Source organism: Citrus clementina, unplaced genomic scaffold, assembly GCF_000493195.1.
Source record: "Citrus clementina cultivar Clemenules unplaced genomic scaffold, Citrus_clementina_v1.0 scaffold_9, whole genome shotgun sequence".
Taxonomy (NCBI): domain Eukaryota; kingdom Viridiplantae; phylum Streptophyta; class Magnoliopsida; order Sapindales; family Rutaceae; genus Citrus; species Citrus x clementina.
Window position 1 is genome coordinate 16,989,154 of NW_006261964.1, and position 69,317 is coordinate 17,058,470.

A 69,317-nucleotide genomic window follows, 5' to 3' on the forward strand; every position below is an offset into this window, starting at 1 on the left:
AATAAGCTATGACTAAATAATATTAAATAAAATAAAATAAATATTATTAAAATAATATTAATTTTTTGAGACTCATTACTGATTATTTCATTTTATTTAACATTATTTAGTTTCATGAAGGAATAAATATAATAATAAGCCTATGACTATATAACATTAAATAAAATCAAATAAATAATATTAAAAAATATTTATTTTTAATAAAATAAATAGTATTAAAAATTTATCCTTTTGAATAAAATAAATAATATTAATTAAAAAATAAATAAATAAATAGTTTTTTAAAAATAAATAATATTTTTAAGACTCACAACCGATTATTTATTTTATTTAATATTATTTAGTTTTTTAAAGAATAAATATAATAATAAGTCTATAACTAAATAATATTAAATAAAAATAAATAAATAATATAAGTAATATTAAATAAAAATAATAATTAAGATTAAAAATTATATTTATTTTTTAATGCTCACTACTAATTATTTTATTTTATTTAAAATGTTTTAGTTTTTTTGAAAGATTAAATATAACAATAAGCCTGCAACTAAATAATATTAAATGAAATGAGAATAAATAATTTTAAATAATATCTTTTTAATAAATAAATTATATTAAAAATTAATTTTTGAAATAAAATATATAACATTAAAATAAATTTTATTTTTTAAGACTCACTACTAATTAAACAACATAAAATTTTAAACAATTTGGACTTACGTGTTAAAAATTTTAATTCTTAGTTTTTTTGAGTTTTTGATAAATAGCAGGGAGTATAATGTTAATATTCAAATAAACGAATCTCGACCCTTAAATCTATTTTTTCACTGAATCCAATGATCAAGAATTGAAATCACAAAAAAATAACATCAGGTGCTATCTTACAATTGTTGTAAGGTAGTTGAGTCCTTTAATCCATTACCTTTCTAATGGTAAAAAAAATAAAAAAAATATTAAAAAAAAAAGCGTAACACATGAATTTTCCCAAAAAAAATCATCTATGGTAAGACTGTTCTCTTTCAAAGACACTTTAGTTACAAAATTCTAAAGCAATCCAGTGTATACGTGGCAGCATGATTGCACAATTTGCCCTCAAAGAGAGACGAGGGTTGGTATAAAACGTACTGCAATTTCTATAATTCTATAATTGTGTGGCAAAAGATCAAAAAGGGTTGGTATGATTGAAAATGGACCAAAATGCCCCTCAACAACCCCCACACAACCGCCAATTTCTATTTATTTATTTATTTCTTCGGAGCAGCACCAACTTTTTGAGATAAAATGGAAAGTAAAGCTAAATGTTCTCACCAATATTTCCTAACGCTACCAACTTCAACAAGATCGACACGGTGAATGGTGACCACATTATCCGCTCATCTTAAGCCATCACAGTGAAAGGATTTCTCTATCGAAGCAGCGAAAAGTTATTTGTCGCAATCATTTGGAGAAGTAGCTTCTAATGCTTTATTTAAATTTTGTAAGATAAAAAAAAACTAATATATATATATATATATATATGAAAAAAATTTTAATTTGTGTTTAGAAGTTGGGATTAAAGTTCGGGACGAATTTACAGTACCATAAATCAACTTTGACAATATAGTAAATTTATCCTAAATTTTAATCTTGGATTCTAATTCTAGACCTAATAAGTGCTCATATGTATGTATGTGTGTGTAGTAATTTTTTTGTTCGGAATCTTAAAGTGTAGGAAAATTTCAAAAAATTTTTAAAACCATGGAGTTTAAGAGAATCAAAACGTAAAACACTTAAACTGTATGGTTTATGCATTTTTCTGAACTTTTCCATATTTTAAAATTTCATATTGGAACATTTATAATGATATCCTCACTTTAACAAAATGAAAATGTACTAATAGATAAAAAAAACATAGTATCTAATGTATTAAAATCTATTTTTTTTTTTAATTTTAATGTTTATCCTTACTTCTTCACTAGAGAATGACTATATATATATATAAGCAAATTAATATTAATTGACCCGATAACTAATTTTATATTGTTATTGAAATATTAGCTAAGCAACTGAAGAGGGGGTGAATTGAATTTCTAAAAATTATGAAGTAATTAAATCAAAATTCAATGTAAATATCCAATGAAATTAAGCAAATAACAAACAAATAAATATCAACTATCAAAATGTAAAGAGAGAAGGGAAAGAGAATCAAATACGAGATTTTTATGTGGTTTGGCAAACTCCACTTACGTCCATACCTCAAAGCTCACCGGGTTTGAATATTTCACTATCTAAGCCTTAAATACTAAGGTTTCAAAATGTTTACAATTGACTTTTAAGGTGTTAATAAACTTTTACAACCAGAGGTTATCCCAAACCTTTTAATCCGAGCGTTTTCCACGCTCTCAGACACTCAATTTAATGTTAGAGTGAAAATTACACAAATTTATCTTCACATAATGTATGTATTTACAGATAAAAGCCCAAAGTGTGATTTAATGAAATTTTAATAAGTTTAAGCACAAAAAGGATTGAATACACAACAACATGCTCATTGATGATTGTAGAATCCATTGTAATTTGAATTTAATTGAGCATTTTTATAGTTGGAGATGCAAAATAGTCGTTGTTGACTTTTTGGGCATAATCGAATCACTGTTAATGTTGTCGAATTACTGTTTTGACTTTGTGCAAGTAACCGTTATGCTAAAATTTGAATAGTCAGTTTACTGTTTTCTAGTAATCGGTTTGCCGATTAATTTCAGTAACTAATCTGCTCGAAGTCGACTTACCGCTTGGAGTTGTATTTATAAACAAAAGCCCAAAGTGTGATTTAATGAAAACTTAACAAGTTTGAAGCACAAAAAGGATTGAATACACAACAACATGCTCATTGATGATTGTAGAATCCATTGTCATTTGAATTTAATTGAGCCTTTTAATAGTTGGAGATGCAAAATAGCCGTTGTTGACTTTTTGGGCATAATAGAATCACTGTTAACTGTTGTCGAATTACTGTTTTGACTTTGTGCAAGTAACCGTTATACTAAAATTTGAATAGTCAGTTTACTGTTTTCTAGTAATCGGTTTGTTGATTAATTTCAGTAACTAATCTGCTCGAAGTCAACTTACTGTTTGGAGTTGTTAGTATGCCGTTTAATTTTAGAAACCTGAAAGAAATTATGGCTACCCCTTTGTGCTAAATGGTTCACCATTTTTTGTTAAATTGCTCTTTGGAATTTGTCAATTAACCGTTTTTCAATAAATAGTTCACCATTATCTTCCAGAATCAAAATTTAAATGTGATCTTTATAAAATCAATTTACCGTTTCAGGATTAACAATTATCTGTTTTTGTCTAGATTTTTAAACTTGTTGAAAAACTTCATACGGCCTAAAAATTAAACAATTTTAAAGACTCCAACATTCTTAATCTAATTTGTTATCATCAAAACTAATATCATGAAAATACGTATGTTAATAGTTATGTATTTTGTTCCATAATCACAACAATTTTTATATGATGATCTTTTATACATTGGCATTAACAATGTGAAAATATGTTAAGACATCTTATTTGATTGAAGTTAAATATAAATTTGCACATAATTACAATTTTAACATATATATTGTCGGTGGTAAAATGAAAGAAGAAGTATTAAGGGCATGACACGTGGGGAATATGACTAATAAGTTTTAAAGCCCTTTAAAGGATGAATGGGAAGTTGAAGAAGTAAGGGCAGAATGGAAAGATCTCGAAAAACAAGCATCAACCATCCAAATCATTTGAGAATAACAGGAAATGCCTCCTATTGTATATCCAAGTCCCCACATGTTAATACAAGACCACAAAATAGTGACAGCCTCGCCAACAACATAGTAACATGTCATCATGTTCCGGTCCCCACTTGGGTTATCTTTAAAATATCTCCTTGCATGCCACGAAAATCAGATTTGAGAGAGGGAGACCATAGGCATAACAACCTGCATAATCTCTAGTGAAATCAGGTGCACCTTAAACCAATTGGTTCATTTGAAATTGGCTAATTAGAGTTGAGGACACACTGCCATCAAAAACTATCTCACAGAGGACAGTTATCCAACCCAGGCAAGCTCAAGAGCCTCAACAAGAAAGGCCAATTTTAACCCTAAAATCCTACTTGAGGAAGAAAACAACCAATAATGACTGGCTACATATCCAAAAGGACACAAAGTTCACTCATTTCACAAAACACTCAATTTTTCTTCTATTTTAGGATTTCTTAGACACCCTTCACCTCCTTTAACCTCCTACTAACTTGACCATCAGAGTGCTATCACTGGGCATCGTTGTCGTTGCCTCTAACAGCTATTCCATATGATCTCAAGTTTGTCTTAACTGCAATCTTCCCCCAAAAGACTATTTCTAGGTAAGTCTTTCTCCATCACTACCAAAAAACCACCTTCTCCAAAGAAACTCTCATAGTGTTTTAGGTTGAACCAAAATTAGATCAAACCATATATATATCCTAAACTTTGTTAGAGTTTGTAAAAGTTATTTAATCATATGCTTTAATAGTATGCTTTAATAGTATAATGTTGGGAAGGCTATTAAACTATTAAACCATGACTTAATAAATTTCTCAAACTTTAATAAAGTCTAAGATTGTAAATACGATCAGGGGTAGCTTTAGGTATAGGCGGCGAACAAGGCAGTTGCCTAAGGCTCCATATTTTGGGAAAGCCTCATTTTTTTTTAGTGTTTCCTTGATAATTTTCTAATTAATAAAGATCTCACCCCCCCCCCTTTTAAATACATGTTTTACAAAATTAGAAAGACTATTAGACATCTATTTAATTATCAGTTATCCTACAATTAAAAATTATATTTTTATGAATAACAGACATTTGGTAACCTTTAATGTTAAAAAGATATAATTAATACTATTATTTGACCATTAGTTCATTGATTATTAGTATTTCCAAGAAAAAAATTAAATTATATACCCTTTCAATTCCCTAAAAAAATTTAATTGTTTAACAATAGAATTTTTTTACTTCTATTATTTATTTTAATTTCTATTAAAATTATTGTAATCTCAAAAATTATTTGAGATCAATAGATGAAAAAATTTCTTACTCTCTCCTTTACAAAAAAAAAATTATATTCATTGGTTCATTTAAAAAAATTAATTTATTAAAATATAAAGTTCATTTCTATTATCTCATCGTCAATTCATCATTTTAACTTTTTATATTCTATCATTTTAAGTATTCTATCTAAAAACATTATTGTTCTTATTTATTTATTTGTTTATTTTGTAGTGTTTTTAATGGAATGAAAAAGTTGTCTTCTGGACTTTTTTTTTAGATTTTATTTTTGAAAATTTTTGATCTTTTTAATTATTGTTGAAATTTAAGAATTAAAATGGAATAAAGTTTGAGCCCTTGTACATAGGGATGACAAAAATCCCCATGGGGACGGGTACCATCGGGAATTTTCCCCATTCGGGGAGGGTACGGGGATAATTTTATACCCAATTTTTTATTCGGGGAGGGGACGGGGATGAGGTGGAATCCCCATCCCCTACCCATTTCCCCATTTTAATTTTTAATTTTATTTTTATTTTTAAAATTACTAATAAATAAATAACAAAATTATAAATATTGTTAAAAATAATAAATATCAAAATATTTATATTATTAAATGCTAATAGGTATCCTATATTAGCTCGAATTGCTACAGATATTTTGGCAATTTCAATTACAACAGTTGCTTCTGAATCAGCTTTTAGCACCGGTGGTAGAGTTGTGAGCCCACACCGTAACAAACTTCATCGAAGCACATTGGAGGCCTTAATGTACTGTCAAAGTTGGTTACGAGCTTACAATAACAGTATGAGTTTATTTTACATTGTGATTATATTATACAGTTATTAATATTTGCACTTATAAGTTACTTTACTTATATTATTTTCATTGTTTTATAATTATTTTAATAATTTATATTTTGAATGTGACTTTGTAATGGATCAATATTAATGTAAGATATATTTTGAACTTTATTTTTATCTGAATTTTTTATTTTAATATGATTAATTTAAAATCGAAAATAAAAATAATATATTAGACTATTAGTTTTTCGGGGACCGGGAATCCTCGGGGATCCCCTGTTATTATTCGGGGGAATGAGGATTCTCTCAAGTAATTCTGACGGGGACGGGGACATATGCAAAATATCGGGGATGGGTATGGGGAGATTGGTCCCCTCCCCTCCCCTCCCCATTGCCATCCCTAATTTTAGGGGAATATCCCCTATAATAAAACGTGGGGAGTAGATACGTTGTGGCAGCGCAGCTGCCCCAAATGGAAGCTTAATCTCTAGAATTTACTGCTCCAGATAAGATTGCGGTCCAGACTTACCGATACTATTGAGGAATTGTGATATATAGTCCTATTAATTTGTCAAATTAGCTCCTACTGTTTGATTTATTTTATTTATTTTTAGAATTACTTTTATTGTATTTCTTTACCTGTGTTATTAAAAAATAAGTTTTATAATGTCGTCTTCATCATCAGGTTTCATTTGAGGCCTTTGGCCTTCTCACACTGTTTCTTCTTCATCATCAAACAAGATCCTTGTTACCCATATCGACCATATTGGAAAAGAGAAATTAAAAGACTATCTTGAGAGAAAAAATGATTGAAAAAGAACAAAAATATATATATTAAGTAATAATCCTTTCTTGCTTGCTTGGTGCATTGGTAGGCAAAGAAATTGCAGTGAATTTAATAGGTTCGACTTTTGAGAATGATAAAGAGAAACAAAATGCAAAATAAAATAATAGATTGTCTTTGGATGAAAAAGACCTCTTTACACTAAATCAAATGATCAACAAGACAACAACTAAGAGACTCTTTTCTTTGACACTCTTGAGTCAGAATTTAAAAGTAGTGACGAACACTAAAATACGAATGGTATATCTTTGAAATCAATATTGAATAAGGAGAAAAAAAAAAATAACGAAGTAGATGAATAAGGGTAATTTTGAAAATAATCAAGTTAATTTGATAGTGGGGATTGACGAGATGTGTTCGGGAGTCAAGACCACAAGATTCTTCAACTCGTTTCTCTAACCCAATGACTCTTGTTAAATGTCTTCTCAAATATTAGCACGAGAAGACATTATTTAGATTTCTTATCAGACTAAAGTGTATTATAGTTATAGGATCTATGATACAAACTCTTAAAATTATTAAAATTATTAATTTTATTTTCTTAATTTTATGTTATGGGTTAATTTTGAATTAGTTAAAAATATTTGCAGTTCTTTTATGGAACTATATGTAAATAGTGTAAAAACTTGTTTAGTGTTATTTATTTTTATATTGTAATCTTAACAATCTAATTTACAAAGCTTGATGTCATTCAATAAAAATAAATAACACTAAACAAATTTTTATACTATTTACATTTATATAAAGCTCGATGTCATTCAATAAAAAAATATCATGAGTATTATTATTTTTGTAAGCTAAAGTTATATTTAAGAGTTTATTAGTTTATCAAATAACCAATATTTATTTGGAGGTCTTTTCTCAAATTAAACGCATTTGACATCTAATTTTTCTATTTCATTTGATATTTCTTTATAATGTTTAGTGTTCATATCAATCTACTTACAACAAACTCAAATGTGGTTATCCATGACACCCACTTATTTTACATGCTACTATTCCTTTAAATTGGGTAACTACTTTTAGGTTGTCATAAATAAGTTACATATAATGCAACTTAGTAGCTGCCCTAGATGTGTCGATCATATTAGTGAGCCATTTTTTTATTTAAAGAGATAAACTGTGCCTTTAATTGAAATATTTAAAGAAATCAGGGATATCGGATGTTATTTTACTGCAAAAATGAACAAATAAGTCAATAGAAGGACAGGTAATAAAAGGAAAGGGCAGCGATCAGCCGATCGCCACCAAACACCAATTGAAAAGGGTAAAATAGTAATTTGGAAGGAAAATCGGAGTCTTTTTAAACCCCCCAAATTCTCAACATCAACTTGCCCCGCTGCCTACCACCTTTCTTCACTCATTTATTCTCTTTTTCTGTCTAAATCCATTTTCATTTTCCCTTTTTTTCGTTTTCAGTGAATCCAGAAAACGGAAAAAAAGAAAAAATGGATCCAGTGAACGAGTGGGGCAACTCATCTCTTGAAACCGTGGACCCAGAAATTCACGACCTGATCGAGAAAGAGAAGCGCCGACAATGCCGCGGCATCGAGCTCATCGCCTCCGAGAACTTCACCTCCTTCGCCGTTATCGAAGCCCTCGGCAGCGCCCTCACCAACAAATACTCAGAGGGAATGCCCGGCAACCGTTACTACGGAGGCAACGAATTCATCGACGAGATCGAGAATCTCTGCCGGTCGAGAGCTTTACAAACTTTCCATTTGGACCCCACCCAGTGGGGTGTCAACGTTCAGCCTTACTCCGGCTCGCCGGCCAACTTCGCCGCTTACACGGCGGTGCTCGAGCCTCATGACCGTATCATGGGGCTGGACTTGCCGTCCGGAGGGCATTTGACTCATGGGTATTACACTTCTGGCGGGAAAAAGATATCGGCGACTTCGATTTACTTCGAGAGCTTGCCGTACAAGGTGAATTCGAGTACTGGGTATATTGATTACGATAAGTTGGAGGAGAAGGCGTTGGATTTTAGGCCGAAGTTGATCATTTGCGGTGGGAGTGCGTATCCGAGGGACTGGGATTATGCTAGATTCAGAGCTGTTGCTGATAAGTGTGGTGCCCTTTTGCTCTGTGATATGGCTCATATCAGTGGCCTTGTTGCTGCTCAGGTATCTCATCTTCTCAGATCTGCATTTGCTATTTTAACTCACTGGCAAGTTGGATAATTATAAATTGGTTTTCTTTTTTCTGATTGTATTGACGTTTGGATCTTGCTTTTAACTTATGCTTTGATCTTGTAAACAGCATGCGAGCTAGCTTAGTTAGTAATATTTAAGTTGAATTAAGAGATCTGGGATCAAATCTCAAACATGGCACACATGAGTAGAGAGTAGTTTTAATTTACTATACATGCTATGGTTAAATAATTTTTTTTTTTAAAGAAAGAAAATTCTATGCAGGTTTTGTAATGGATCTAGGAGATGTGAAATCTGTAATGTATTGGATGATTGAAACTCATTTGTTTTGGTGGGATCATGGGGTGGATTTTGTTTCGTTTTAATTAAATATGAATGAGATCTAATACTATTTTAAGTAGAGTTTGGTTGGATTTAGCTGTTGGTGAAATTTCAGATCTATTGATAGGATGGTATAAGAAATTATTTGTCCTCTAATATTGAGTAAGAACTATTATGCCGACACCAAACCCCGTAAGTTTGGCTTTGATTATAAAATATTTCCTACAATTTCAATCTTAGCTTGAAAGCTAGTTTATTGTCATGTGTGCAAGTCCAGCTACAATCCTGTGATAAGTTCAATGTTGAATTAATTGCGTCTTTGGGTTCTTGCAGCTAGTGGTGTTGTAGTATTTTTCATATAATAAAATTTTCTTAGATTGTATTTTGTGTTTGGTGTAATGTATGTACTTTTTGCTTGTAGGAAGCTGCAAACCCCTTTGAGTACTGTCACATAGTCACAACCACTACTCACAAGAGCTTGCGGGGTCCTAGGGCTGGTATGATCTTCTACCGGAAGGGTCCTAAACCACCCAAGAAGGGCCAACCAGAGGGTGCGGTTTATGACTTTGAAGACAAGATCAACTTTGCTGTCTTCCCATCCCTTCAAGGTGGTCCTCACAACCACCAGATTGGTGCTCTAGCTGTTGCCCTGAAACAGGCCTCGACCCCTGCATTCAAGGCCTATGCGAAACAAGTCAAGGCCAATGCAGTTGCACTTGGGAACTACCTGACGGGCAAGGGATACAGCCTTGTCACTGGTGGAACTGAGAACCACCTTGTTCTCTGGGATCTACGCCCTCTTGGATTGACTGGTAAATGATTTGCATTTTACTTGTTTGAGGAAGTTAGTACTTTACATGTTTTGATAGATGCAGTTTTAACTCTGATGTAGTGAATGCTCTTCTACAGGCAATAAGGTTGAGAAGCTCTGTGACCTTTGCAACATTACTGTGAACAAGAATGCTGTGTTTGGTGACAGCAGTGCCTTGGCCCCTGGAGGAGTAAGAATCGGTAAGAATTACTATCTGAATTGATGTCATTGTTATGGTTATTCTTCATTGATCAACTGTTGAGGTCTTTGTTTGCAAACACGAAGCTTCTAATTCTGACCGAATTAGACTCTACTTGCTTGTCACACATTGCCATCTTAGCATAATACGATTCATGATGCTCAACAAAACCCTAGTTTGTTTGGGACGATTCAATGATGGGAGTTTCTGTGAACAGGTACTCCTGCCATGACTTCCAGAGGTTTGTTGGAGAAGGACTTCGAGCAAATTGGAGAGTTTCTTCACCGCGCTGTGACCCTCACGTTGGAAATTCAAAAGGAGTATGGAAAGCTCTTGAAGGACTTCAACAAGGGTCTGGTGAACAACAAGGACATCGAGGCCCTCAAGGCTGATGTTGAGAAGTTCGCCAGCTCATTTGACATGCCCGGCTTTAAAATGTCCGAGATGAAGTACAAGGATTAGGTCTCAAAGTATCATCATTATTGTTACTGTGTTGTTAGCAACTCTTTAGTGTTGAAAAACAGAAAGAGAAGAAAAAAAATTGCATGCATCTTTGCCTTTTGTTGTCCTAGGTTTAAACGCTTTCGTTTTAATTTTTTTTTTTTTTAATTGGTACCCACCATATTGTGAAAGCGAGATCCGTTTCTCTTTGGTCAAATGATGATTGTTCATCTACAAATAAAACAACAAATTTATGTATTTTATTTCTTATAATGGGCAAAAGAAATCTACCAAAATTATCAAACATTTCTCCCTCTGTTGCGGTACTTTTGTGCAAGTAGTATGGTCGTGGCAAATTTTTGGGACACTTGTTAATATTCTGTCAGCGATGATCGCGTGAATGCCACGTATATATAAATATAAGGGTAAATTTTCAATTATTTTTTCGTGAATTTATTATCATAGAATTATTTTTATTTTTTAAAGTCTCAAATTAGCTTTATTTTTATTCAAAAGATGAGAGAAAAATAAAGGTAAGTTGATAAATTCTTCTATCTTAACAAAAATAGAAAGTAAATTGAAATTTTTTAGAAGATATGAATTGATTCTTCTTAACAAAAATAAGAAGTAAATTAAATTTTAAAAAATAATTTAAATATAATTAAATTACGATGAGGTATTTCAGAATCTAACTCTAAATACAATGCCTGCGGATGGGCCGTTTTCGGTTCAACTACATCTCGTTGTATTCGAAATCCACCGGAGGAGACATGTATCATAGGGCTGAAATTAGCGATATTTTGTCGATGGTGATACCGCGTGTAGAGTGCTCTAGACTTTTATTTTGATTGTAGTTTCTTCACCGCACTGTAAAGTACAATGAATTGGTCGATTGGTGTAATTTGTGTTTGCTTTAATGAAATTTTAGTGTTTACCAAAAAAAAAAAAAAAACACACACACACACACAACCACTCAAAGTTATATATATGACACAATAAAAAATTTGTCAAGAATATAATGGTAGCTAGTAGAGATGGCCAATGGGCCTGAAGGCACGTGGCACTGCACGACACGCACGTGGGCTGGACCAGACTTAGAATTTTAGACACACGGACCTTAAAAGTACGGTACGATGAAAAAATCTGCAATAAGCACGTTTTATTTTTTAATTAAAGTAAATTTAAAATTTTATGATTTTACAAATAATTTGAAATTGAATTTTTTAAATTCATTTAATTCCTAGTTTAAAAAATACTATAATTGATTTATATTTATTAAATAAATAATTGATATCATGATTTTAATGAATACAATTATAAATATCATGATTTTATAAATATACATTAATATTATTGTGAACTATGATCTATGACTCTGTAATTTCAAGTTAACAATTAACCCTTAAGAAAGAATTATTATTATTGTTGTTGTTGTTAAGTATTAGAAAATTCTAATACTATAAAGTCAAACTTAATAATTAATATTACATTTTCTTACTATTATTAGTTTATTATTATTGAATATGGACTTGAGTTTTGAATTTTCAATTATATTAAATTTAAATAAAGGCATAGACTTAAGAAAAATACATAAACAAAAAGTACGTCAACAACTTAGTATGCGCTCTTAAAAAATTTTAAAAGAAGTTAAGTGAACTTTTTTTCCTAAGCACAACACATGTGAGCACGTCATGAATAGGCACGGCACATGTGCTAGGCCAGGCCTAAGTAAAAAAATTTAGGCACAGCATTGTACGGCACAGGCACGAGTACGCACGAGCCTTACTTTGGTGCCGGCACAAGCACGCATGGGCCTTGTTTTGGTATCGGCACGGCCCATTAGCCATCTCTAGTAGCTAGATGCGGAGACCCATAATAGATTGATACGTACATTATGAACTGTTTCGCAATAAAATTACTTGTTGCTGAAGTCCGATTAAAGTGCTCGCCTTCATGCATAAGGTTACACCCTTAATTGATTAGTTCTTATTGTCATAAGTCCATAACAAATTCTTCTATCACAATTTGGGGAATAATGATGTTTGTACTAAGATGAGTGCGGAATTAACTTTTTATTCTGTAATAACTTCTTTTTTATCTTTCAGTAATAGGACTAGGCCCGGTTGCAGAAGCTGCAACTAACAGCCTCGGCATTTTCACCTTGCATGAACAGCTGTCTTGGCCTGGTTGCATCAGCACCAACACGCGTGGAGGATTCCCATTGGTTATGTTACTTGCAGAAGCCGTAACATAACAAGAAGATCCTTTGCAATAATGTGCTTACTTTTTTACACTTATCACTACTGCAATTTGGCTGAAAGGTTGAGAATTGGAGAAGTAAAACATTTAGGCTGCCTTTTGGCACGCAAAATTAAATTGAATTGAATTAACTTGTATTGAATTAGATTAAATTATACAATATTATATTATGTTTAGTACAATGTTAAATCATATTTAAATACAAAAAATATTTATAAATGTTTACGAGTAATAATTAAAATTGATTTAAAATTAATAAGAACATTAAATGTATAGTGAATTAGTTATTGGATAGTCATAATTATAAAATCAAAATGTTAGCAAATAATATATATAAAGTCAATTAGTCACTTGTATTATTAATTTTCATAATTATTTTTAATATTCCGTTAGTGATTATTAATTTTAATACAATCAATTATTGTAATAAATTATTAAATAGTTAATTTTATTGGAGTAAAATTACCAATTCAATTAGACTATAAAAGTAAAATAAGAAATAAATTTCAGGTAAATCATGAATAGATAAATTAATTAATTAAATTTTAAGTGATAAATAAAAAAAATGGTGTTATGTATGAAAGAAATATTGCAAATGAATAAGTTTTTTCTCTTATTCTAATCCAATCTAAACCCACTTATAAATGGAGATTATTAATCCCATGATTTAATGACTAAATTTAAATTTAAATTTAGTCCTCCCTAATCCAATCCAAGCAAAATTGCCAAACGATAGAATACTTAAGCCCAAAACTAATCTAATCTCATAAGCCAAAAACTAATCTAATCTCACACTTAATCCTCACTCTCAAACATAACCTTATGCAACAAACGAATTTATTAAAAAACTAACATAAATATCATCAGAAAACCACTATTATTTTTATAAGGGAAATTATTAGTCATATACTCTTAAATACACCAGTATCAAACGTGCTACAACACTTTTCAAGTGTATCACTCGTATACTCTAAGTTGACAAAACACTTCTGCCGTCCACCAATCCGTTAACTGCCGTTTGTGAGCGCTGACATCATAAGGGTAATATAGTCTTTTAAAAAAAATGACATGTCATCCCATTTACCTAATAAATAACGTCATGTCATATAATATATTTTGATAAAAAAGACATGTCATCCCATTTATCGGATAATTATTAATAATTGCTAAAAAAAAGTTACTTTACAACTAAATCTACTCCTCCAAAATTTAACCTAAATTATTGAAGATCTACTCCTCCAAGCTCCAACTTGAATTTTTTATGGTATAATATGTATAATTGTAAATAATATGTTATTAATAATTTTTTATGGTATAAGATGTATATTTTTTTAATAAAAAAATGTATTGTTAATAACAAAAAAAAAATTGTGTATTAAAAATTTACATTAATTTTCAAAACAAATTTATTTTTTTACCTCATTTTGAGTTTAAAGGATAAAATAATCATTTTGCTCAAATTCTGTTAAGTTCTTAACGGTGGTAAACGAAAAGGTGGACGCCAAAACTCTTTTGTCAACTTAGGGTATACAAGTGATATAAGCGAAAAATATTATAGTACGTTTGATACTGGTGTCATTTAAAGCTATATGGCTGATAATTTCCTTTTTTATAAATTCAAAAATAATCCAAGGTAAATAATTAAAAACTAACATAACATAAGCATTTTTTTAATTATAAACTAATGACAACTCAATTTTTTTTTCATCCATGCGAGTAGAGTTCGAACCGTGAACCCTTATTTCTATTCAAGAAAACTTTTAAACTAGACTAACTTACACCCTCCACAACCATGTCATAAATACTTCACACTATAAATAACCTACAATTGTTTCATGACAAACAAACTAATAATTAGCATACACTCACTTGAGAACTAAGGACAAAAGTAAAATTTTTTATGGCTTTTGCATTTGTCCTTATACCTTAGAATCAAATTTCAGAAAGCAACGGCTTGATCATTTAAAGGGCAACCTAAAGAAAGGAAAAGGAAAGAGGAAACTTAATCAATAAAAATATTTTTTATGAATTGATTTGTTATGAAAATCATCCTCAATTCTGCAGCTATGGGTTAGCCGTTAGCAAGTCACCGTTAGGAGAAGGCTGGGATAATAATCTCAGGATACAAGTTATTGGTAACAGACTGCATCTTGACACATGACGCTATACACTAACCATACTTGCTAATCAAATATCTCCTGGGCTTCAATTATACTGTGCTGACTGAAAAAAAAAAAAGAGAGAGAGAGAGAGAGCGAGACAAATTAGTCTATGAGATTAAATCATAAGATAATGTTCGATGAGAGGTTGCAACAAGTATGATAAATTACCAAAACCAATGTATGATGGCAAGCTAAAATGGAAACCTCAGAAAAAGATGGATAAAAATGAGCTTACTGATCATCTTTTGCAACCCGATAATATTTCTCTGCGTGTTGTCGTTGACCAATTAGTTGAGCGAAACGCTCATCATGAGTAATCACAATTAGTTGAAAGTTCTCCTGGCCCTTTCTGTCCTCCATAATTCTGAAAGGAGGTAGACAACTAGATAGTTAAATGCAAAGCCTGATACTGATAAATAGAGGTGAAAATTTAACTGGTTCCATTCATACCTGTGGAGAGCTGCTGCAAGACTCTCAGCATTAGGACCATCCAAGTTCGTGGTTGGTTCATCTAATGCCAGTATTCCGCAGTTAAGGCAAAAAGTCTCAGCTAATGCCAACCGTATAATAAGGGAAGCAAGGACCTAAATGCAATCGATAAATTTTTTTACAATATAAACCAAAAATTTAAATAATTCTTAAAACCTGACATATAAAAATCTCTCTGTTTCTTGCAGGATGCATTTGAGGATTACTCACCTTTTGACCAGCACTACATCTTCCTCTCATTTCTAGCTCTGCATCTCCGGTCTGCATAAGAACCTGTAGAGAATACAATAGAATTGATAAAATACATTCGAAGTAATAGCAGCAATGAACAGCAAGAAGAAACAAATTGCTTCTATACCTTGTAACTATAAGAACGAGTCCCAGCACCTTCAGAGTCTGAGTGAATCCTAATGTAATCTATATCTTGCCCTCTGTATGTTTGCTGCCATAATTCTCTTATAATTTTATTTATTTCCTCCATTTTCATTGTGTGGAAGCGCATGAGTGCTCTAACGGAAACACCAAAATAGATCAGAAGAACAAAAAGTTCAAAATAATGTCAGAAGGAACCTGTGACTGCTGTAATGAAATACTTTAAACCCCTACTGATCAGAGGAAAAGATGGCAAAATGTAATAACCAGGACTTCCTACCTAGAACGGCAAAATGTAATAACCAGGACTTCCTACCTAGAACATCTTACTTCTTAACATTAATTGCATCACTTAAAAGGGTGAATAGAGGAAGTAAGACCCTATAAAGCTGGATGGTATCATGAATAAAGATGAGCTTATTTAAATAGCTTACTTGTCAAGTGCATTGTAGTATCTATCCAGGTCTTTGTTTGCCATCTCGGTTGTCTGCCACAAAATTCTACAAGTTAAATAACACTATGGAGCTAGAGATGACGGTGACAATCACTCAAGCAATTGTAAATTCTCCCACCTTAAGCTGGATTAGCTGGTCAAAGTGTCGTTTATCAATGTCCTTGTATTGTGCTTGTTTAAGATCAATTTTATTCCTTGAAATATTGGTCTGATAAACGGACATTGTCCCTTGGCACCTGTTTACCTGTTGAGGAGAAGGAAAACCACAATTTAGTTTTCTTTAAACATAAATATGACCTCAAAAGGAAGGTCTGACTTGAAATATTGCTAGGATAAAAAGTACTAGTGCAATTTAGACATAGCACAGATACAGCTCATTTATAAAAGTGTCTCACCTCTAGGTGATCCATTTAAAATTAACCCTAATATGCATGGATTATAATAAGCTCCTCCCTTTTTATTTGCACCCAAACACACATTATAATTGGTTGCAACAACTGACAGAAAAACCTTTACCGACATCACTTGGGATTTCAAGTGTACAATTAACCGTCTCCAATAACATGGAATGAATTGACTTGTTTTAAGCATGCACTTCAAGACATACTCTTCCTATCTTCAAGTCAAAAAACTCACCCAATTTTCTCCTTCCAGACGGTGAAATCAACTTGGACATATTTATATTGTACAGTTGACACAAGTTGGTCTTCAGTAGGAGAGAGGGCGGAAAAACAACACAAACTACCAATATTAATTGAAAAAAGATGACAAAAAGGAACTATTATTAAATAGAAAAGCAAGAAAAGAGAAAACAAATTATGAACAAATTACAGTTTCTCAAAACAGTTCATAAAACACTTCAACCCTGCAGAAAGTAGCTAGCAATTATCCCGTCAATATTACAAAAAATATATATATATATATATAAAATGCATGTATGTATAACAATGGCAGTTAAACAAAAAGGTATAACATAGGAGATGTCTGAAGGGGCCATATATACCTCGGAAAGAAGTCTCTCCCTTTCTAGCAAGTGCTTTCCCAATTCAGTTTCAAATGTGGAAACCCCTCCAATCTTCAATACTCTTTCTTCAAGAGACTCAATCTCAGAAGCAAATTTATCTACTTTAGCTTTTGTTTCCCTGTAATTCAAGTTGTCTTCAATATTTCGTCTTATTTGATCTTGATTCCGCACTATGTCTTTGAATCGGTCCAGCTCAACTAAAATCTCATCTGTCCTGATTTTACAACTTTTAACTTCAGATTCCGACTGAGATTTCTTCTCTTGCAGTTCTTTAAACCTCTCATCTTTCCTCAAATCATAATACCTGACAGAACAAAATTGATGATTACAATTCATGGAATTGGAAAACTTCAAATATCAACCTTAGGTTCAAAGCATACTCTTTAATCTTAGAAGCAATTTTAAGCAGCATCTCAATTTCCTGTTGAAAGTTTATTTTCTGTTCGGCCTGCTCCTCATATTCACAATTAAGTTTGACTTTCAAATCATTGTAGTCACTCAGTAACTTCTCTTTCTCCTTGGATAGAGGGCCTGAAGCCTCTGCTAAGAGCTGAAAACCATTAGGAACATGCATTATTTTACAAACATAACAACCAAAAGGATAAAAAAATTGTTATCAAGGAAACAGCTGAAAGTATAACTCAAAAGTGCCAAAGTAAATAAATAAAGCATAAAACAGTTTTTCATTGATTTTCTATTTTCCAAGCCACTTGATTTTTACTCGTATATAACCAAGTTCTGTACTAGAACTACCCACCAAATATCTGGACATAAGATTACAGATTGAGAACTTCATAATGGCAGGGAAATATTTTCTCAACCTATCTTTTGAAAATCCTAGTGTTTTATGAACAAGCATACTGCAAGTTATCCAGATACAATCATCAGGCCATTTACTGACTCTTAACAACCTGTGCACGGTGCAGAAAAGACAAGCACTGGAATAATTGTTTATCAAGTCTGCTTAATTACAATCCTATGCCAACAGTATTCCAAACTGCCTATATAACACTTGGCACAAGACAACTTCAATGCATTGATGATGCTTCAACTTAATGCCAACACTGTGTCACCAACTGCTACTCCTAGACAGGTTCTTGAAAATGAACATTTAAAACTCCAGTGTGAACTGTTCATCAGTATAAGATGGCATGTCCTAAACCTAGTGGTAACTTCCCCAAGTAGATTTTCATACCCATTTTTTAATTTAATGCATCAATAAGCTATCACGACCTTTTTATGGTTGACCACTTTCTACTTTTTGATTGTCATAACCCCAATGCTTCAACGCACACCATGCAATCAAATAATATAAAACCACAAAAAGTAGTTCTTGGAAGAACAGACAACCTTCTCATCGAGATCAAGTTGACCTTTTTCTTCCATCAAATGCTCCAACTCTTCTTCAGCCTTCTTCACATCCCTCAATGTATTAGCTGCCTTAACTTTTTCCTCCCTTAGGGTGTGCCATCTTATCTGAATGTTTGACAAATCATTTTCCATGTACCTTTGCTCATCCCTTAACTTTTCTAGTTCATTCTGGAGATTATCCCTGCAGCCAGTGGAAAGAAAAATAGATCGAAAAAAAGAAAAAGCTTCAGCTAGATAAGATCTAAGAATTCAATGATAACCTGCAGGGTAATTAGCCTTCAAGATGATGGATATGCAGGACCACCGATGTAGTAATGTATGGAGAAGTAGCAAGAATTTAGAGCTTATGTGATTATATAATGTCGATTTCAGGAACATACCTTATTTGATTAAAAAAAAAATGCCTTAATTTAGTTTCCTTTTGGTTTTGTTTGGATCCACAAAGTAGGCCTCCATGAATTTCCTTTAAGCTGACATTTGATCTGACTTGAGAATGTAAAACACTAGATCTTCCATTTCTCTTCCTTTTACTCTCTTCTCCATACACGACAAACTTTGGTACTTTTTGAGAAGCCAATGGAGAAGTTTTATCAATCCAACTCACCAAGAGTCGTGTTTTTCTAAGCTAGGGTTAACGATTCAGAATCCTTTAGGGTTTTGCAATTGTTAAAAAAATTTCACTTTCCTTAGTAGTTTTCGTATTTAGGTTTTATCTTTCATATGAGGAAGTTGTTTTTCTAGGATTTTGAGTTCCCGTTTTGCCTAGGGTTTGGCAACTATTCTAGTTTTTTATATTCATGCAGACTTGAATGTTTATTTGAATGGAATAAGATTGTTCTCTCCTTAATTTCTTCTGTTGTTTCTCCCCTTTTCTGTTTGACTTCTCTCCCCGTGCTTCTGGTTTCTTCAGTTATCTCCCCCCTTTCCTCTACATTCCCTCCCACACACAACCACACCCCCCACCACAACTTTCCCTCTTTCTATCTATAGTTATCTTGTGGAACACTGGACACGTCCAAGAGATTAGCTTTTCTGGGTGGGCAGTAAACGAATGTACTCTATTTAAACAAAGCCTATATCAAAGCTTTTTAAAGCTAAAAGCTAGAAAGGGATATACATTAAAGAAACTAATAACCAAGATCATAAATCAATCAAGTTAAGCACATACCATGAACCAACTAAGTTAACTGCATACCCAAATTCCTACAGCCCTGACAAATTCAAACAAACAATTGGTGTATAGTTTGAGTAACATACTTTGTGCTCAGAGAGCCACTCAGCTCCAGCTGGATTTCTTCCATAGTTCTAACACCTTGTCCTCGAGAGTCGAGCATATATTCCAAATCATCAACTTGCTTTTGCCACAATTGAATTTCTTGGAAGAGTCTGTCAGCTGTTTCAACAGGTTGTACCAAGACTTCAACTGATTCCTTATCAGCCTTAATTTGAGCTAAAACACCTAACACCTATAGGCAAAGCATTTAACACATTCTCAAAATCAGGTAATCCCATGCACATTGTAAAGTCCAACAGTCATACAAGATAGCAGTAAACAATAATTGAATGCATAGTAAGGATCTTTAAATTCATGGGGAACTTCTCATCTCCCCTTGGTACGAAAATGATGCCAAGATTGTAGAACATCTGCAAGACATGAAACATAGAGAATGAAAGAGAATAAATAACGGAAGGAAAGAGCCATGTCATTCTTCTACGTATTTGTTGATCTTGAATGTTTTTCCATTACATGCTCAACTGCTAAGAACATAATCCACCGGATAGAGTACAACATCAATCCCTTTTTGGTTGCGACACACATGTTATTATCATTCTGTTAGCCAATAGACAGCAAATCATTTTCTATTCGCCGGATCTGTGCTACTGGAGTAGCAGTTACTCTTGTGCTTATCTAGCCTACACAGCCCTAGAAATTCACATCACAGTCAGCAATCTCCCTAAACATCTATGAATTGTTGTAAACCAAGTCCAAATCTCTAGATACATGTCATGTTGATTATATTCCTCAAACTGGTTCCTAATTTGAATAGTTTTAACTGATAATTCCTCTAATATGATTCTACTCTCAACTTTTCATCAACCGTATATCATTAAGAAATTATTAGAGCTTAAATACTATTTAGATGTTTACCTAAGGGCTTAAACTTTTAGGTCAAGCAGTAACTTAACGTGGGGCAGAGCTAGTTCGAACAAGTGGTCTAGTGTTTGAGACCCTTTATTGTTAATTAACTAAAATGTAAAATATTTGAGTTCGTGTTTGTGTTAGAAAGAGTCTTCATGAGGAACCCCTAAGTGCTGTTTTGTCCAAGCTTTAATCTACTAACTTTTTTATTTTTATTAAAATTTACATCATTCATATTATAAAAAAAAAATGGATGTCGTTTTGTCTAAGCTTTAGGCTGGTAACTTTTTTCTCCCCTCTCTTTTCTTTATTAATAAAATTTACATTGTTCATATTATTTAGGGAAAAAGAAAAAAAGCTGTGTCGCTTTGTCTAAGCTTTAAGCTAGTGACCCTTTTCTGCCCTCTCCTTTCTCTTAATAAAATTTAAATCATCGTATTGTTATAAAAAATAAAAAAATAAAAAGTTAGAGGTGGGTTGTGTTTAGTTCATGTGCAAGGACATGTGAGGGATGAAGTTTTGTGTCAAATAGCAACTTAGCACCCATAACATTGACTTTTAAGGCAATAGAATTTTTTAATACACGTTGAAGATAAACTTTTGGACAATAATTTTTTTTTTTTTAAATGTAATAGGGGTGGGGGGGGGGGGGGGGGCTAAATTAGAACCTCAGGACAAGTTTTGAAACCAAAATTTCTGGCTTAATAGCCTAATATCTTGTTGAAGCCCATTTGAGCACTTAGGATTCTCTGATGATCTCAATTGCATCATGCCAGGATGAAAGGCGAACTTCCTTTCATGCTAAACAAAACCAGGTTTAAGCCAAGACCTCCTTGTACATAGAGTGAATTTAGGTATCATAAACCCCAGACTCTTATTTATTTTGATTGGAATTCGGACTTTGAATACGCTTTAAAATCCTAACAACTTTCAGCCCAAGAAAATCATGTATATGATTCTCATAAATTCCGAGAAAAAAACTTTGAAAATCCCTTGACTAACTAAGATCTGAAAACCAAAATAGGAACCCCAAAGAACTAGAGTCTCATATAGAGCTGAGAAAAAAAAAAAGAGGAAGAAGGCAATGACAAACTTCTAAAGGAATCAAATCACAAACTGATGTAACTTTAAATTAATTATTTTGATAGGAAACTAAGAAAGATAACATTATTTGAAGAAAAATAAGATATGCAAAAATAAACAAAAAGATGAAAAGGGTGGGGAAGCCATCTATAGAATACCCATCCATGAACTCCAACAAGTATCCATCCTTCCCCTACCCAAAGATATTTTCTCCAATGGATGTTGCATGTGAATCCAACAAAATAAACAAGCGACATACAAAATTGATATGACAAACAGTCAAGTAGATATCTATTTTCAGTGCAGCAAGCATCAAAAGTTAGTTAATGAAAACCTATGCACAAGGTTACCTGGTAAACAAGATGGCCAAAGCAACTTTCTGAGGCTCATCACTGTTAGAAAGATGCTAACATTTATTTGCCTAGATTCAGTTTGAGGAACACAAGTATACAATCAAGAAAAAACAATTATTTTATACAGAGTCAAAACGTAAATCATTATGTTCCACACATTCTAAAATGCAGTCTTCCTCAATATAGAATTTGATACGTGTTATGACCTTTTTTCTTCTGTGTTTATAGGAAACAGTTTAAATGCTTTTCATCCAACATGTTGAACAATATAAAACTTCATACTAATACACAATGCAGTCACCGCTCAGAGCAATGTATAAATTGAATTTTCTATACAATATTAGAGTAGAAAACTGGTGCTGCGTAAGGATCCTCCCAGAACCCTCCTTTTGGTTTAATTACATGGGAAGATGTGCCATCGCTTATACTTTTCAAAAATGCAGTGTACGGTCAGCTGAAAAAATTACAAGAATCTTTGATTTATTTATTTATTTTTTGGACAAGAATTCAAGAAAGTGTGCAATTTTGTTAATAAAGGGAAAAAGCAAGGAGATTATATATGGACTAGGTCCACAAAGAACAAAAAGTTGGTGAGGGAAACCAATCTGTATCCCAAAAAACTATACATGAACAAAAAGAACACCCATTCCTCCAATAATCCAAAAAGATATAATATATGTGAAAAATTAAAATATTTTTCAATTGCAGATGAAAACACTGAATTGGGTAAAAACTTGAGAATCACAAATCTAAAGCACTTGTAATAAGAAATGAGAAATATCTAAAAAGGAAATGTAAAGAACTCCTACTTACATCATCAAAAGCTTGAGACTTCTGATCCAGCTCTTCCGTAAGCTCATGCAAGTTTTTCTCAGCAACAGGGATTGTTTCCTTGCTAAGTTTAACATATTCTTCATAAACCATGCGGAGCTTGTCCAACTGCTGAAAGTAAGAATCAGCATTTGAGGACTCCAGAGACAACACTTTCATGTGCTCAGCTGAACTTGCTGCCTTTACTCTTTGCTGTAATTTATGAGAAAATATCAGCAATCTTGGTGTACCTCTAAAAGAAGCTCATATAATCTCTTCCGGCAGAGTTAATGGACATCCAATGAAAAACCAAATATCAAGAAGTAATAAAAGTATGTGCTATAAGTTGATGCATAACCTACTTTAAAGATTTAACCATGAATTATACCAACCTTCTTAACAAATTCATCTTCCTCCTCAGCAGAGAAAGGACGTTCACAGCAAGGGCAGACATGATGAGCACGGGCAACTCTTTCAAAAGGATCAAACATTTGCCGCATACCATCTGCAATATTGTATTTACTGCATATAATGCACCAGGCATAGCATTAGCACCTTCATAACCACAAAATAGCACATTTCACCTTAGCCATTTATACCTTTTCTGAACATCTCTTTTCTCCTTAGCTGAGTCCAAGACTTTTTGATAAGTATCAATGCTGAAAATTTGCTGATTCAAGGACTCAAGTTTGGATTCAATAAATCTCTTCTTAGCTGCATTAAATCAGAAGAAATAAAATTATTAAGTACTAAGGAGTAATTGAGCAAACAATTATATTCTTTACTTTGGGGAAAGTGGGGGGAAAAGTGAAATCCATTGCTAATATAAATAAAATCAGAACAGTACTGGTTCTCAATATATATAAATTTGGTTCTTAGAAGCAAAAATAGTAACACATCAAATCCTTGTTAATCAAGTTGTGAATTCTATGTAAACAACCCTAGGGTTGTTCTGTTGCACCCAAGACCAAGCCATATAACTGATGTGCATCAGTTTTGAAGCTCTCACAAGGAAAGGCTTGAAATGTAAGAAAGCTAGAATACTCAATTATAAATTTATTAAGCTCTGGGATGATACTTACAGTCCACATCCTTGCGATGTTTGGACAGGTTATCAGTCACTTCTTGTATTTTCATCTGCAACATATTTACCTCCTTATCAGCTTCACGAGATTTTGAGCTCAAGTCATCAAACTCTGTCAGAAGAGCCCTGCACCAGCAAAAGTACCAATCCCAAGGACAGCTCAAAAAGTGATTGAAAGAAGTAAGGATCAAACCAAGCTAAAGTGTGTGAAAAAAAAAAATAAATAAATAATTTTGTCACCTCTAACTTCTAAAGCCAACAAAATCCCTACAGAATGCTGATGTCAGATGAAAATTTGAAACAGGGAACATGTATCACTAATCCAAATTATGGCATAATGAATCCAGAAAAAAAAAAAAAAAAGCAATGCTATGTTTCAACAGAGAGTTTCAAATTTCTTACCAAAGTTTAGGACTTGCCAACATTTAAGGCCCAAACAAGCAGAAACATTCTGACAGCTAACAATTCCTAGTATGTTTAGTTGGATTAAGCTTGTGAAACAGAAAAGAATGAATTTTCCAGCTCAACTATATGCAGCAGATTTCCAACGACCACAAACTTTATTTGAAATAAGATGACTTAGTGCAAATCTCAGGCCTTAACTCACTTCATCCTGCACAGTTTTTCCCCTTATAAGAAGTGTAATGCTTTATTAATATCCTATGCATCTAAATTTTAGAAGCTACTGCTTGTAATTCTATCCTGCATTGTTCCTTCCAAGCACCTCTCCAAAGTGATTAAGTGCATGTTTGGGATTGTGGTGGATTGCCAAAAAGGTGAATTATTTGATAATCTAGTTCCATATTATGTTTGGGTCATCAAATTATTGTGTAGAACATGGTTTATTTGGATTGTTCTTTTTTACCCTAACACTAACAATAATTGAATAAGTGATTATCCAACATAACTAATAGGTTCGAGTTTAAAAAAAAAAATAAAAACCTTAGACGGTAAGAGTAGTTTTCATTTGATTGATCACTGTAAAGGCAATAAACAACAACCTTAGGGCTTGAGTAATTTCTTTTTTCAAATCCCTGTCAAGAGGAAGCCTCCCTTTAAGCACATCTCTGATTTTATCCTTGTATTCATCAATTCTGGGTACAATAAAAAAAGGAAAAAAAAAAAAAAGCTTCAACAAACGAAAGAAGGACGAAATAAAAAAAATAAAAATAAAAAGAAAGAGAAAAGATGAGCTAACAAAACAGAAAATATAGAGTTACATCTTTTTGTGTTTCTTCTTGTGATTCTCCAATTCCGCCTTCTTCAAAGCCAGTTTCACTCTGTCTTCAGAATCACCAGCCAGTACGTCTTTCTCTCGATTAAGTGCTTTAATTTTTTGATCCATGGCAAACAGCTCACTCTGTTTTTGGCGTATGTTTATTTCAAACTCTCTTTCAGCAAGCTGATTAGTCTTTCGCTCAACCTCTATTCGCTGTCAAAATATGCGAGCATATAAAGAGAAGCATTACATGCCCGTAGCTTGGTGTTAGCTGCTAAAATAAAAGTTATCATTTGCAAGCAAGAAAAATAAGCACGCAAACTTACCATCTTATTCTCTCTTTCATCAATGTGAGAAAGATTGAGATTAGAGATTTGAAGTTCAAATGAGTCACGTTCATTTTCCTTCTCCTTGATGTGTTTCAAAATGCCTGCCTGCAAGAACTCAAAATTTTAGAACCACACACCCTGAGCCTTGAGATTTTTATGTAACAAGTATTTTTAAAACGCCACCTTAATTTCCATTTTAGCTTGTTTTTGAGCCTCAATATTCTTCCAACGATCATTGGCATCCAAGTAGCTATCCCATGCCATTTTAAGCGCTAGTTCATCCGATTTCTGAAACAATCAATGCTCTTCATTATAGCTATAATCAAGCTAATATATGTCAAAGCTAGACAAGATTCCTGAGGTGAATTAATTTAAAAAGGTAAATATTTTAAACTCTAATAATTCATAATATATGTGCATCTATTGTAAATGAGTGATGAAAAAATCTAGCTATAGAAATGACAAAAGCCACCTTTTTATCTTCCAAGTCCCTTTCAAGATCACTTAATCTTGATCTAATGCGATTTATGAAGTTCAAAGCAGCTTCATTGCTGAAGGGGGCATTTGGGAGAGACCCTAAATTATGCCTTGCAAATAATTTTTGAATGGTCGAATCTCTTTCGTTCATTCGTGACATGTGAGCCTAAAGGCAAAAGGAACAAAGCAAGCTGACATCAGTCTAAATGAATTGGACAAGTTTTACAATATCATATGTAATTAATTCTATTAATATTACTCCAGCTTCAGACAGAAGGTTGGTGATCTCGGCTGTGTAAGCGTCTATATTCTGCTCAAGAAATTTAATTTTCGTATCCATATCATTCTTTTCCCTCTCTAGCTTGCTAATGTCACTCTCACGCTTCGCAACTATCCCTTCAAAATTGTTTTTCCAATTCTTCAATTCTTCATCAGTATCTGACAAAAAGAAAACAGATATTATGTTGCTAACCATTAAACTTTATAATAGTAATTTTATACAAACAGCATGTACATGGGTCCCTACAGAAATATCAGTAAAGACTTGGTAAAGAACACAAACACAAATAAAACATAAACTAAAATATGTGTATATGGGAAATATAGTGAAAGTTATATTATGATGTGCATTGATAAACCTTCAATTTCTTCAGCAAGGGCTGCATACTGTTTCTGTTGCTGCTCAAACAAAGTGCTTCTTCTAGCAGTCATGGTTGATATCTGGTCCTGCATTTTCCGCAAATCCTTTAGTGTTAGTTCAGTATGATGAATTTTAGCATCAATGTCTTGGATGCTTTTTTCCAACTCCTGCATTTGATTTTTTAAAGCTTCAGTCTTTTCTTGATCTTGAGAAATGCTTTCACGAAGCTGCATAAAAAATCAACATCACATCATAAAATGCTCAATTTAAGTTCATCAAAACAAAAAATAGACTAAAGGACAAACAAAGCAACTGGGAAGATACATAGATATATAGGCAGCAAGGAGAAAAGGAGAGAAAAATAGCAGGAAAATGCAACTGAATAAGAAAAGAAACAAAAAGATTATCAGCAATGCTGGAGCAAAATGAAAGCATATAAATCTTGAAGTAATAAAATAAAACATTATAAGGACCTATAATGTAAAAAGATGATATAAAGCATTCTAAAGAACTTCCGAGCTTTGTTATTGATACGGACTTGGAAAAAAAGAAAGATAATCTCCAGAGGAAGACGTGGATAAAGGAAGCTCAAGGAAATCAGCAGTAATATTAGTTTAAGGAATATCATAATACGTTAATCATGCAGTAAATCTTTTAAAGGAACTCTGCTCAGTGAAATTATAACAATCCCAAGGGCTAAGAATTAAAAACTAGTAATGGCAAATACAGTTAGGCTTTAATGAACTTGAAGAGCAAATCGCTAAATCTTTGACTTGGCATTAGCCAAGCCTATGGCTGTGGCATACCTACAATTGAGAACAAAGACTACAGTACCCACAACTGACTGACACCAAGTACTAAGGATCTCCAACCCTTCAACAATAGAAAGAGCAGAAAAATGTTTAAACAGAGTAATTTGCACTTAGGTCATCGGTGCCTTTGTTCAAATTACACTAGAAATTTGTCGAAATAATCAATTAAGTCACTCACATCCACAAGGTTTACCAAACAAGTCTCTTAACCAGTTTGACCATTAGTGTTGGGTTAAAGAAATTTGAAATGACTAGATTACCCTTTCATAAGTGAAAAGGCTGATTTACTCCCCCCCCCCCCCCCCCCCCAAAAAAAAAAAAATGGAATCTTAGCAATGCAATCTTCATCCATGATTGCTGCAGAAGAATCTTGTCAATAGCCCATCCTCATGCGTTAGCATTTTTCAAAAATTTAATACAGCAATGCATGCTATATGATACAAACTCGAAATTATTTGGTCAGTCTTAACTTCTGTGCAAACTATATAATAAAAGCCCCAATTAGCCACTGTTTTGCTTAATCTGCAATGCATGCCTCAAAAGTTTATGAAACAATGAGATAATACATTCCACCAGAAGCAATTCCCATCACATCAAACAAAGCCATAAAAAATTATAAATATATCTACTTGTTTACTTTGGCTCACTGATTTCATTCAGTCTCGTACCAAAGTTGTGTCATCAGTATCGGCTTTACCCCTTATTATCACATCAGCACAAAAAGAATTGGGGGGAAAAAACATTATGATCGTCCACAGTAATAGTAAACACAATTTTTATAATTTCACGATGATATTGGTGATTTCCATTATGTTACAGAAAGGACAATAAAAAACTTTTAAAACAAAAAAAAAACGTAAATTTCTTAAATTCATAGAAATTGTAAAGTGAGCACCTACTTTAATAGAAGAAGAGATAAGGAGACAAGAGTGATCAACCGGACAAATATTTTTGACAGTGATCACGTTATTGTCATTGGGAGGCATTTGTGTTGGCCTCCATAAAATATCTCCCACACCATTTGATTCTACAAAAACTGTTCCTTTTTCAAGACAAAATAATGCCAACCAAGTCTTGTAAGTTCTGGTTGGTTCAACAACTGAAACCTCTTGGTGTACAAGAGGTCTGGGATTTGAATCCCTCCCAAAGGGTTTACATTTATGTAATACTGAAAAAAGGAATTCTTTTCAAAGGAAAAAAAAAAGAAAAAAGAAAAGATCCTCCAAGTCTCTCTTCACAGAAACAATATCATCTAATTCAAGTTCTTTATAACTGAAACAATAATGGTGAATAACTTATCGCAATGTCAACAGTGGATAAAAGCCAAGAGTTAAAAAAAAAAGTGAAAATAATACTGCTTGAGATAAACTTCACTCTTTCTTTTCTTTTCTTTTCTTTTATTTATTTATTTATTCTTTTTCAATTGAAAAGCAAAACTTCAAAACAATAGTTACATTTAACAGCCTTGTACTGTCTATCACTTGTCTCAAGATGCAAACCAACCATCAAGAAACTCAATTATCATGTTAGATAGTATGATGAGCAAATAGAGGATCGACAAATTACAACACAATCAAAGAAGTGGGAATGAATAGAAAAAGAGTAAAAATAAAAGAAAACCTTATAAGCAGCATCTTTCAAAGTCTGAAGATTCTCTAATTTTAGCTTGTATGTCTTTATCTCTTGAGCCTGATCCTTATGAAGTTTCTTTATGACTTCCAAAGCCTTTGTGTATCTGTATTGCATATAGCCATGTATATATTGTCATCAGCAGTTTATTAGAAGAAAAATAATGGTAAGCTAAAAACAAACGACTGCAGTGCAAAGAAAAACAATAAATAGCAGAGATGAATGGCGTGTCAGAGACCATTCATTACATGTACCATTTTATTCAAAACAGAAAAATAGGCAAGATAACTGTAAGAGATTTAACTTTAGGATGGGTACTTTGTTGATATGTGTAAAAGCCCAAATAAACCAAGACAATTTAACTGATTACTACACAAACAATACTCAGAACTACACAAATATCGTATTGCATGCATTCTGTCTCCCGCAGACAGTCTTCTTGTTTCATATGATGCAAAGCATGCGAGTGAACAATTTTGTGGTTCTCTATTTACCAACCAAACACAGCATCTTTCCCGTAACATGCTGAACAATGAAGCCTGCCTTTATCTAATAGATGAAATTCCCTTGGGGGTTTTGTCTAAAGAAGCATTTCTCTTCCACAGAGGTAATTCTTCCAAAGGTGATAACTTTTTTACATGTAGCACAACCAATGCATAATAGTGAATATCTATGATAATCACATGCACTCAGGCAGGGGTGACGGCAAAGAGAGCATCTCTTACTGTCTTATGTGAAAGTGTGAATGAAAAGATGGCATAGATAACTTTTATATTTAGGATCAACCATAGGCATGCCTAATATAACAATTTATGGATACCACACATTCTACACCATGTAGTGGTTTGATTAAATATATCTTAATCTGTTTTAGTTTGCTCCAAATCTATAAGCAGAAACCAAAAATTGAACTGAAACCAGACCATATCAAACCTGCAGATTTGATGGTTTGTTCCAATTGGTTTCATGGCCGTTTTGCCGGCACCACTGTAATGGTGTGCCTTGCTAAATTTTATAGGTGTATTGGTTAATATACAAGGTCCGTTTCCATGGTCGAGGGAGATAAGTCAAGATCGTTCAGAAACTATTTTCGTTTTATTCTCTTCCTAATTAGAACACAGCTGTAACAAATATAATTTGCAACTATCTTTTGGTGGATTTGACTGCCAACTCAACCATCTAATTGATCCTCTAACCACCCTAGATGTTCAAGTATAAGCAATTATGCAAACATGAATAAAAGTTCCACATAGATGTAAATATATATCAAACTATACACTTTTATCCTTTGAATAAGGGGGAAGGGTTGGGGGTGGGAAAGAAAAAAATAAAAAAGAACTAGCAAATGAGATACCGGGTTGCAGAAAAGATATCATCGAATTTCTTCTTCAATGTCGAAGGATCTTGCAATGGCCAATTTGCTTCATCTTGGTGTACAAATATAACATTTTCTAGAATAGCTTTTGAGACCCCCATTAGAGCCGGTACTTCCCGGTCCATGTCTGCACATCTATAACTAAGACAAACTTTCTGCAGTTCAACAACCAAAAAGAATGAATGAAATTGGAATAAATATAGATTTATAAACTATACTTGCACCATATAAAGGTGACAATAATATAGCAGAAACAACAATTATTCATTCTTTCAAAAAAAATTTTAAAACAGAATCCTCAATTTCGAGAGAAGTGCATACCTCAGAACACACAAAAAGGAGAGACAAATACATCTTGCTCATAATTTTCTTTTTATTTTCAGAAAAATAATAATTAGTCTATCTAAGTTTCTTTTTCTCTGCTAAACAGTAAGAATTTGATAAGATTTAGTTCCAACTATGATAAAATCTCTAAGAACACTTCTTCATTATGCATTTTCAGCTTTTTTGCCATCGTTTCATCATTTTATATTGCACAATTAGACTCAATCCAGGCACTAGACACTGAAGATGATTGAATTGGACCATGATAAATCAAAATGCAGTCTTGGACCCTACATCATATCTTCGGAAACAGACCACGATAAATAAATGAATAAATTCACACCATTTGAACCTGCAATGGTCTATTTGACTGACCCCTTGACAAAATAAAATGTGAGGCCAACATCTGGTCCACAATATCTATTTTCCATACAAATATAACAAGTACATATAAGGAAAATTTAATAACTGCATAATTTAATCAAAATATATTGTCTTTTTCCATTGACATTTGTTTCAAAGCTATAAGGAGTCACATACAAATCCGCATCCCTCTGTACTTCTTCTAGTCAATAAAGCATTGATTCCTTAATAGAACCAAAATCCTGTAAAGTTCATTTGTCCCAAAAAAACAAAAAAGCAAACTAAATTGAAGACATACATCTAAATTACAAGATCCTGTATCTGAATACATTTTTCGAAACTTCATAAGACAACCATATGTTTTCTAAAACGCATACATGTTAAGGAGTTTTATTTGTATTCTATACTTTTTTTTTTCAAGCAATAAATTGTACAAGAGATTTCTTTCTGAAATCTCTTCATTGAGCCACTTCTCAAGACCAACCTGAATCACTAAATATCAACTTAGTAGTTTCCATCAACTGGAAGCTCAGAAACACAGACAACATATAAGGCCTCCAGTGGCAAACATTCAAATTTTAATTACCATAACATACAAGCATGATCTTACAGTGATAATAAAGCCAATAGGAACACCTGAATTTTCATGCCATACAACAGATTGGTCATGCTTGGGTGAAAATCCAAAATTTTTAGCTATCAAATATGAAACCAGGAAGTAAGAACAATATAATGTTGAAGTCTTCACAAGTAATATATCAAAATCATCTATACCCTACCTCTCCAGTGTGAGGATTTATTGTTTGAAGCACGCTCTCAATTGCTTTGTACTCCATCTTAGATGCCTTTTGTGTCAGTTGGAAGGACCTTATGCACACCACATCTTTACCTGCTGCTGTCTTAAACCGCAGCTTTATTTGTCCTTTTGTCTCTGTTTCCCCTGCAACCTACAATTTGCAAGTAAAAACCCACTTAAAAGAAATTTTTCATCTACGTAATCATGAATACAAGTGTAAAGTGAGAAATTCTGGAAATAAAAAATAAAAAAATAGATCCAGCACTAGGAATTCGCAAACAAGTCTCTAGTAATTCCACGGGGCTCACATTTTTCATCTACCTGGAAGTGTACAGATTTGACGACAAATAGCAGCAGCTATGGTTCCTTTGCTCTAATTTCCAACATGTCAAACTCCTAGCTAATAATATAACCCATGCTATCATTCTTTTACATACTCCCGCAGAGTTAACACTTTGATTGAAGAATTCTCAATTTTTATAGTAGAAATAAGGTGGTAAATCCAAGGGTTATACTGATAATGGTATGGAGACTAATTCAAAATACTACGAAAACAACTGTCTAAGGGTCCGTTTGGCTTAGCTGTTGGGCTTCTATGGCTTTTAAGCCATGTTTGGTAAATACTTAACAGTCCTAGTTTTGAAGTTAAACCGATTTTAGCCTGCAAGTGTTTGATGTAAAATCTAAAATTATTTTCACTTTTTTTATCAAAATTATAATTCAAAAGCTATAGCCTTTAATATCACCACAACTGAGCCTTAAAAGCCATGAGACCAAACTACCAAACGAAGCCTGCGCCTAATAAAACTGTTCGGTTTAGCTTAGCTTATTTCGACTTTTTCCTTAAGTATACTCATCAATTTTCGTCGAACAAAGGGTTATTCAAGAAAATGAGATTCATATAACGAAAGAGTGAATGAAAGAGACCTTGGGATCGTGAATGAAACTGTGGCCGGACCTTGCATTGGGCGGCAACTCTCCAGTGCAAGACAGCTTCAAGCACTCTATAATTGTCTGCAAACAAAAAAAGAAAAAAGCATTCAGCAGATTCCATTAATCAGATATATACAAAAATAACAAATGAACAAATAAAGTGAAGCGTCGAGATGGAGAAATTAATCAATCAATTAATTACGGTTTTGCCAGCACCGTTGGGGCCCACGATTAGGGTTAAGGGTCTGAAGAAGGTGATAACGTTTTTGTTTTCAGGGTCGAAGCTCCGGATTCCTTTTATCAGCATTTTATCAACCGTGCTCATCTTTTCTTTTCTTTTCCTTTTTTTTTTTAATTTTGCAAACGATGTTTGGTTGATTAAACCAATCCTTCGATGATGAGATTCATGAAAAGTGTTTTCAGGAGTTAGAGAACATAAAGAACACAAGAAGGAAGAAGAAGAGAGGGAAAGGGGTTTTTGACTAGGAAGAGGGACACTGGCAAGTGACGAAGCACAGGGGTTTTAAAAATGAAAATAAAAGGAAAAATGGAAAATGAAAAAGGCGGGTTCAGTGCGGGCTGACTATGTTAATAAGAAAACAATCCAGCTTAAATTAACAGAAAAATGAAAGTGCGGCTGCGTTGGAATTATTATAAAGTGGAGCATTTTTCGTCGCATACGATTGTAGTTATAATAAATTTTTTATTATTTATAATTTTAAGTATATAATTATGATTCGCATTCTATTTCACAGTAATTCTAAGATAGTCATATCCAAAATCAAAAGATATAAAACAGGCATATAAATTAGTCAAGGAAAATCTATAAAAATGGATCAAATTTTTGACTAATTTTTTAAAATAGCCCAAATCCTCTTTTCCTTACATTTCTAGTCCAAAAGTAAATTTTTTTACTATAATACCCTCGAATAGGTGTTAAATATCTCCAAGTACCATTTAAACAAATCTTTAGCAGAGATGGTAAAAAGATCTTCATGGGTACAGAGGCCTATTCTATTAAGATTAGATATCGAGTCTAATTTTATTTTTGTTTTTAAAAAAAAGGTGTGGGTATAATTTTTTATACCATTTAGGAGAGTAGAGTACGAGTATAAAACATTATGAGTGTATTTGGCACATTGTATTGTATTATAATATATTATATTATTTTAATATAAGGGTATTGTATTATGTTGGATTGCATTAGTACTATATTATAATAATATTGTACAACGTTTGGTACTAAACTGTACTGAATTAATTTTTAATTATACTATATTTGATGTTGTATTGTAATATATTAATTTCTTTAGTGATTAATTTAAATAATATTTAGAAAATAATATTATTACTACTAAAAATATTAAATATAGAAGTCTTAAATTTTAGAAATTTAATACAAATGTATTATGTAAACATAATGATATTTGTTGTCTATCTCTAAAAGTGAAATATTACTTTATCAGTATATTTTCACAACCCACGAATTCGATATATTATTGCTTTAAAAAATATAAAAAATTAAATATTTTTGAACAAATAAAAAATAATATATAAAATTGGCGAAAATAAGTTTATCAAAAGTAAAACAATAAACTTTAACAATTAAAAGAGAAAAAGAAAAAGAAAGCAAAAATAATAGCAAATTAGCAACGCTCAATTTTATTAATGAAGAATATACTGATAATTTTGCTGAAATCAATTGCAAACCTTTGGACTTCCGAGGGATTAATAATTATGATAGTAGCACATGTGCATGTGTGTGTATATATGACATAAATTCAACTTAGAAGAAAAGCATATGGATCATCTCTTGATCTGAACACTCCTGATCTTTTACAGATCTTGTGTCACTTATATTTAAGTGTTAGTGGTTGATTAAGATTTAAATATTTTTTCTTTTTAATTTATTACCCACCAATTATATTAATAAAATTTGCTCAGATGAAAATCAGATTAGGAGAAGATCCTCATCCAGAAGAAAAAGAAACATAATCTCTGATTTTGTAGATTTTGTTTGATGATTTAGGCAATGAATATCCAACACGGCGGCAATAAAGAAGCACGTGTGGCGCACGGCAAAGCAGACCTTGAATACATGCGAGGAAGGCGATGCAGATATGGATGCGCGCAGAGAAAGCATCATGCGACAAAGCTCCGGTGCGGATTCGTCGCCGAAATCAAGAAGTAGTGGCCTTCAAGGTAAGGTGTTGGAAAATAAAAAAGGCGCTTTGTGCTTTTTAAAACAATTTTCTTTTTTGTTATATTTATGCATACCCACTTAAACCCAACCCCTCACGGGATTGGTTAATGCGGGTTTCACCGCATAATTTTTTTGCGTTATGCGATGCAATGCGAGTTTGATTCACAGCCAAATGCAAGTACACATAAGTTTAATGCTGAACAGTACTTTTATACCCAGCAATCCTGGACATCAAGGGCGCGTTTGGTGTGCTGCATTGTATTGGACTGTATTGGATTATAATGGAATGCATTAAATAATACAGTATCATGTTTGGTAGAGTATGAACTGTATTATATATTTTTATTATTTAATAGTATTAAATAATACTAAATAGTTATTATTTATTTATATTTTTAAATAAATATTATATGAATTTAATAAATATTTTAATATTTAAGTTAGTTTATTATTTAAGTTTATTAATAAAAATATAATTATATGCAGTGGATTTCAACATCTTTTCTTATTTATTAGTTAAACATAAATTAATGTGTTAAAGAAATATAATATTTGATTTGTATTGAATCTAATAGCTAATATTAAATAATAGTTAAAATAGAAAAGGACATGTGCAATTTAGACACGCAGGGGGAGGCGAGTCTTATTTGCATATCGATTGCCGAACAATCTTTTCAAACCAGTGTAATTATTTTTTGCAGCCAAACGCAGGTCTGAATTTATATTACAATACATAACCTCATAGACCCGCCCGCCAAACATACCCCAAATGCGCCCTATAATCCATACACATTCACTAAATCCATTTGACAGTTGATTTTTTTTTAATTTTTAAATAATTAAAATTAATAACTAAATCAAATAAATAATTTTTTAAGTTGATGAATAACTGCTATTAGGAGCATTTTGTTGACAAGAATTTTGAAGAAGTACATTTAATATTAGCAAGTCGAAGTAGCATCTACTATGGCTATGTTTGGCTGCTGGGATAAAGGTAGGATAAGACTAATTTTCAGGACTAAAAATATTAATCCCATCCATAGCCATGTTTGGCTGTAAAGATTAAAAAATAAACGCAATTTTTTATCCCATAATCTTGGGATTATCAATCCCCTTTTTTAGGTGGGTTTATCTTGGATAAAAAATCTAGTGAATCTATAATCCTCTCTTCTCTTTCATCAAGCCGAAAGCAAACCCAATTACAATTACTCTCAAACAAATGCAGAGCACACACATCTTCCTTCCTCAACAAATCTTGATTCTCCAAAAATTGGTTTAGATGATCTGAGCAACAATCAAAGGTACTCAAAATATTATTTAAATTGATTCTTATTTTCCAATTAAATTGGGGCTTCAAGTACGGATCTTAAACTTGACTTTTTTTCCCTTTTTCTTTTATTGTTGGCTTGGTTGCAGGAATTGAAAACTCACCTTTCTCCTTCAATTAGTAAGTGAATCTATATGCTTTCCCTACTTAAATCTTAATTATTTTGCTTACTTTTTCCAAACTTACAGTAATATTCCTTTAATTTTTGCATTGCCAATATATATTGTTTAGACGTTGGTGGGTTTTTATTATTTTTCTCCCTCATAACAGTTTTGTTTCATTTGGACCTTATTATTATCAATTGTGCGTTACTTTATTCTCTTCAATTTATTTTAATTAACTGAATTATGAAGACATGTCATTTGCCTAATTTTATTCTAGTATGTCAAGTGCACCGTCCAATTTGTGCTTGATTATGAAAATCAATTATTTTATTTTTACAATGCTTATTTTTTCATTATTCTCATTTATTCCCATTATTCTTTATCTTATTTCACTGTGAATGTACATTTTCTTTTTAATACATGAATTATTATTCTTATATAGGGATGGATGGTGTAACTACTAATCAAAATAATGAAAAGGATAAAAAGGGGTCAAGACGTGCATGGACAAAAGAAGAAGAGGAAGCTTTGCTGAATATATTGGAGGAAATGGTAGCACGCGGATTTCATGCTGATTGTGGGCAACTAAAACCAGGTGCTAATAGGCATATTGAAGAACAATTGGCAAAGTTACTTCCTAATGCTGGCCTAAAAGCTAGCCCACATGTGGAATCAAAAATGAAAAAATTGAAGAACAACTATGGAGTAGTGTTTGATATGCCTAACACTAGTGGCTTTGGTTGGAATGATGAAAAACAGTGTGTTGAAGTTGATAGTGATGAGGCATGGCAATCCTATATGCAGGTGAATTTTTTATTTTTCTAGTGACCTTTAATAAGAAATTTTTTTTTTCTAGTGACCATTTTAAATTAACAGAATTCTTTTTTTTTTCCTTTATTTTAGCACCATAAGAATGCTGAAGGGTGGAGGAACAAACCATTTCCTATATATGAGAGGCTTGCATATATTTTTTGAAAAGATCGTGCTACTGGGAAAGGAGCTAAAACTCCTATTGACATGATAGAGAATGAAAATGAAAACAATCTTGAAGCTGAGTCTGAGATTGGTGAAGGATTATCTCCCATGTCAATGGACCAAGGTCAAACAAAATCATCTAAAAGGAAGCGAGCTACATCAACTGATCTATTGGTTGGAAGCTTGGAAAAAATTGCATGCGTATTTCAGGACGTGATGGAAAAGTCAAATCAAAATGTGAATAATCTTGTTGGTAAGCTATCAAATGAAAGTACTAATTCACAAGTTGTTGCTGACATGTTGATAAAAATGAACCTTTCACTACATCAAAGAGTTAGGGTGCAAAAGATGTTGCTGAAACAACCAGAACATGCAGAAATATTTAGGACGATGCAAAATGATGAAGAAAGAAAGGAGTTTCTTGAAGAACTTATCTTAGGTGGGTACGATGATTGATTAAGGGTGGTATTTTGGGATCCTTTTTGTACAAAAGATTAACCGTATATGGTAGGTTTATGAATGTGATGATGACATATTTTTTGTAACTGATCATATGAATTATATTTTGTTTGTGGGTGATTCTAAATTGTTTTTAACAAATGATAGCCACCGTTTTTTTGTAAGTATTTAACCACATATTAAAGTGGCTTAATGATGATCATGTATGATGTATCAAATACTTTATAAATAGTTGTTTTGTTGTTGTCTTATGTAATTAAATATAGTATATCAAAAATTGTATCTTATTTAGATTGAATTGTTGCTCTATAGTTTGTGAATTTTATATTTTTTGATAATGTTATATATTGGAGGTACTGGTTATATAGGTTGCTACATATTGAGATGTGGAATATTATTGAATCAGGTGCTGTATTTTTATTATTATTATTGATTTCATTTATAGAAGGCAGAATTTTATTCAAAAGTTATTGTCAAAATTTAAGCATATGACATTTCACTTAATTTTCCTATTATTTTTATTATCCAGTCCTGTAAAATGCCAAACATAGGATAACACTATTATAATCCTATCCGACATGCACCAAACAAAAGACAGTACTATATTTAATCCGGTGTAATCCAATATAATCCTAAAAGCTAATCCAATCCAATCTTGTCTTCTAAACGTAGTCTATGTGTCTTAGTCTGAAGTAGAACCCACATTTTTTTAGTTATTTACTTGGAAGTTATTTTTTTCAAAATTTAAAACCATTCTGTGTTCCAAACTATTTAGCCACTTATCACATTATTATTCTAATTATTTGACAATATTTATACTTTTCTCTTATTTAAATAGATTTAATATCTCTCTTTAATGATACATTGATTAAGATTGAGCTTAACAATTACCAAATTATAATAAGTATTTACCTAAAATTGAAAATGAAATATTTTAAAATATTGTGCTACATGTTCATTGTTGTGAAAATTTTAATATACTCGCAAGCGCACGAATCTAGGAATAGAATAATGGTAACGAGGTCGATCCCACAGGGATTGTTATAAATTAAAAAGTCTAATTTAAATCTAGAATTAATATTAATTCTAACCTAGTTGAGCAAATTGAGTTTTTAAGAAAATTAAACCAATTAAACTAAGGAAGCAATTAAAATAAAGGAGAATTCAATAAGATAAGAATTACCAAGGTTTCAGAATCCACCACTATTCAACTAGTAATTATCTAATTATTAATTAATCCCCAATTTTAGAGTGACAACTCGAAATCAATCTATGTCATCTCATGGATATAACAATTAAGCCCAAGTAATTAAATCTAATGTAGGTTCTTTTTCTGCTTAATAATATGACATCTAAGAATCTCATGTAAACATATTGAATAACAAAGAGTCAAAGTTTCCTAAGCACTCCATGTAAACAATTTAATGAAAGACATAAAATCAAAGATAATCATGTATAAACTTTATAGATCCAAGCATAGAATTAATCGAATATTAATCCTAACAATCAATAATGCATGGCAGAATTGATGAAAAGATTTTATTAACATCCAATTAATCATGTGAAATAAAAACCATAATCATCAAAGAACATATATAGGGAATTAATTAAATAAAAAGATAATTATTTTATTGAATAGGGTTTCATCCTTAACCTCAGTGTAAGAAAATTAGCTAGACATACCTGAATTGGGAGCAACAAAATAAATAAATTCAGCCATGGGGAAGCCGAATTGCTGCAGATTTTCTTCTCTGTCTTGAATCCTTGCCTACGTTACGTCCTAATAAAAGTCTTTCTTGATTTTAGGGAACTATAGTTTGAAGTAGAAGCTAGTTATATGGGCTAAAAAGATGTAGTGATGCATAATAATAATAAAAAAAAGAAAAATAAAATGGGTTGACCAGCATTTTTGTTTGACTTGAGATCGTATTATTTCTAAGCTGAGGGCATATTTCTTTCATCTTAGTGAGAACATGTGATATCACTTCTTTATTATTTTCTCTCAATTACCATTCATTGGAGTGACTATTTTTATTGGGTTTAATTTCTTTGTGAGAGTGTCACTACTACCAGTGAGATTTTGGGGTTTGACATGTCATTCTTGAAAGTATCTATAATAAAGTCTACTGGGCTGATTCATGTGGATGGTTAATGTGGGTATGATGTTTCTTTAGACTGGAGATAATACTTATACTTTTATTTGATTGCTATCATTAATCTGATTGAATAAACACGAATGTTTTTATTAAAAAAAAATCATTTTGGATTTGAATTTTGTTTTCCCTTTATTTGCTAGGGACTAGCAATAAGCTGGTTGGGGGATGTGTTGAGTGTTACAAAATACATATTTATAAAAGAGAAAATCGTCATTTTACATTTCAAGTCTTACTAACAACTCTTACTTTTATGTATTTAAGCTTCTTGTAATTTAATTATGTGTGTTTTATTTTAATTAAGTATTTTATGTATTTTAGGGGCATCATGGTCATTTCATAATAAACAAGAGATCAGACGGCAAAACGGACATCACTTTTGAATTCAGGACGGTTGAAAACCTTAAGAAGAGGATAAGAGGAAAAATGGCACTGTTCACATATACGGTACTATTCACGTGTACGGTACTGTCAATGTTACTGTTCACGACACTATTCACATAGACGGATCGATGACGTGGCATTGACCAATGATGTGGCATTGACTGATGAGGTGTCATGATCCTGTTGGACTAAAATTCTTATGTACTGTTGATGGTGACGTGGCAGCATATCAGTGGACGAAAAATTTCGTGTACGGTACATGCATCACACAGGATTATTTTCAACCAAACAGCGTCACTGTTCAACCCGGGTCAAACCGTGTTACTGTTCATCCGCGTGGTAAAACCGCGTACTGTTGACTGATGACGTGGCGCAATCCTGAGCGTCCAAACTGTTTTTAATCCAATGGCCATGATTTACTCCATGTATCTATCAAAAGGGGGCCTCTCCCCCCTAATTTGACATCTCTGAATCCATTTTTAGGATCCATTTTCTGTAATTCCTTCTCCATTTTATATTTTCTACGTATTTTAATAAATTCTCATTTTACCCCTAGTTCAATTATGAATGGCTAATTTTCTTTCAAGCTTGGGTTGAAGGTGAAGTCTCAACATGTGTCATGGGCTTTATTTGGTAAATTTACTTTCTCTTCCCCTCTAATTTTTTTGGATGTTTTAACTTCTCGTCGACAAATAATACTAATCTTGTCTAGTACCGCCTTGGTTTCACCGACCCCCTAGTACAAGGTTATTATTATTTGGCACGATAAGCCCTTAGCACCATATTGATTAGAGCGTGGTTCATGAGGTGTGGATTCCCTCCTCATGATTTAATTGGCATTAATAAGGATTATTTAGCCCATGATGCATGTTGATACGGATCCAGATACCCAAGTACGTCATCTCAATAGATTTCTCTTCAATTTATTCTCGTCATTTCAATTCCAATTTTAGAATTTATTCTCGCCATTTCAATTTCAATTTTAGAATTTATTCTCGCCATTTCAATTCCAATTTTAGGATAATCCAAATCATTTTCACCACAAATCCAACCACCCATTTACAAAATTAATTCTACACACAATTAAAATCCACCTCCTCGTGGGATCGATACTCGTCACCATTAGTCTATACTACAATAGATTCGTGCACTTGCGAGTTCAATAAAATTTGTACAACACCCGCAACCTATAAAATTGCATGCAACAAGTACGTTTATTCAGGTTAGTGGGTTGGCGGGTAATTTTACCATTCCTAATATTGTCTATATGATATTATTTTTCATAATAATAAATTTTTTAATAATGCTTATATAGTCTAATTGAATGCGTTTATCTAAAGTATGTATACTCGAATTTTATTTTTAGTCTCGCTCGAAATCCACTCGGTCAAGTCAATGTGACAATTTTTAAAAAATTAATTTTTTAATAATATAGAGTGTAATTTCACTACGTACTATTACAATAATTTTTGTTGACATTGCATTGTACTCTTGAACTAAATTTACGATGTAACTAGACAATTATAATTTTAGTGCAACACGTAGAATTAAATAATTTATACTTAATTGCATAGATGATTATATGATTTAAGCATGATTATTAAACTTTTAAAGTATATTTTATTAATTTGAGTAATACTCTCTTATAAATAGATATTACATAATTCGTGTAGTAATTGCAAACTATGATTGTGCAATCAATTATTACAAATTTATTACACTATTAGTAGTAATAAAATAAACTATCATTAAAATATAACAATTAAGAATAAGGGCAACATCAACTAAGCTACAAATTATGTATCCAACTATGTTAAGTATATTGTTAAATAAATTTAATTTTTATGACTTATAAAAAATGATTGCAATTCGGAACAATAAATAAGTAGTTTTAAAATAACTGTCAACATTATTGTTGAATTACAACATTGAACTGACCAATAAGAGAAAAAGTTCCTTTCGATATTTAATTTAGGAAGCAAAATTAATGTTTTAATATATTTTCTTTTTTCGATTGCATTGATTTTCTAATGTGTTCTTTTACAAATATTGTTCAATTTGATTGTATTTATTGTGTTTAGCTTTAATTAAAGATAAAATAAATGATGACTCAAATTGGATTCAAAGTAAATCCTAATTTGCAAATATTAAAAATTTTCAATAAAAAAATTAATTTTCACAGTTCATTGGATAATCATATAATAAATAAATAATTTGTATTATCATAACCATTTGAAAAATGATAATGCAGTACAAACTGCATGCACAATTGTTAAAAATAAAATTTTGGTTGAAATGATGAGAAATCAAAAAAATTATTTTGGAAAGAAAATAGAATGGTAATATTTTTATGTGAATTAAGACACAAACATAATTCTAAAGCTAATTTATTTTAAAAAGCAATAAGTACAATTAATTTGAAATGATGAAAAGTACAAGTATAAAATAAAGTTGAGTTCAAGAAAAAGTCATGAAGATAAAAAATTTAAAGAAAAAGAGATGTTTCAAGAAAATTAGATTAGGTAAGATTCTAATTTTTGCAACTTACATTATTGATTGTAGATTATAGGAAAAAAGAATAGGGGATACAATAATGAATTTTTAGTATATTGCAGTAAGTTTGATATTATAAGTTGCTAAATCTTGCCCCCAAATTGTAATAGTCAACCACTGTCTTCTTCTCTCTTTCGTCTTTTCCTAAGACCGAGCTCAACCCAATCAAAAACATTTAAAGCCCAACCCTAGCACAAGTCCGACCCAACCCAATTTAGGTCAACGTTGGGTCGGGCTCGACCCGACCCGCTCAAAATTGTTTCATAATTAAATAATTTGAGTAGCTCAAATTTGCTAATTTTTTGTAATTTTACGACCACATCCCAATTTCATTCATGTTACTTTTTAATTTTTGTTCTCTTTCTAGTGACAATACCATGAAAATAAAACAAAATAAATGATTTTTCTAATTTAAAATAATTAACAACACAAAGGCAAAATATACAATACAATTAATCACAAAATAATTCACAAAACAACCAATTAATAGGAATAATTTTTTACAAATCAATTCCACAATCCAACATTAAAAATGCACAACGCAATTAAATTACAAACACAGTTCAATTCCACAACCATTTCAACCCCACACACAATTCAATTCCAAAATCCAACATTAAAAACACACAATGCAATTAAATTAAAAAAAAAAACACACACACACAATGTAATTCCACAACCATCTCAACCACACACAATTCAATTCCACAACCGAACATAAAAAAAAAAAGCATGTCTTATACTAACAAAAAAATAATAATTACATAATCATCATGACCATATAAGCTTAAATGAGAAAAATTAATTAATATTTATGAAATTATCAAAGCTAAAGTTGGTGGTAGAATGTGTGCGTGGCTGACTAAGTAATAATGGTCGCTGGCTGGCTCACATCGCGGCATCGCGTGGCTGACTGAAGTAAGGCAGCAGGCTGCAGGCGAGACAAATGGAGACCGTTCGGGGCTAATTGGAGTGGAGCAAGTGAGCAGTTAGAGCAGCACGACAAGCGCGCAGTGGACAGTGACGGTGCTCGACCCTGACACAAAATTTGATTAGACTTAAAAATTTTAAGCCGAACTTGACCTGAAACCCGAATATTGGAGTCAAAACCCAAAAAATTAGGGTCAGGTCAGTCTGGCCAAAAATAGGGTCGAGTCAAATTGCCAAGACTAACCGCTTGCTTTTTAAAGCCAAATTTCATTTGCCCCCTTCAAGTTTCTTTTAATTGATTAACTACCCAAACTTATAAAACTTTGGGCTTGGGCCATCCAAATGAGATGGACTCAACACCTACAATTCGAATTAGCAAAAACAATGTCTCTCCTTATTTTCCATTTAGATTTCATATTTCAAATAAAAGTAGATTTTTTCTATTTTTTATTTAGATAAAATTGTCTGACAATAAGTAATAAATTAAGAAAACAAATAATGAAAAATAAGTAAATGTCTTAAAGAAGTTAAATTCAGACTTTAGACATAAAAGCAAATAGCACCTTAGTTATAAGAGAGCAACATACTAGGTAATCATAGCAGCATACTTGTTAATCATACTTAATGATGATTTAATATTAAATCTTGTAAATTAGAGAATAGAAATAAAAAAAGGAGAACAATTCGTAAATAATTGATTCTATGTATTTTGTTCTGCGTCGCTTGTATAAATACATATTTATAGTATATAACTAATCTTATAAAAGGAAGAATACATGACTTATGCCTCTCATATAGTAATTTCATCAATCACGTAATATTGCAAATCTAAATGCACAAGTTATGCCTCTAAATTGGTACAAAACACAAGCCTATAATTAATATTAGAATTCTAGCTTAACAACCCAAGGGGAGGGAAGGTGGGAGTGGGAGGTTAATTAGGTTCTAAAAAATTCTTTAGTAGCAATACGACCATCCAACAAAAATAATAGCAACAACAATAAATAAATTAAAAAGGTAAGGATAGAGAAACGAAATACAATAATTTTTATATCGTTTGGCAAACCCTTCCACGTCCACGCCTCCAAACAAACTAAGCTCGAGAATTCCACTAACACGAAGCCTTATATCTCAAGGCTCCAAAGATTATAATTTACTTTTTAATGTGTCAATATACCTTTACAAATTCAAGGTGTGCATCCCGCACCTCTTTCACTAAGTGTTTATACACTTACAATCACTTAATTTCATAGGTGATATGATGCTTAGAAAGAACACACTCCTCACAAGAATATACTAGTAAGTGATTGCTCAATAATGAATTAGTGTATGCAAGGAAACAAATGAAAGCCTAAGAATGCTTTGAATGATCAAGTTTTAGCTCAGCAAAAGAATATGAAAAAAAAAAAGTTAGAGTTGACTTTATATAAATGGATTAAGAAGCTAGCCATTACTCTCTTAAAATAAGACATTCTCTTTACTATCGAATCACTGGTAACTCTGAAACAAATACTTGCTTGCTGACATGGCATGCTACTATTTGAAATAGATTTAAAAATTTAAGCCTAAACAGATCATTGGGATAACCATTTTAAAGATGGAATGTTTTAGAATATTAACGAATGAATGCTAATTAGGAGGTAGATGACCGCTTATTCTAATTTCTCAATTTTCTAAATTTGATAATTTAGCCTCCAAGCTTTTTAAAATTACATACTATCCTAACATGTTATAAAATCTTTCAAATGATTCCTTTTTCAGAATTTCAAACAACACTTGCATGTCTTTTTCAGAATTTTAAATAATACTTTCAAATAATTCCTTTTTCAGAATTTCAATTAGTCCATATACTTGAAAAACAACCATTTTGATAAAAACACTTGATCTTCATTTTTTTTCGAGTATACGAGCTCTATAATATGATAACAATAATGGATTTAAATGTCATGATTATGATAATAATTTGAGCTTTCAAATGTTTAATCATGAACACATTTAATCATATTAACTTTACGAGAAATGTGAAACAATAAATTACTTAAGTTAGTATCCTTGATATTTGTCCTTAACTTGATTAGCTCTGCCAATTGAGTGATTTAAAATTGATCTTACATGGATGGTTTTTGTCCTTCAAGAGGTAATAAAATTGAAATAATATATTTTCTATTTCATCCTTAACATATGCTTTGTTATCATCAAAGTCAAAGTTTTGAAAACCTTTAGATCAATAATCTCTCTCTTTTTCATGATGATAAACACTCCATGTATTTTGACAATAATAAAGGGATTTTGACAACAAGATTTTCGAGAAATACAGAGGTCCCCCAAGTATGAAATGAGTATATAAAATATCTAAACATAGGAAACACTACACGAAGCTCAAGATTAGTCAATCAAGAAATAAACCATAATTAAAGCATTTCACTATAATATCATCAAGCATGCAAGAATTTTTTGAAAAAGATCTCATCTTATCAAACACATAAGCACTTTATCATATCAAAATACATTCTTTCTCTCCCCATTTGGACATCATTAAAAAGTATTTTTAGCACTAGTCCATAATCAATAATCACATTTTAGAAATCAATATAATTAAGCTCATCAGAGATCTAATGTGACATTTTAATTCAACTTAAATAATCCCATACACCTCAATATCCAAAGTTCACATATTTCTTTTCAAAAAAAAAGTACACATATTTCTCCCACTTTTGATATCATTTAAACTAAGCAAACAAATAATGCACATTCAATAATTTGTCAATAAAGTTAAAAAAAAAAACAACATTGAATCATCAATCATAGATCTCATAAGAACTTCATCAAGTACAGTGTGAGGACTTGTAATTTGATTTTGGGACCAAAATATAATTGAGGGAAAGTTGCTGGGCCATTTTACAGATCAACTTCAGTTGAGGGTTTGTTTTTTGTAAAATGTTGCTGACGTGGCCAAAAGTTATTAAAGTTGTTGGCTAAAGCAACAATGCCGGGCATTGAGGCCCGGCATCGTGCCGGCATGTAAACACAGTCGTTGGATTCAAGTAAAATGAATCCAACGGCTGAGATTGAAAAGAAATAAAAAAGAGAAAAAAATTGTTAACTTGTTAAACCGGTTCCCAAAGCTTGCAAAACAAAATTTTGCTTTTTGAGGGTTTCACCCAGGCCATTCCCAATCTGTCACACCTCTCTATGAAATCACAAATTTCTCTCTTCTATTTGTTTAGTAATCACGCAAGATCGAAGGCACCATCTCGTTCAAAGCAAATAACAAGTGGAATCCATGAAGCAGTCGCTGTCATCCTAAGGTGTTGAAGATGAACACAAGTTCCTTTATTTCCTTTTCATTTTGTGAGTTAACGGCAAGGTGAGGAGGTAATTTGGACCTTTGTGGTTTTTGTGATGTACTGTAAACTTTGTGTGAAATAATTAGAGATTTGAAACAATTAGAAGTTTGGTAATTTAGAGTGAAAAAAGATATTTAGATGATGAAAAATTGATGTTGAAGAGATGATTAATGGCTTGGAAGCATGAAATTGGCAAGAAAACCCTCAATCCTGATATGATTGATGTACTGTAATTCAAGCATGAAATTGAAGAAAGATATTTAGAAGGGGATGCAATGTTCCCATGATTTTGCATAGTTTCAATGGCATTAGTTGGTAAAATTTCTGATTGATCAACACCTAGTAGATTCGCCATAAATGTAGTCGAGGGTGGCAATGACTCCAGCAATAAAGGCCTGATCTATCCTCGGTTTCACCACTATGTGATATAGATCCTTGCTTTCCATTAAGTCTTCTATTTCTTTTTTCACTCCAATCTGTCATATTTAAACGGAATCATCACTAAGTGATCAAAAGCAAAACGAACACTGCAGCTTTAGCATACTTTTGCTTAAATGAATAAAAATAAAGCAATGTCTACAGCTTTTAGATCATGGAGTTGATTGTATACCTGAGCTACAATGTTGCCACTGGGATCAACAATGATGCAGTCTTTATCTGGGAAGTAACCTTTGACCTCAAAGTTGCTACTTCTGGCTGTAGTTTAAGTGGAGATCCTTATGGAATTGTTCCTCAATAAACATGAACTGTTGGGTGGTTCTTTTAAAGTAAACACTAATTTCTTAGATCCTTCATAGTCAAAAGCGTAACCCTTCCATTTTTTAATTTTTTTCTATTTTGTTGTTGATTTTTTGAGGTTTGGTTTTTAAGTGTTATTTTTCTATAGGTACCCTAAATTTTTCTTGTTTGGTTTTAGGTGTTGTTTGCTTGTTTTGAGCTCTACACTCTTTAGAAGGAATACTAAAGATGAGCGCTCAATAATTTGCCAAGAACTTACCCATTTTTCTGGGTCCGGCCTTGATACTACATTTATGTGTGGTCTATTTCAGGATTTAAAATATAGCATACAGTTATAAAATGGAGTCCACAAAAGGCAGAAGGGGAGGACCTGGTCAGAGAGCTTGGATACACTTTTTGTAAGTATAAAATTATTGCTTTGAATAAAGTTCTTATTATAACTATTTATTTTGTTGACGTAATTAGTTGAACTAAAATGTTGTGTACAGTAAGCATGAAGCAGAAAAGGTCAGGCAAGAAGGGATCAAAAAAGTTTGTAGGGCGACAATTGTTGAAAAATGGAAGAAATTAATGAATGAGGAAAAGTGCCGATTTGGTACGATGCATGAGGACCCAAGTTCAAATGTTGGTGAAAGGAGTATTGAAAAAACAGATGAAGAACAAAAAATTGGGGATAAGCATAGCCAATGTAATTTATCTCGTTGTTGTGTCAGTGCATTCACTAAGGTCATTTCCACACTGTCGGCCGACCAACAAGCTGCAATTAGAGAAATTGGCTTCGGAAGCATGCTAGAATTACGATGTGGTCGCCTAAGACAAGACTTCTATGAAACACTTGTCCAACAATGTGATACAAAGAGGCACTGTATAGTTTTGCAAGGGAGAGAGTTTTGTTTAAACCCTACAACCTTCAACATCGTAATGGGGATCAAAGATAGAGGGGAACTAGTATACATCCGAGAAGAAGCGGCTGATATAATTGAACTGCGTGCCAAGTATAGAACGGGTGGAAGAAGAATTGAAATAGCCGCAGTTAGTGAAAGATTGATAGCTAATAAGAGTAGTGTGTTAGCTTAAAGGGCTATACATAATATAATTTTGATGATAACAAACATATGTATTGAGTGATTTAATAAATATTGTATTTCACATTTTCACTAGTTTTTTAAGGATAATATTTATGCAAGTGAATCAAGTGAAATCAAGATTGAAGACACTCAACGGACAACGGCGACATCAAGAATATAGTTTAGAGCTCAACGAACAAATTAGTGCCATGAATTCTTGTAAAGCCAGTATGATTTAATTGATGCATGATTTAGCATTTGAGAAGCTCAAGAGATTAATTTAATTAAATTCTTTTCATAAGCTAAAATGTTTTATTTTTATAAAGTAAAATATTTTGTGGAATTGAGTAATTTGGACTTAAATGCTAAGTTTTGAAATCTTTGATTTTAATAAGTATTATCATTAAATTTCGAAGTTGGACGTTTTTATAAACATTTGAAATGTTTTGGGCCATACTATAATTTATGAATATTTTGGACTAAAGTGAAAGATTTTGAGAACTTTGAAAAATATGAGTATTATGTTGAAGAGGACCTTTGTGCGAAACAATAAAATCTTTGGGGCCATATCATAATTTTAGAAAGTTTTGGAAAGATAACTATTCTTAAGTAATTCTGAAATTGGACTTATTTGAAAAGTTTTCTGACGTTTTGGGCCATAATATAATTATAAAAAGTTTTAGACCAAAGTATAATTTAAGTGAACAGTATTACTGTAGCAAAATTCAAAAATAACGGTAATATCACTGTTCCTGAGTGGTGAGCTGGATAAACAAGCGACTAGCCGCTTGGGCGCTGGAATTTGCCTATAACGGCTAGTTTTCGAGCTTTCACTATAAAAACTCAACTCAAACTTAATTCTAATAAAAAAAAGTACACGCAAATATAAGATCATACAACATATATTGAGCTTCCAAAATGCAAATCATCATTGATTGAAGAGCGTTTTTGTTGTAAGTTTTATTTCTCATCAAATTGTGAGTGTACAAGTGTGGGAAACACTTGGGGTGAAGAGATTGGGGATATAATCTCTTGTTGTAAAGGTCCATTGACACCTTGGAAGTCAACTGTAAACATTTGAAGCCTTGGGAGGCTTGGATAGTGAAATCCTCAAGCCGGGTGAGCTTGGAGGCATGGACGTAGGCGGGGATAGCCGAACCACGTAAAAATCCTTGTGTTTGTTTTCTCTTCCCTTACTCTTTTAATAAATTGCTTGATTGAATTTATTTTTTTTTATTTGATTAAGGCAATAGATTAAATTGTTGTGCGAATTATATTACATTATTTTTAAAACTCCAATTCACCCCCCTCTTGGGTTGTATAACTTGCATTTCATAGTGATGACGACTTTAAGATCATGTTTTGTTTGTTTCTTCTAGGAACTGTATTGTGTCCCACAAGTGCCAGCTACATCAATCCGATGTATCTGCATTCCTTAAAAGATGTGCAGTTAATTAGGAAAAAGAATTGGACTACATGGTGTTTCAACTTTCTGTGGGAGGGCATAGCGAAGTATAAAATCATCAAGTGAAGTCAGTTAGTGGTTGTGTTGTGTTTTTAGAGGTATATTTAAGAAATCTTAGATGCCATAATTAATTTACCAAATACGAAAATAAAATGATGTAGTAATTATTTTTTGAATAAACAGTTGTTCTACTTTAGTGCTGTTTTGTATGATCGATGTTCCATGGACAGAACAGTTTGCCCTGTTATTGTATAGACCAAGGAAAAGATTCGGCGCTTATTGAATTGGCGGAAAAAGTTTGGAGACATGACAAGTACTGAGGTTTGTTTTATTTTTTGTCTTGTTCACACATGTATTTAATTTTGTTTACGGTTAATTGAATATATTTTGATTGTCATTATGTATGATTGTTGTGCATATTTATTTTAGGTTCCAATGCGTGAATCAAATTTTCTGCAGCTCGAAAGAAATTTCCCTCATTTTGAACAAACCGAAGATGCTGGGCCGAGCACTGTTAATATAGAGGAAGCTTTTAGGGTACTAACACAGTGTGTCCACAGAATTGAACACAAAATGGATTCGTTCAATGTGAGAATGGAAATGGTTGAGAAGACTTTGGAGGAATTGAGATCAAAGTCTCCAGTTGGTGCACCATCAAAACAACCATCTTATCCATGCCCGCCATCTCCGAGCTTGAAAATAGTAGAACCAACATGTCTAGTCAGAAAAACCGAGCCAACCACTGATGGAAAAAACAAAATGGTAATGGATAGCGACGAGGACTCTGTGGATCGCAGATTGAACTTGAGCCTCGATAAAATAATGGGCTGGATGGGGACAAGAGAAGAAATCGGTGAATTTCGTAAAGATCATACCCACTTTGTCCCTATTCCACCACCTAATCTCTGAGATGAGGTACAGTTTTATAACGTCATTTTCTTAAAATTATTTCGATGATAACTCACTTATGAAGTAACTTACAAATAAATTTATTTTTTATAAAGGATATAGACGAACCAGTTCAACTTAAGCAAAAACCTCAAACATCTACTAGTGTCAGTGTCCTGCCAACGCGACCAAGTAGGAATCGTAAGCCAGGTCGATATCAACTTTCACCGTACGATCAAGTGTCCAGGGGAGCAAATCCCAAGTATAAAGCTGGTCCGTTTCAAGTCAATGATCCAGTTACGCTGGAAAAATTGAACCTTATTCAATATGCTTTTAACAAAGAGGCTGACGAAAGGTAAAATTCAGAAGACTGAAATTAGTTTTATGTATATAGTTGTTATGCTATACGACTAAAAAATTACCGTGTTTTGTCTTTAGTGAAATCATTGTTTTTAGTTACAGCGAAATTCTTAATCGGCATTCTTTATTGACTCTTTTGCCGGGGGCTTATCTATATGGTAAGGTATTAGGTTTCAACATTTGGTGATGTCACAATATATGTTTGTCGTTTATTATATGTTATTATATATCTGAATCAATATGATCACTTTTAGGTGATTTCTATGAAAGCGCATCACCTCACCCTCATTCAGCAGGTGGTGGAGAAAGATGTGCCAATGAATTGGTATTTACCAACAAGATATTCTGTGAGTCTCGCCGCCACTTGTTGCATTGTGTTAACTGCTTCTTTATTGTAACTTCCTTATGCAACGTTGTCTTTATTATGTGTAGCAAGCAGTTCTAATGGTCGGAGATGAGGTGGATTGTTTTGCAAGAGCATCTAGATGTGGAAAGAATTTTATGCAACAGGTGCATAGGTGTCAAAAGGTTACTTTCTTAACCTTTAACTTATTTCAATTTATATTAGTGTGCTTGGTGTATGACATTGACAATTGAAATATCAGATTTATGTGCCAATAAATGATGAATCATCTCATTGGTACCTACTGATCGTGAATGTCAAAAATACAAGTGCAGAAACATGGGATCCTCTTCCAGATCCCCGTAGTAATAGAAGACGACACAATCAAGCCATGCGCATTATATCTTAATCATGTTCTTTTTTTTGTGATCTATTTAACATTATCAGTTATGTATATTGTGTTATATTCATATCCATAATATTGTCTGGTTTTCGACATTGCCGACAACTACATTCCTTGGATTGGATTCTACAGCCCCAATTTCCAAGCAATATGCAACACGTGAAGTTTCAAGACTTTCCAATCAACCGGGGCATTGGAGTTCCAAAGCAAAGGAATGGATATGACTGTGGGGTTTATGTGATAAACTATATGGACAACCCAGAATTTATTCCGAAGAAATCGTCAACTTTGGTATGACTATACCAAACTTGTTTAATGGTTGAACTCAAAATTTTGTTAACTTCATAATTATATAAAACCTATTAATTATATGAAAGTAATATTAGTTTCCTTTCAAATTGACAAGTACACATCTGAGGATACACGGGGTAGGCTAGCCATTCAACTAATTAATTCTGCATTGAATCAAAATCGAGATAAATTGCTGGAACTAAGCAACGCACAGTTTTCGATTCATGCTGTAATGGTGAACCCTATACCCTCTCAAGTGCAAAAGCCATTTCACCAATAAAACGGCAACATTCGTAAGAAGAAGAAAGTTAACACGAGAACGCGCGCTTAGATATCGAACCATACTACGGAATGATTATGCAAGTGATTGCATACTATTTTTTGTTATAAGTTGTTTGAAACGTGTTGGGAGGTCATACCGTGACTTTTTTTGACTTCTTACTTACGATGGTTGTAAAATCAATTTTAATGGAGAATTATCTTTAAATTTATGACATGGTTATGTATTCTCGGCCGAGACATTATTTAACTATAATGAACATATGTATGTTAACAGTGTTCACATCTCATCATTTGATATTAAACTAGTTGTCATGTTGGTACATGATAGTGGAATTCAAATGGTAATACATATTGACTCATTTTAATGGCACTGCTTAATGAGGCCACCAATAAAAAATATTAGAAAATTGGTTGCTTGCATGACCTAACAATGTTGGATTGACACCAGCAAAGGCTCCAGGATTCTGGGTGCTTGATGAATCGAATACGGCAAAACAGTTTCCATCGACACTAAAATCAATACCACGAAAGTTATTTGCAATGAAATATCCAACAATGAAATAATTAAACACATGATAAAGAACTTGGGACATACCTTAGTTGGGTGCTATCATTCCCTTGAATAGGACAAGTTCGTGCTGTATACCCAACCTGACGACATTTTCCACACTTTCTAGAGCTTTTTGCTACACATTTTCCTTTAGATTATAGCGCCCTTGGTCTTTACAACTACAGGATTACGAAGTTTTGTTCCCATTCGTAATTTTTTATTTGAGAGATCGTCTCGTTCAAATTGTTGTTCATAAGTTAATGTTAGCGGATTGATTTCTACCAATGCATATTCATAGGCTTCAACATTTTTTGCTGCATTGTAGTACATTTTATTGCAAGCTGCAGACAATGCACTAATACTGCGTTTACTTTTTGGAATCCTGAGGAGTGGGAATCCTTGGATTAGGAGTGTGGAGTGGGAGTGGGAGTAGGGTGTTTACTTACACTAGAATGGAAGCATGGAATAGAGATCAGAATCCAATTTATGAGTTTACTTTGTCTTGGATTGGGAGTAAATAATTTCAAATTACAATTTTATCCTTATTTAAAGAATTTTAGTTTTTAATTACAGAACTAATAAAAATATATTTAATGAATAATATTTATTTTATTATATTTGTAAATTTATTATAATTATTAATATTCTTAATTATGAACAATAAATTATTAATTTTAATATAAAATGAAACCTTATTTTATTTTATTTAATATAATTATATTAAATTTATTATTATATAAAATAATAATATAATATTATTTAGTACAAAATTAATATTTTCTTAGAATAAACTATTTATTAATATTAATATTAAATAAATATAGTACTATTATTTTTAAAATAAATATAATAATATTATATTTATTAATTCTCTATTAATATAATAATATTATTTTAAAATAATTTTAACTTAGAATCAATGTAAATTATTATTTAGTTAAATATAATATTATTATTCAAATAAATATTATTTATTTTATTTTATTAATTATAAAATATTAAATTAAATTAAATTAAATTAAAAATGAAAGGATAAAAAGGGGAGAGGTGGGAGTGGATTCCCACTCCCACCTCCCCCAATGGGAGTCCCACTCCCACTCCCCACTCCAAAAATGAGTGGGGCCCACGGAGTGGGATTCCCAATCCGTGGCCATTTTAAGCAAGTAAACGCTGGAGTGGGAGGAATCCACACTCCTCACTCCCACTCCAGCAAGTAAACACAACCTAAATCTAGCCACCTCTGAAACATCGGTGTCAACTTCTGGTTTTGTGGTACTGCAAGTATTGTGCTCCTTGGCTTTTTTTGTCCATCTACGAAGAACCATATTATCAGGAATCTTTGCAATTTGTTCTACTTTCAAGACATGAAACATATGCCTACAAGGAAGCACAATGGACTCCATCATTTGACAAGAACATTGTATGTGGTTTTCTTGTAGATTGTGGATGACATTCCAACATGTTGTTGGTGTCCCAAATTCAGTCACTGTGTACAAAGCAGCATCGACAGCTTTGACAGTTTTTACTTCGATGACCGCTCCTTCTCACAGCATCTCATCTCTAACCTTTGAAAAAACTTTTAACGAGAACAATTGTGCAGCATGTTTCTGCAGACTCTGTAAGTGCGTTCTTAAGACAGGAGTACTGTATTTGGTTTTGAACTCATCGAATGTTTTTGTGGTACGAATATTACGGAGAGCACGATCGATTTGTCGCACAAACTCATACAATTTTAGTTTATGTTAGACAAATCGGCTAAGATATGCATTCATACTTTCACATCGTTGAGTGCTTCGCATACCAGCAAAGAATGTTCCTCTAAGATAAGCTTCCGCCCAGTTGCACCGCTTTGAATACATTTTCTGTACCCATGCATGTTGTTCAAGTGCGAATTCAGCCACTACCTCTGACCATTGGGTTTCAAATTCAACTACCGTTATAGGTGTCAACATCAAATCACGAAATTTTCTTGTAAAGTCTTCGTTCTTCAAATTAGCCTACGCATTGCGCTCGAGATGCCAACAACAAAGACGATGGATGCACCCAGTAAACACTGTCTTTATTGCCTTCCACATTGCCTTGTCACCATCAGTAATTACAGACACGGGCTTTCGATTGCCCATAGTGGATAGGAAAGTTTGCAGCAGCCACGCGTATGAGTCAATTGTCTCTTCTGCGAGCAAAGCAAAACCGAAAACCGTTGTTCTGAAGTAATAGTTTATTTCGACAAGTGTTACGAGGGGTTTATGATATGCATTAGTCTTATACGTTGCATCGAATGCCAGCACATCACCAAAACACTGATAGTCATAACGAGCTACACAATCAGCCCAAAACAAATTTTGTAGTCTATTTTCATCATCTAGTGTGTACTCAAAGCAAAGCCCAGGGTCATGTTCAAATTTTGCCGCAAAGTATGCTATAGTTGTGTCTGAGTCAGAATCTCCAACCTCGGCACGAGTGGAAGCATCTAGCGTGTTTTGCATGTCTTTGCGTGTGAACCTTAAGTTTTGAGGCCCCTCTACCTGATCAGCCATGTAATCCATGAATTGGCAAGTCTTCACACCAACATGCCTTAATGCCTTTGCTTGCGTAAGTTCTGCATCAGTAACCTTTTGATGTGAATGAATAAGGTGAACTTCATTATTAGAAGCCAAATGATGGTTGTGCTCAGGCCTGAATTCTTTGGCGATGTATTTACCAACTGATTCATCGTAATTCACTCGAAATGATGCCCGACACCCGGTTCGTTTTAGAGGCTGTGGTTCTCGCACCCTTCTGCAGTTTTCAGATTGTCTTTCATGTCTTACCCCTTTGAAATGACAAACCCAACGTCGAATTGTGATTCGTCCAGACTTTTTTCTGCGACGCATATCATCTTTCCTAACACCTAAACCAATCATTCGGGCATAATTGTTATACCATAGTTGTGCATCCTCTACTGAGTCGAAATGACTGCCAAGTATGTCCGATGCCTGTAAACCAACCTTTGGAGCAATGGATATTCCTATGTTGCTAGAACTATGTGGGCTACTCATATTTAACCCATGTTCAACCAAAATAACATAATTCACACCTTTTTATCTTAATAATTTAATATAATAATAAATATGAAACCATCTATGCGAGCACAAATCTACTACTTAAATTACAGCACATACCTTTGTTGAAGAGAAACTTGACTTATGAAAAGTTGAAAACTAGGCACCAGAGATGTTCAACGAGATTTTAGAACATAGCATTTGAGACTATGTTTTGGAGTGACTGTGTTTTTTTATGAATAAGTCTTGTACATGAGCCTCAGGATAATCCCTCATTAATGGAGGGAAGGTGAGTTTTGTTTTCATCATATTTATTGCAAACCTAACCAACCACTCGGCTAACCGGTTATGAAAACTAACTGACCGAATACGAGGGACATGATTGCTGTTAACAATCGGATAATCGGTTATGAAATCTGATTATCTGGATTCGAGGGACATGTTAATAACCGAATTAAAAGGGCTTTCTAGACGAAACCGGATTACCGGTTGTGAAATCCAGTTATCCGGATTCGAGGGACAAGCTTGTTGTCCACAACAGGATAACCGATTATGCAAACCGAAAATTCAGATTCGCGTGGCTAGGTCACTGCCAAAACCGGTACGCCGGTTAGGAATTTCCATAAATCCGGATTCGCGTGGCTAGGTCACTACTAACAACCAGTTAGCCAGTTAGAAATTTCTGAAAATTCAGATTCGCGTGGCTAGGTCACAGCCAACAACCGGTTAGCCGATTAGGGATTTTTGGAAATTCGAAATCGCGAGTATATAAACTATTCATCTCCTCTTTTATCTTTCAGTAAACCGGATAGCTTTCTCTCTCTATAACCGATTATTCCTCTCTCGTTTTCTCTCCAAAATCCATTATTTTCACATGTTTTTTTTTGCAAATGGATCCATGAAACTTGTTTCCCATCCATTCTTGTATCCAAAATCATCCTTCAAACCCTTTTTCAACCTCAAAATCAATAGATCCGAAATCGATTCTAGGGTTTAAGCTGAAACTTCTCTCTCTAGATTTCTCCCTCTGAAGCCGTTTTTTATCGAAATTGCTTCTCAAAATCTTTTTACATCCTTATTATCTCCCTTCTCATTGATTTATTTCACTTCAAATTAATCAAACTCACCATGTCAAGCTCACAGCCAGTTCGAAGAAAAGGCAAAGAACCGGTTCAACATACCAACCGATCACGACAAGCATGGGGCACATCCAATCAAGCCAACTTTGAGGCCACACACTTTCAGAACCACAAACATCTAGCCAAACGATTTCACCAACAGTTCATGACTTTGAGGTCCTCCAAACCTTTTTTGTTTTACCGGATTGGTTGAATAATCTTAGTATTAGCAATAGAACTTTATTGCAATTGTTGGAAGATGTTGGTTGGCTTAATGCAATTGTTTTTTAGGAAAATGTATATCCCAACTTGGTGAAAGTGTTTTACTCGAATATGGATTGTTCCACGGAGAAAGAGAATCGAGTAATCACCACAGTTGGAGGAGTTTCGATTGAGTTTGATGATTCAGAGTTGAACTCTATCCTAGGAACTTCCGATGATGGTCTAGAAATATTTTCACCTAGGAAACCTCCTGATATTGATGACTATTTTCATATTGATACTGTTAAGAATATATGTCGTTGTATTAACCTTTTGGATGACGATTGTACTATCCATTTTCGCACCCGATGTCTTTGTCTTCAAACTCGGATATTACTTCGTTTTATTCAGAGTATTGTGCTTCCTAGATCAGGCCATTTGGATGAGGTTTCTCATATGGATGTTGTCTTGATTGATTGTATTCTTAGACATCGTCCAGTCGACTTAGGATACACCATTGTCTGAAACATGCTTAGTATACCTAAGTTGATTACTCGTTCCCTTCCGTATGGTCATTTCATCACACGAATCCTCAAATACTTTAGCGTCCCTATCGAAGAACCATCATGTAGGCCATCTAAGAGCATTGGGGATGAGGCTGTTAGTTCTTTAGGTTTTGAGTGTCGTAATGGCACTTGGGTGAAAGTCGCTGATAATAAGTTCACCTTTATTGCTCCAAGTGATGATCAGCCACTTAATGTTGTGGTTCCAGCCCATCAGCTACCTGATTTTTCACTTTTATTTCGGGGTCAGTGTAGAGGTCAAGCACCTTCAGTGTCTCCCTCAGCTCCTGCATCTGCTTTACCACATCCCGAGCCTCCTACTTCTAAAGAAGTTACTCTTCAGCAGCTTATGGATGAGATGAGGACACTCTCTGTGCGGCAGACTGAGTTTCACCACCAGCAGCAGTAGCTTATTCATGGACAGCACCTCATCTTTGAGCACTTTGGCATTCCATATCCGTATCTACCTCCATCACCACCATCCTCACCACCTCAGTAGTCTCTTATGCTTGTATTTGGACACACCTACATTTTATTATGATTTTGGATTATGTATTTGTTTTGAATGATATGGATTTGTTTTTATTGTTTGATATTTCATGGATAAATTATTGTTTTGAATTTGGACATATTTGAAAATATTTAAATGTTTTCGGTCATTCTATAATTTATGATATTTTGGATCATATCTTAATTTCAGAAAGTTTTGGCTTTAATAAAGTAATAATTAGAAATTCTGAAATTGGACCTATATAAAAATTTTTATAACGTTTTGGGTCATAACATAGTTTCATACAATTTTGAGGTCAAACTGTATTTTAAAAACATAATTCATTGTAACACTTCACGTGGAATATACAACTTATCACGTAAAGTTGGCAACATGGACGTCAAACATGAAACGGCCAAGAATAATCGAGAATTTTGGCTTTATCCAAAACATGTAACAACGTACATCAAACATGAAATCCTACCGTCAGACATGCAACAACTAAAGTTAAACATGAAACTTGCAACACTTCACGTTAAATATGCAATTTATCACGTAAAGTTCGCAACATGGACGTCAAACATGAAACGGGCGGAATATTTGAGAATATTCTTTATTTTGGCTTTATTCAAGACTAACGTAAAACATGCAACCGTTACGTCGAATATGCAACAACTGATGTTAAACATGAAACTTGCAACACTTCACGTGAAATATACGACTTAACACGTAAAGTTCGCAACATGGACATCAAACATGAAACGGGCGAGAATATTCGAGAATATTCTTTATTTTGGCTTTATTCAAGACATGCAATCTCCAACGTAAAACATGCAACCATTATGTCGGACATGCAACAACTAACGTTAAACATGAAACTTTCAACACTTCACGTGAAATATACGACTTATCACGTAAAGTTCACAACATGGATGTCAAACATGAAACGGGCGAGAATATTCGAGAATATTCTTTATTTTGGCTTTATTCAACACATGCAACCTCTAACGTAAAACATGCAACTGTTATATCGGACATGCAACAACTGACGTTAAACATGAAACTTACAACACTTCATGTGAAATATATAACTTATCACGTAAAGTTCGCAACATGGACGTCAAACATGAAACGGGCGAGAATATTTGAGAATATTCTTTATTTTGGCTTTATTCAAGACATGCAACCTCTAAAGTAAAACATGCAACTGTTACGCCGGACATGCAACAACTGACGTTAAACATGAAACTTGCAACAGTTCACGTGAAATATATGACTTATCACGTAAAGTTCGCAACATGGACGTCAAACATGAAACGGGCGAGAATATTCAAGAATATTCTTTATTTTGGCTTTATTGAAGACATGCAACTTCTAACGTAAAACATGCAACCGGTATGTCGGACATGCAACAACTAACGTTAAACATGAAACTTACAACACTTCACGCAAAATATGCAATTTATAATGTTAAGTTCGCAACTTCAACGTCAAACATGAAACATACGAGAATATTCTGAAATATTATTTATTTTGGCTTTATTCAACACATGCAACATCGTACGTCAAACATGAAATCCAACCGTCGAATATGCAACAACTGACGTTAAACATTAAACTTACAAGACTTCACGCGAAATATGCAATTTATAACGTAAAGCTCGCAACTTCGACGTCAAACATGAAACAGACGAGAATATTCCAGAATATTTTTTATTTTGGCTTTATTCAACACATGCAACATCTTACGTCAAACATGAAATCTGATCGTCGAATATGCAACAACTGACGTTAAACATGAAATTTGCAACACTTCAAGATAAATATGCAACTTATCACGTAAAGTTTGCAGCTTCGACGTCAAACATGAAACGAACGAGAATATTTTGAAATATTCTTTATTTTGGCTTTATTCAACACATGCAACATCTTACGTCAAACATGCAATCGAGACGTCAGAGATGCAACAACTGACGTTAAATCTGCAATACTATTTTTTTTCATTTTCAATTTCTTTATTTTTTAATTATATTATATAGTATTATAAGGTTTCTATTATATTATTTAATTTGTTTATCTTTTTCTATTAATTATATTATAAAAAATTATTTTTGACATTTTATTTAATTTTTCATTTTATATTATATTTTTAATATATATTTTTTAAAAAAAATATGGTGCAACCGGTTTGTTAATCGGCTGCACCAAGTATTTGGCAGCCAAAGACAGCCTGGCTCTCTTTTTGAGAGCCCGGCATGGTGCCGGGTACAAACCCAACGGCACTGTAGCCAAACCCAAATTTGTTAGGCTGTTTCTGGAAAATTTTCAAAATAAAAAGGTTGATACACAACACTTGAGATGTGAGGTTTTTTCTCATTTGTTTCTTAATCAAAATAACCAATTCTTGATTCAGAGTGATCCTTATAATGTCCTCTAAAAGCTTGATATGTTTGTAATATATTTAAGTAATAAAAACTTGTTAATTTTTCCTTCAAATTAGAATCTTGTACACGGTGTTGTTTCTTAAATTCTTTGTTCTTGTCGATCTCTTCTCTGTTTTTTGATCCATTTTGAACTTAACCAATTAAAGCCTTATGTATTGATTAAGTTCTTTGAGAATTAGCCATTAAAATATAACATACAGTATAATCATCAAAACACATTCTTTCTCCCCTTTTTAAAGTCCCGACAAATTTTGTGTTAAACATTGCTCTACATGACATTATCATGTGGTTGCACATTTCCATTACGTACTTTATATAAGACCCTTTTTTGCTTTATTTGCAGGATTTTACTATTGGGTGGGAAAAATCTTTGGTTGGACATGCCCTGAAAGTTTAGGCCGAATTCGTTTTTGGATCTACGTGATATATAGATCGTCAAAATCAACATAACTATTAAAATAAGTCACCATCACAAGTTAAAAGAACAAGTGATCCACTCTATAAGTACAAATAGTCATATATGCTAGTTTTATAAATTTAATACAATCACTGACATGATAATTCACGCATACGTAAGTGAATACATTTTTGATTAACTTTTGCATTTGGAGTAATATAATCATATTTTTTTAAAGAAAATTATCTCTCAATCATCTTAAGAATATTGAAAGTGCAAGTAACTACTATGAGATTATAATATTATTGAGAACTACCCCAAGTTTTGGTTTTATATCAACTAGCTACTTTTATGTTAACTCTATTAACCATTGTTAAAAAATCTAAAAGTCTATTTTGCCTTTAAATTCATTTAAGAAGGTAAAATGATGTTTTGGGAGACTTTAGGGTAGAATAGTCTTTTCTTCTAGATTTTCTAAGTTAACAAAAATGTTGATAGTTAATGTAAAACTGAAACTTAAGGTGATAATGAGATATTATCAAAAATTTATATTAGCTATTTGCACTTTGATATTCTTGAATTGATTAAGAGATAATTTCCTTCTTTTCCTTCTTTCTTTTTTTTTTAATGTCAATTACTACTTAGTTCTATATATGTTTGATTGTAAGTGTAATGTCCATGTATTTAACTCTTACCTCATGTTTGGTTGAAAGGAATGAGAGGAAAGGAGAGAAATGAAAAGGAGAAAGAGAGAGAGAAAATGAGGAAAAAATATGTCAATCTCAATTTTATTGTTTGATTTGATATGAAATTAATCAATTCTCTACTTATTTCTTTTTTCTCTTCTCTCTTTTCTTTTCATTTCTTCAAATCAAACATGTCATTAAAATTTATAACAAAAGTGCATAATACTTACAAGGACAAGCATGTCAAATATCAAATTTCAAATGTGTGATTTATAAAAAAAAACAAACAAGATACCATTTACATTTAGTAATTGAAAAAAAAAGCATGTTATTTAGACATTTATATTCAAACCTCTTTAAACTTTAGCTAAATTCAATCATATTTAGATTTTAAACCAAAAAAAAAAACACTACCTTATAGTTTTATTATAACTAATGGTTCAGGCTTGTAGTTTTACATTTATAATACAATATGTTTAATAGAAAATAAGTAATTTCAATAGGACGCATGTCATAATTACATTTTGTTAGTTTGGTTGAATATTAATAACTGTACTAATAAAGTAGTACTTATACATCATTTAGAAACATTAAATTTAGTATAAAAAATAATAAAGTTCAAGTAAATACTTGGGTATTTAGTACTTCTATCTTATGGTGATAAAATAGTTAATATTAAATTCATGTCAAAATAATCTCAACGGTTAAATATAAGAGAAAATAATACTTACAAGCACGAGGTTTAGGAAGATAGTCATGTAAAATCATCATATTTTTAATAAGGACTATTAAAATCCTCTTTTGAGTATAATATTGTTTATAGATAGTAACTAAAAAAATTGACTTTAAATTTTTTTAATAAATAAAAATATAATTTAAATAGTTTAATTTGTTTAGTAACAAATAATATTAGTATAATTTTTAATAATAAAATGATTTTTAAAATATAAATTATTATATTTATTTTAATAATAAATTTGTATTTTTTATAAAAAAATAAAATAAATATTTGCGTTAAATAGAATTTACAATTAATAAAACATATCTCATGTATTAATCATATTAAAATTATTTTCTATGATATTAAAATAATTTAAATTTCTGTATATTTATTTTAATATTATGTTCCCATATATTATAATTTTTTTAATATAATATAAGATTGTAAAATATTAAAATATTTTTATATTAAAATTATTTTAAAATGTATATATTATTACATTTATTTCAATATTATATTTCTATTTATTATAAGACATTGGAGTCAATTTTTTGAGTTAATAGAGTAAAAGAGTATTGTAATAAAAAAAAAAAGATGTTTTGGTATCTTTTATTTAAAATTTAAGAATTTACATGACCATTTCTCCAAACTTTATAGTGTAGATGTGCTTTTTCCTAAATATAAAAAATATATATCGTTAAAAAAAATAAATAGAGGTGGATTTAATTGACTAAATCTTTAAATTTTATCTTTATTTTAATTTTTCAAAATAATATGAACTTACGATAATAATTTTCGAAAATGGTTTGGGTTTAGATTTAGAAAAGCATCCAAATTTTGTCTTTGAAATTCGCACTCCCTTCCACTTAAACCCAAAATGGAAAAGAAGTCGGTAGAAACAGAAGGGGACGACGATGAGCCCATCACGGAACAGGAACTCGAAATCGTTGAAGCAATAGAAGCCGCATATGAACTGTCAATCACAAGGAAAAGACAATTAAGACCTCCTGTTCATAACAATCATACCCATCGCCCCATGTCCATAACTTCCCGCCGGTTGCCCTCTTCACTTGTTGCTTCGCCTTCTTCACCTTCGTTTTCTCTATCACATTGCCAAGGTCCCATCTATTTCCTCACTTTTGCTCACTCTGGTTTTCGCTTTGCTTTCTTATTAGTTGGTTTTTTGTTTCTTTATTTTGAATAATGTTAATGTGGGGTTAATTGACAGTAATTGTTACTGTGCGTTTCTTTTATGGAATTAAGCTTTAGACAATCTTGCAATTGCATTTTTTTGTGGTCTATTATGATCACCATAATTGTTCTTTTTTTATATATAATTTTTTTTTCTGGTTTGTAGTTTGCATTATGGATTTGGTTTAACAATGTGAGATTGATCTAAATTTATCTAAGGCTCTGTTTGGTGTTGTGGCTTAGAAGTTACAGCTATCATAAAATGGAAGTATCTAAATAAAGTTGATAATAATGATAAATATGACTTATAAAGTTAATAATTTTGAAAAAAAATGATAAGAATCATGTAGATTTTTCATCAAACAATTGTGATGTAAAATCACCTTATCAAATTTACCCAACCATTTACGGCTATGGTTTAAAAGCGATAGCTGCCGGAAAAAGTCCTAAATGTAGCCTAAATATATTGTTTTGCATTTTATTACCAGTTGAAGCTGGAAAAAGGTACGGTGTTATAATGTTGTGATATTTATTTTATTCAATCTAGGAGCTAACATGAGGTTGAAATACCCTGCAATGAGGTTTGGAGGTCAAATTTTGTATAGCAGAACTTCAACAGAGGTAGAGATGGCCGCAATAGAGCTTCGACGGATTCTTGAAGCTAATAAAAGTGAAGCAGGTCAGGTCGTTGTTGGATTTGACATTGAGTGGAAGCCCACTTTCAGAAAAGGTAATTCGGTTTTTTTAAATTCTGCAAGTTGATCTGCCCATGTCATTGAATTTTCACTTTTACAACTTGGAATGCTGACCTTTGAATATTAATGTGTGTAGAGATTGAAGCATGTAGTGGATTTTCTTTCTTGAGTGGTCTGTTGAGGCTGTATTGTTGGTTATGAATTAAAACCAATGCCTTGAATTTGCTTTTGAAGCAGAAGATGCGAATATTCATCTATTTGCTCTTTGTGCTGGGTAGCTGTAAAGCTAACTAATCAACTACTTGTAACATAAGTTTTCTTTAATTAAGGATATTTTATTGTCACAATTTACTAATTTTCTGTTTTCTGCGTGGGTGAGTGTTAAGGGATTAAACAAGGAGTTTGATACTGCAGGTATATTGAAGAAAGTAAAAGCAACCATTGCTTGGTGTTGGTCCTACTTTATATTTTTCATTTAGTTTTACATTTGGGAATCCCCACTAATTGTGCAACTGGGGAAAAAGAACTTGCTGAATTTGTGTTGACTTATATACTTCCTTGAAAGTTAGTCCATTGTAAAGCGGAATTGTGAACTCCCAACATTTTCAATCAAAATAATTCTGAGACATACGAAAACCAAACTATATGTTAGATCCACTTTAATTAGAGATGAGGGTTTCTTTTTTGTATTAGTTTATTTCTTTTGGATGTTTATAATCATGTTCCGAGAATTGATGCAGGTGTTTTACCAAGAAAAGCTGCAGTTATGCAGATATGCAGAGACAGCAACCATTGTTATGTCATGCAAATTATTCATTCAGGAATCCCTCCGAGCCTGCAACTGCTGCTTGAAGATTCCACAATTTTAAAAGTTTGTAATATCTCATACAGAAAATTCAACCATTTAGTACAGAAATTCCTAGATTGCATATTAGTTGATCACAATGATTGATGCCTGTACAGGTTGGAGTTGGGATAGGCAGTGATGCTGGTAAAGTTTACAGAGACTATAATGTATCTGTCAAAGCTTGTGAGGATCTTTCCTATCTAGCAAAACATAAGATTGGCGGAGATAGTCAAAAATGGGGTCTTGCATCACTGACCGAGATGCTTGTTTGCAAGGAGGTATCTATCCTAGTCTGCTGGATAAAACTTTATGGAAATTCCCAGAAGGGCAGTCCTGAATCTGTAAAATGATGCCTTTCTGCAACTGCATTATCTTGTGCATTTCTCTAAATATAGACGAATTGTTATTTTGCTATCTCACGTTCCTAGCTCCTAACTGCATATAGTTTCCTTTGTTTTGGCAATCTAGATCAGTTTTTGAAACCCTTTTTGACCCCCCCCCCCCCCCCCCCTCCCAAAAAAAAAAAAGAAGATTAGTTATTGAACCAGGTCCATCTGAAAAGTTTCTGTTGCAGCAGCCATGTCTGCTTCAGTATTCTCTTCTCACCTACTTTAATCAGTAGTATATTCAAGTCTCGTACCTCATCAACCTAGATTTCATTGCCAGCGTCAACACCGAAACTTTGTTGCTTTTATGCCAAAGATTTTAATAGTTGTAAAATATAGGTCCTTGTACTAGAAGAGATTTTGTTAGCTTGCCTCCTAGTGTTGGGTAAGTTATTCTTGCATTATCCGACTGTAATTTCCTCAAAAGGTTGGCCACTAGAGGGTTTTATGTGTGTATGGGAGCAAATTAATGTTCTGACATGGACATTTGAGAATTTATGTTTTTGCTTTTAAGCTATTCAGAAGTTGATTACACATACATAATCAGCCTTATGAATTTTATAGTCACTGTACAAGAAATTCAAAGGAGTGGAAAAAGAATCTCCTACTTATAAGTTTTAGACTGGTTTATCTAATCTAACTACAAGGTACTTAACTGTAATCAGTTGCTCATGATGTGTATGAAACTGGTGGAATGTGTGAAATACCCATATTTACATCAGTGGGAGGATGATCAATATATAGTACCACATGGCCACTTTTTTAGCTGCGTATAATATTTATCATTCCATTTATTTGTTCTTTTCATCCCCTTTTCTTTCTTTTATCATCGCTCATGATCCTAATAAGCAGTACTCAGTGGAGAAATGTTCTGGGCATTATAGGATTTTAAAATCTAACAGACATTAAGATTTCTGGCACTCAACTGAAAAGACAAATTACTAATTTTGTCTAGCTGTTTCGGGTACATTGTTTTGATTATAGTTGTAGTATCCTCTGTGTTAAAGGTGAGCACATTAGATGGGGAATCTTAATTAATTTTCTCAAACTTTGAAGCTTAAGAAGCCCAATAGAATCAGACTGGGAAATTGGGAAGCAGATGTTTTATCAAAGGACCAGCTACTGTATGCCGCAACAGATGCTTTTGCTTCCTGGCATCTTTATCAGGTAATCAGTGTTTACCGCGTCTTATTGTCTTAAGCTTGGGAAGGCTTGTATATACAACTTAGCTAAGTATGTACAACAATTACTTTGAACTGCTTATACAGGTGTTAAAGAGCCTACCAGAGCCAGTTAAAGATGCTACTGACCAGGGAAATCAAAGATGTTCCAGATTAGACTTGCACAATTGCTAAAAAAGAAGTTTAATTCATACGGTCATAAAATTAAATTTTGGTGGTCTTCCCCCATTATTTGCCATAGGATTGAGCATGTTTAACGGAAGCCTTAGATGCAGGTAACTGTATGATGATTTATTAGCGTGTGAGATGTAGATGTAATTTATACACTTTCTTTTTTCGATTCTAGGTTTTGCTCCATTTTAATATTGATTTGGTTCCAACATTTTTTACTCCGTCGTAATTTGTATGGTTCTCTAGTTACAACTCGAGAGTCAAAATAGGACAAAGGGAGGATGAATAACCATCCTCCAAAATCAAAATGGTTCAATAATTTCTATGAATTTATTCATGAAAAATATTATAATGGTTCTAGCTGATAGTGGACAGAAATATTAGGAGATTAAGGATCTATTTAATAAACATGAAAAATTTACAATGGCATGAAGATTCAAAGACCTGGATAACAAAATCTCTATACAATATGCTCAAAGAATTCTTCTTCTTAGGTTTTGTTTTGTATTAAGATGCTGTGAATAGAATAAAATAAAAATTGTAACTATGAATTAAAAGTTAGTAGTATATAACAATATGACTTTTAAATAATGATTTAGACAAAAAAAAGATATTATAGATTTTCATTATACTAGTGGTGGATTAATTAACATAATTTTCTAAGCCACGGTATTTAGTATCATGTTTAGTATTAATGTGTTATAGTTTAAAGCTATATATGCGATGAGAAAAGTTGTAATTATTAAATAAAAATTAATAATATGTAGTAAATATAATTATAAATAATAATTTTAATAAAAATAATAAAAATATTATAGGTTTTTTATTATATAAAAGTTATAGCAGTTAGTGTTTAACAAACATTTTAGGATCAGGTACAGTTGTTCAATCTCAATTTCAAACATGACTTTAGTGTTTACCAAATAATTTAGTACTATAATTTTGAGTTCAAGTTGCTTAATTTCAATACTAAACAGGACCTTATCATCATCGTCAGAACTAGGGACAAATGGAGATGGGTGACCAAATAATGTCATATTTGATGGCATTATAGTCCTAATTAATTTTCAAAAAAAGAAATTCATTGATAGCAAGTGCAATGTCCTTATCATTCGTGGTCCATAAACCCCAGAATTTGCCTGCTCTAATTGACCGAAAGTCCATCAAAAGCATGTGCCTTCACACATGTTATTAGATAATCAGCACATTGAAAATGATATATTTTGTTCGTTTACCATGCGAAAGAAC

The 69,317-nt window shown here is 32.5% G+C and overlaps 4 protein-coding genes across 4 annotated transcripts; 2 read left to right on the top strand and 2 right to left on the bottom strand.

Moving 5' to 3' along the window:
- The first annotated feature begins 8,010 nt into the window (after nt 1-8,010).
- Nucleotides 8,011-10,921, top strand: LOC18031223 (serine hydroxymethyltransferase 4). Its single transcript, XM_006420956.2, has 4 exons — nt 8,011-8,818; nt 9,588-9,978; nt 10,076-10,177; nt 10,394-10,921. Exons 1-4 carry the CDS (start codon nt 8,141-8,143, stop codon nt 10,636-10,638), a joined length of 1,416 nt encoding a protein of 471 aa, XP_006421019.1. The 5' UTR covers nt 8,011-8,140; the 3' UTR covers nt 10,639-10,921.
- A 3,957-nt stretch (nt 10,922-14,878) lies between these two features.
- Nucleotides 14,879-33,717, bottom strand: LOC18033302 (DNA repair protein RAD50). Its single transcript, XM_006420957.2, has 27 exons — nt 33,318-33,717; nt 33,110-33,196; nt 32,166-32,333; nt 30,679-30,854; nt 29,316-29,430; nt 26,882-27,110; nt 26,503-26,681; nt 26,239-26,409; nt 25,950-26,054; nt 25,764-25,871; nt 25,439-25,650; nt 25,220-25,312; nt 24,217-24,344; nt 23,734-23,848; nt 23,527-23,656; nt 23,138-23,347; nt 20,006-20,214; nt 18,728-18,929; nt 17,758-17,927; nt 17,357-17,681; nt 16,472-16,597; nt 16,334-16,386; nt 15,886-16,036; nt 15,738-15,800; nt 15,489-15,622; nt 15,274-15,402; nt 14,879-15,099 (listed from the first exon to the last, which is right to left on the bottom strand). Exons 1-27 carry the CDS (start codon nt 33,438-33,440, stop codon nt 15,060-15,062), a joined length of 3,951 nt encoding a protein of 1,316 aa, XP_006421020.1. The 5' UTR covers nt 33,441-33,717; the 3' UTR covers nt 14,879-15,059.
- A 22,217-nt stretch (nt 33,718-55,934) lies between these two features.
- Nucleotides 55,935-56,975, bottom strand: LOC112099336 (protein FAR1-RELATED SEQUENCE 5-like). Its single transcript, XM_024186858.1, has one exon. It carries the CDS (start codon nt 56,973-56,975, stop codon nt 55,935-55,937), a length of 1,041 nt encoding a protein of 346 aa, XP_024042626.1.
- A 7,484-nt stretch (nt 56,976-64,459) lies between these two features.
- LOC18032995 (Werner Syndrome-like exonuclease) lies at nt 64,460-68,288 on the top strand. Its single transcript, XM_006420960.2, has 6 exons — nt 64,460-64,716; nt 65,337-65,519; nt 66,225-66,355; nt 66,448-66,609; nt 67,774-67,884; nt 67,986-68,288. The coding sequence occupies exons 1-6, from the start codon at nt 64,476-64,478 to the stop codon at nt 68,070-68,072; spliced, it is 915 nt and encodes a 304-aa protein (XP_006421023.1). The 5' UTR covers nt 64,460-64,475; the 3' UTR covers nt 68,073-68,288.
- The last annotated feature ends 1,029 nt before the right edge of the window (nt 68,289-69,317 follow it).

Bases quoted from the DNA above. Each gene is read 5' to 3' on its own strand.
- LOC18031223 (XM_006420956.2), top strand. From the start codon at position 8,141: ATGGATCCAGTGAACGAGTGGGGCAACTCATCTCTTGAAACCGTGGAC. The intron at 8,819-9,587 runs GTATCTCATCTT...TTTTGCTTGTAG, and splicing joins GTGGCCTTGTTGCTGCTCAG to GAAGCTGCAAACCCCTTTGA. The intron at 10,178-10,393 runs GTAAGAATTACT...TTCTGTGAACAG, and splicing joins CCCTGGAGGAGTAAGAATCG to GTACTCCTGCCATGACTTCC.
- LOC18033302 (XM_006420957.2), bottom strand. From the start codon at position 33,440: ATGAGCACGGTTGATAAAATGCTGATAAAAGGAATCCGGAGCTTCGAC. The intron at 25,872-25,949 runs GTGGCGTTTTAA...GAGTTCTTGCAG, and splicing joins AAGCTAAAATGGAAATTAAG to GCAGGCATTTTGAAACACAT. The intron at 17,928-18,727 runs GTTGTCTGTTCT...AATGGTTTTCAG, and splicing joins AACTTGATCTCGATGAGAAG to CTCTTAGCAGAGGCTTCAGG.
- LOC112099336 (XM_024186858.1), bottom strand. From the start codon at position 56,975: ATGAGTAGCCCACATAGTTCTAGCAACATAGGAATATCCATTGCTCCA.
- LOC18032995 (XM_006420960.2), top strand. From the start codon at position 64,476: ATGGAAAAGAAGTCGGTAGAAACAGAAGGGGACGACGATGAGCCCATC. The intron at 64,717-65,336 runs GTCCCATCTATT...TATTCAATCTAG, and splicing joins TTCTCTATCACATTGCCAAG to GAGCTAACATGAGGTTGAAA. The intron at 66,356-66,447 runs GTTTGTAATATC...ATGCCTGTACAG, and splicing joins AAGATTCCACAATTTTAAAA to GTTGGAGTTGGGATAGGCAG.